General features: G+C 34.8%; 5 protein-coding genes across 5 annotated transcripts; 3 read left to right on the top strand and 2 right to left on the bottom strand.

The window, feature by feature from the left end:
- Nucleotides 1–15,067: 15,067 nt before the first annotated feature.
- LOC132267514 (uncharacterized) lies at nt 15,068–15,987 on the top strand. Its single transcript, XM_059768671.1, has 2 exons — nt 15,068–15,589; nt 15,640–15,987. Exons 1-2 carry the CDS (start codon nt 15,068–15,070, stop codon nt 15,985–15,987), a joined length of 870 nt encoding a protein of 289 aa, XP_059624654.1.
- Nucleotides 15,988–22,608: 6,621 nt separating this feature from the next.
- LOC132315675 (COP9 signalosome complex subunit 3) lies at nt 22,609–31,409 on the bottom strand. Its single transcript, XM_059814020.1, has 11 exons — nt 31,073–31,409; nt 29,345–29,460; nt 29,011–29,257; nt 27,678–27,735; nt 27,484–27,573; nt 25,113–25,178; nt 24,163–24,252; nt 23,823–23,981; nt 23,618–23,739; nt 23,035–23,107; nt 22,609–22,942 (listed from the first exon to the last, which is right to left on the bottom strand). Exons 1-11 carry the CDS (start codon nt 31,267–31,269, stop codon nt 22,874–22,876), a joined length of 1,287 nt encoding a protein of 428 aa, XP_059670003.1. The 5' UTR covers nt 31,270–31,409; the 3' UTR covers nt 22,609–22,873.
- A 2,902-nt stretch (nt 31,410–34,311) lies between these two features.
- LOC132315674 (uncharacterized) lies at nt 34,312–39,045 on the bottom strand. Its single transcript, XM_059814018.1, has 5 exons — nt 38,870–39,045; nt 37,314–37,385; nt 36,776–36,942; nt 36,024–36,135; nt 34,312–34,961 (listed from the first exon to the last, which is right to left on the bottom strand). The coding sequence occupies exons 1-5, from the start codon at nt 38,906–38,908 to the stop codon at nt 34,734–34,736; spliced, it is 618 nt and encodes a 205-aa protein (XP_059670001.1). The 5' UTR covers nt 38,909–39,045; the 3' UTR covers nt 34,312–34,733.
- A 140-nt stretch (nt 39,046–39,185) lies between these two features.
- On the top strand, nt 39,186–42,491 carry LOC132315673 (uncharacterized). The gene is made up of 8 exons (XM_059814017.1): nt 39,186–39,488; nt 39,963–40,106; nt 40,188–40,303; nt 40,684–40,775; nt 41,047–41,068; nt 41,175–41,243; nt 41,897–41,965; nt 42,162–42,491. Exons 1-8 carry the CDS (start codon nt 39,281–39,283, stop codon nt 42,240–42,242), a joined length of 801 nt encoding a protein of 266 aa, XP_059670000.1. The 5' UTR covers nt 39,186–39,280; the 3' UTR covers nt 42,243–42,491.
- A 1,725-nt stretch (nt 42,492–44,216) lies between these two features.
- On the top strand, nt 44,217–55,086 carry LOC132315672 (protoporphyrinogen oxidase, mitochondrial). Its single transcript, XM_059814016.1, has 18 exons — nt 44,217–44,312; nt 44,445–44,484; nt 45,378–45,513; nt 45,640–45,705; nt 47,026–47,076; nt 47,234–47,290; nt 48,262–48,332; nt 49,453–49,489; nt 49,675–49,740; nt 50,074–50,114; nt 50,664–50,796; nt 51,730–51,909; nt 52,532–52,606; nt 53,301–53,424; nt 53,576–53,684; nt 53,814–53,888; nt 54,054–54,160; nt 54,776–55,086. The coding sequence occupies exons 1-18, from the start codon at nt 44,288–44,290 to the stop codon at nt 54,889–54,891; spliced, it is 1,509 nt and encodes a 502-aa protein (XP_059669999.1). The 5' UTR covers nt 44,217–44,287; the 3' UTR covers nt 54,892–55,086.
- The last annotated feature ends 17,003 nt before the right edge of the window (nt 55,087–72,089 follow it).

Genomic DNA, 72,089 nt, shown 5'->3' with positions numbered 1-72,089 from the left:
CTAGTATGCCACCGTCCCATACCGGTGCATACCATCCTCCATATCCATGTAAATTACAACATTCAAATGATAAGCAAGTAATTTACAATGCAAAACCAAACCCAGATAATTGACAGAATTTTAATGTGAGAATTCAGCAATTAAAATCCAATACATAATTCCAAATAATTGGTCAAATTTAATATAAGAATTCTGCAATTATAATCCAATATATGATTCCAAATAATTGACCAAATTAAGTATAAGAATTCAGCAATTATGTTCCAATACATAATTCCAGGTAAATTACAAGGCATAAATAATAAGCAGGTAATTTATAGTCCAAAACCAACCATCCACATCGTTGTAGAATAGTATGTAGTATTTCAACAACTTAAAACCAAAACCATGTAAATTACAGACTACGAATGATAGTACAGCAATTTAAAATCCAAAACCAATATCCAATTAATTACCGAAGATTTTTAAATGTTTCAGCAATATAAATCCAACCAACTAACCATATAGTTGCAGGGGATGAATTAATAAATCAACAACTAACTTCCAGAGCCTGCATAGATTACATCTAACACATCAATGACCCTATAATATATTTAAGACCATTTTATAAATATATTACATCCCACTCGAATGCCTAAAAATAAGCTTAAGCATTTAATACTTCATCTATCCACCAACCGTATGCAATTGTACATAACTGTTATACAGTTTGATCCGTTAATTTAGCATTAATCTTAAATCAATTTAGGGTCTTAATAACACCCAAAATTAACTATTTAATCCCCCCGTGAAGTCTCATTAAATTTCTAAAATTTAATCAAGCCATTTAGTTCCTTTCTCTGTTAGTAGCATACACCCTTGTATATTTTTACACTGCTTCATCCTTTGTCTTAAAGGCTTAAACCATGCAACATTAATTTTAATAACACTTAAAATTAACTACTTAGATCCTCTGTTAAGTCCCTACAATTCATTAGAATCACTCAGAAGCCCAAACAGTGCTGAAAACACCAAACAGAGCCCTAAAACCACTTTCTGGACGTAACAACAAATTGGAGCCGGCTCTTGGAATGGAGGAGCCGGCTCTTCCCCTATTGGAGCCGGCTCCAATCCCCTAGGAGCCGGCTCTTGCTGAAGGGGAGCCGGCTCTTGACTTCCCAGAGCCGGCTCTCTCCCTCTTGAGAGCCTCCAGTTCAGTCTCTGCTCCGTTTCCGTCAATCTGCTCCTTCTCCGATCAATTCCTACCCCTCTGCTTGTTTCTTAAACTGATCTAAAGGATCTAATACCCTCCTGATAGCATCCCCAAGGTTTGATTATAGCAATTTAAATCAATTAACAGAAGTAAACTTGTGCAAAACTGAAACCTCATGCATAGATTACAACGAAGCTAAAAGCAACAGAGATCTAAAATATTAATAGCAACCCTCCTATGAGATTTACATAACTCCCGTAGTCTTTCCATACGTAGTTTACAGTAGTTGCAATAAAAACAGAGACAAAACTACGACCAGAACCCTCATGCTTAAAGGACATAAAACTGAACCAACTTGCATGCACTGTAACAGATATTGCAGAAATCATCACAGAAATAATTCAAAGCATACATATGATTAATTTGATGTATAACATACATGAATGATTTAGTTATTAATTTCCTTAAAACCCTAGAGCATATCTAGGTGCACAGAACACGGCTCAAAGGGAAAGAGGAAGATAGAACTTGCCTGAATAGGTTTGCAAACAAACCCTTGTTGCCGTTGGTCTCAGTTTTTCCGACATCCACTGAAACTTGTCTAACCTCCTAGAACCTCTGCTCCTTCCTTCTCCTTGGTTAAACCTTGGAACCCCAGTCGAAATTCTCACAAACTGCTCTGTTCTCACCAAAACTCCCTCTGTAACTCTCTCTATTTGGTAGACTTTTCTGTGTAAAAGTTACGACAATATGTAATCCTAGGTTTAACATATACTGAGTTATTTATAATTGCAAGATTAAAACCCTAATCCACAGAGCCCTAACTTCGTCGGCCCACAAAGTAACCCAGTTTAGATACATATCAGATGCTTACGAGACGGCTCCAAAAACCCTAACTAAAACGTATCTAAAACCCTAGTTAATGGGAATGACATAATTACCCTGTTCAAAAATTAAATACTTAATAAACAATTAATTTAAACCCATTAATTAAATCAAATAAGGAAGCAACGAATCACTTAAAACACATAAAATAAATAAAACAAGTAATTAAAATAAACCAACAAATAAAGAATTACACCCTTAATTAAAATAAACAATAATAAATCAATTAAATCGAATAATCCAATTAAGTCAATTAATGCACACAAATAAACATTTATTCATAAAATTAATAAATAAAATAAAAATGCACATAAAATAACATTTAAATTCCAATTTTATCCCTTTTTAAAGTAGGGGTATTACATTCTTCCCCCCTAACAAAAGGAATTCCGTCCTCGGAATTCACGAAACTCTGAATTAGTTTTACTCCATTCCGTTGTGGATTCTGCCTCCGTGTAAGGGCTCCACTGATTTCCAAATCCGTAAAGAAAAATATATATGTCCGATATACATGACACACAAAAATTATCCAACATGTAAGTTGTATTTAACAACTACTCATCCGTACCCAAATTTTGATATAGGGTATAGGGCCATATTCCTACAAGTTCCATAACATAGATATGTAAAACTTCTATGCATCCCATCCCAATGTTTGAAAACACAAATCGATAGGTTACCGCTTAAACGGAGAAACACCATCCATAACAAATCAATCTAATTAAGACATAAAAACGGACCTTCCTTAATCGCGCTCCTTGCTTCCGATATGGAAGACAACCCAATCAACTGTTCCTTAATAGGAAAATCGTTAGTGTATGAATGGAATTAGTTACCATATCCTATTACCGCTTCCAAACTGCGCGTAATCCACTACAAAGAAGAGTATATCTCTCTAACGTATCCTTAAATGAAGTTAGGGTCTAATTGTATAACCCCTCGCTTCCATGTCAAACCAACAGGTAAGAAGTCTGCACCGTATAATATACAAAACCTTTTACGTTATCATACTATCCTCCCTGTGCCAACAATATGAGAAGTGAAAAAAACACTTACAACTTCCCATAAAAACCTAGGATACCTATCCCAAGTATCTCCTCCATTGTAAGTGCCATGTAGAACTAATGCGAAATCCAAAAGTGAACACATACTTGTGTCCCCGACCAATCCATACTCCTAATCCGGATTAATTAACAAAAACGAACACGTAATATCAAAAGCGAAACACATAACAATCAAAATGACACATATAATAACAGAAATGAAACACGTAGATACACACAACACATAAAACAACCAAAATATAATCCTTTTTTTTTTAAGATATCCTCCATTCCAAAGAAGAAACCTTCTTTGAACTCAAGTTCGCAAAAGTCTGTTCCATAGTTTCGTTGGCAATTATCCAACCCTGAAACTGATCCATTAACCGTAGCTTAACTGCACAATCGTTTGCTTAAGCAAATATCCAATGGCTTAACCCTCATCCACCTAATACGCAAACCGACTATCGTGGCTTTATTAAAGCAACTTAGCACATTACATCCTAATTCCTGTACGCTCCAGAATGTGATATAAAATCACGTCTTTGTTCTGACAAGAACTCCATCCGATTCCCAAACTCCCAAAGAGTACGTTTCAATTAACTCTTTAAGACATGATACGAAAATTCATCCATATGTAGATTGGTTCACACTAACTCTACCAGAGTATCACTTACTATACTACTGGTGAATGAAAACTCACTTGTGCGATTCGTCATCCTCAAATTTCAATATCCCCCTTTTTTTTTTTTTTTTTTTTTTGATACGCCGAAATCTTCTTCCTCAGGATCCTCTTCAGAATCCCATTCTTCGCTTCTCTCCTCTTTGAACACAACTGAAATTGTGTTGGTCCCGATAAACAGTGACCTACCACCTACACCTTAATCCTTCCTTCGCGTATACTTTCTAAGCAATGCTAATCTTGGAACTAAACCTTCAATCCTAAGTTCTGTTTTCCTGCAAAGAACTCGACAACATACTCCTTTACTCCGTTAGGTCCGTATTGCTTCCGTCCTGGACCCCATCCTCCTCCTAGTGCCAACCATTCCATAACTATGGAATATAATTGACATCCGTTCCTCCTAACGAACCGTAAGTAGAGTACAACCAATCCTAATATGGCTCTAAGTTTTAAGAGACGCAACGCGGAAGTCCTATAATGAAAACACTCCTAAGGACACTAGAACCTGGAGTGCTCTGATACCAACTGTGATACCCCCGAATTTCCGGATGCGGGTTGGCCAGGCCCACGCCCGATTACCCGAGGATATCAAAACAATTAGCAATTTAATGAACACAGAATACAATATAGAAAACAAGAATAAATAAAATTTTGCTGAAAAGAACCTAGAATGATAATCCATTAATTGAAAACCTCAGAATAACTAATTTCATTGATAATTAAAACTATTTTTGATACAACTGATCCACCAAGAATGGAAATCGTTCTCCAATGTATACAACTCGGGAATCCATCTAGTGGACCCCTAAAAACCAATGGTACTCAAAAGACTGGAACAAAACCCAAGTCTTAACATGAAATAAAATCCTACGCCATCAGTAGAGTGAATAACTGTATCTGCTCAGCACGATCACGCTCTACAGCTCAGAACTGACGAACACCTGAAAAAATAATAAAAGGGTGGGTCAGGCCCACTAGCAAGTTCTAATCTAACTGCAATCCATACAGTGACCCGATACGCAGATACACCATAGATACCTCACAATATCTATCTAGTCCATACATATATATATCCACACTATGGGACATTCACTGAACTACAGTAGGGATCTCAACCTGAATAGAAGGTAACATGCGAATACGCACCCAAAGGTGGGCATGAGTACCTAGACCTAACAGGGTACACCCAACCTACTATAACCAGCTACACGTCCACTGCATATACGCACCCTAACCAACAAGTTCGAGACTCAAGCTCAACTCGTGGTACCATAAACATATATATCTAAACTCCGTTCCTAACCATTCACAAGAAATCCGATAAGTCATTCGGCGTATTCAACCGTACCGACTTATATATATATAAGGAGGATTTATTTAACAACCCGTTCCCTTATTCCAAAACAGGTAGGACTGAGTATTTTAAATCAGTCTGTCCCTAGTATGCCACCGTCCCATACCGGTGCATACAATCCACAAAGTCCATATAATTGATAGAACCAGTCATACTGTTCACCAATTAAAATCCATAAGGTAGGAATTAGCATTTTGAGCTAAACCATACCTAGTATGCCACCGTCCCATACCGGTGCATACCATCCTCCATATCCATGTAAATTACAACATTCAAATGATAAGCAAGTAATTTACAATGCAAAACCAAACCCAGATAATTGACAGAATTTTAATGTGAGAATTCAGCAATTAAAATCCAATACATAATTCCAAATAATTGGTCAAATTTAATATAAGAATTCTGCAATTATAATCCAATATATGATTCCAAATAATTGACCAAATTAAGTATAAGAATTCAGCAATTATGTTCCAATACATAATTCCAGGTAAATTACAAGGCATAAATAATAAGCAGGTAATTTATAGTCCAAAACCAACCATCCACATCGTTGTAGAATAGTATGTAGTATTTCAACAACTTAAAACCAAAACCATGTAAATTACAGACTACGAATGATAGTACAGCAATTTAAAATCCAAAACCAATATCCAATTAATTACCGAAGATTTTTAAATGTTTCAGCAATATAAATCCAACCAACTAACCATATAGTTGCAGGGGATGAATTAATAAATCAACAACTAACTTCCAGAGCCTGCATAGATTACATCTAACACATCAATGACCCTATAATATATTTAAGACCATTTTATAAATATATTACATCCCACTCGAATGCCTAAAAATAAGCTTAAGCATTTAATACTTCATCTATCCACCAACCGTATGCAATTGTACATAACTGTTATACAGTTTGATCCGTTAATTTAGCATTAATCTTAAATCAATTTAGGGTCTTAATAACACCCAAAATTAACTATTTAATCCCCCCGTGAAGTCTCATTAAATTTCTAAAATTTAATCAAGCCATTTAGTTCCTTTCTCTGTTAGTAGCATACACCCTTGTATATTTTTACACTGCTTCATCCTTTGTCTTAAAGGCTTAAACCATGCAACATTAATTTTAATAACACTTAAAATTAACTACTTAGATCCTCTGTTAAGTCCCTACAATTCATTAGAATCACTCAGAAGCCCAAACAGTGCTGAAAACACCAAACAGAGCCCTAAAACCACTTTCTGGACGTAACAACAAATTGGAGCCGGCTCTTGGAATGGAGGAGCCGGCTCTTCCCCTATTGGAGCCGGCTCCAATCCCCTAGGAGCCGGCTCTTGCTGAAGGGGAGCCGGCTCTTGACTTCCCAGAGCCGGCTCTCTCCCTCTTGAGAGCCTCCAGTTCAGTCTCTGCTCCGTTTCCGTCAATCTGCTCCTTCTCCGATCAATTCCTACCCCTCTGCTTGTTTCTTAAACTGATCTAAAGGATCTAATACCCTCCTGATAGCATCCCCAAGGTTTGATTATAGCAATTTAAATCAATTAACAGAAGTAAACTTGTGCAAAACTGAAACCTCATGCATAGATTACAACGAAGCTAAAAGCAACAGAGATCTAAAATATTAATAGCAACCCTCCTATGAGATTTACATAACTCCCGTAGTCTTTCCATACGTAGTTTACAGTAGTTGCAATAAAAACAGAGACAAAACTACGACCAGAACCCTCATGCTTAAAGGACATAAAACTGAACCAACTTGCATGCACTGTAACAGATATTGCAGAAATCATCACAGAAATAATTCAAAGCATACATATGATTAATTTGATGTATAACATACATGAATGATTTAGTTATTAATTTCCTTAAAACCCTAGAGCATATCTAGGTGCACAGAACACGGCTCAAAGGGAAAGAGGAAGATAGAACTTGCCTGAATAGGTTTGCAAACAAACCCTTGTTGCCGTTGGTCTCAGTTTTTCCGACATCCACTGAAACTTGTCTAACCTCCTAGAACCTCTGCTCCTTCCTTCTCCTTGGTTAAACCTTGGAACCCCAGTCGAAATTCTCACAAACTGCTCTGTTCTCACCAAAACTCCCTCTGTAACTCTCTCTATTTGGTAGACTTTTCTGTGTAAAAGTTACGACAATATGTAATCCTAGGTTTAACATATACTGAGTTATTTATAATTGCAAGATTAAAACCCTAATCCACAGAGCCCTAACTTCGTCGGCCCACAAAGTAACCCAGTTTAGATACATATCAGATGCTTACGAGACGGCTCCAAAAACCCTAACTAAAACGTATCTAAAACCCTAGTTAATGGGAATGACATAATTACCCTGTTCAAAAATTAAATACTTAATAAACAATTAATTTAAACCCATTAATTAAATCAAATAAGGAAGCAACGAATCACTTAAAACACATAAAATAAATAAAACAAGTAATTAAAATAAACCAACAAATAAAGAATTACACCCTTAATTAAAATAAACAATAATAAATCAATTAAATCGAATAATCCAATTAAGTCAATTAATGCACACAAATAAACATTTATTCATAAAATTAATAAATAAAATAAAAATGCACATAAAATAACATTTAAATTCCAATTTTATCCCTTTTTAAAGTAGGGGTATTACATTCTTCCCCCCTAACAAAAGGAATTCCGTCCTCGGAATTCACGAAACTCTGAATTAGTTTTACTCCATTCCGTTGTGGATTCTGCCTCCGTGTAAGGGCTCCACTGATTTCCAAATCCGTAAAGAAAAATATATATGTCCGATATACATGACACACAAAAATTATCCAACATGTAAGTTGTATTTAACAACTACTCATCCGTACCCAAATTTTGATATAGGGTATAGGGCCATATTCCTACAAGTTCCATAACATAGATATGTAAAACTTCTATGCATCCCATCCCAATGTTTGAAAACACAAATCGATAGGTTACCGCTTAAACGGAGAAACACCATCCATAACAAATCAATCTAATTAAGACATAAAAACGGACCTTCCTTAATCGCGCTCCTTGCTTCCGATATGGAAGACAACCCAATCAACTGTTCCTTAATAGGAAAATCGTTAGTGTATGAATGGAATTAGTTACCATATCCTATTACCGCTTCCAAACTGCGCGTAATCCACTACAAAGAAGAGTATATCTCTCTAACGTATCCTTAAATGAAGTTAGGGTCTAATTGTATAACCCCTCGCTTCCATGTCAAACCAACAGGTAAGAAGTCTGCACCGTATAATATACAAAACCTTTTACGTTATCATACTATCCTCCCTGTGCCAACAATATGAGAAGTGAAAAAAACACTTACAACTTCCCATAAAAACCTAGGATACCTATCCCAAGTATCTCCTCCATTGTAAGTGCCATGTAGAACTAATGCGAAATCCAAAAGTGAACACATACTTGTGTCCCCGACCAATCCATACTCCTAATCCGGATTAATTAACAAAAACGAACACGTAATATCAAAAGCGAAACACATAACAATCAAAATGACACATATAATAACAGAAATGAAACACGTAGATACACACAACACATAAAACAACCAAAATATAATCCTTTTTTTTTTAAGATATCCTCCATTCCAAAGAAGAAACCTTCTTTGAACTCAAGTTCGCAAAAGTCTGTTCCATAGTTTCGTTGGCAATTATCCAACCCTGAAACTGATCCATTAACCGTAGCTTAACTGCACAATCGTTTGCTTAAGCAAATATCCAATGGCTTAACCCTCATCCACCTAATACGCAAACCGACTATCGTGGCTTTATTAAAGCAACTTAGCACATTACATCCTAATTCCTGTACGCTCCAGAATGTGATATAAAATCACGTCTTTGTTCTGACAAGAACTCCATCCGATTCCCAAACTCCCAAAGAGTACGTTTCAATTAACTCTTTAAGACATGATACGAAAATTCATCCATATGTAGATTGGTTCACACTAACTCTACCAGAGTATCACTTACTATACTACTGGTGAATGAAAACTCACTTGTGCGATTCGTCATCCTCAAATTTCAATATCCCCTTTTTTTTTTTTTTTTTTTTTTTGATACGCCGAAATCTTCTTCCTCAGGATCCTCTTCAGAATCCCATTCTTCGCTTCTCTCCTCTTTGAACACAACTGAAATTGTGTTGGTCCCGATAAACAGTGACCTACCACCTACACCTTAATCCTTCCTTCGCGTATACTTTCTAAGCAATGCTAATCTTGGAACTAAACCTTCAATCCTAAGTTCTGTTTTCCTGCAAAGAACTCGACAACATACTCCTTTACTCCGTTAGGTCCGTATTGCTTCCGTCCTGGACCCCATCCTCCTCCTAGTGCCAACCATTCCATAACTATGGAATATAATTGACATCCGTTCCTCCTAACGAACCGTAAGTAGAGTACAACCAATCCTAATATGGCTCTAAGTTTTAAGAGACGCAACGCGGAAGTCCTATAATGAAAACACTCCTAAGGACACTAGAACCTGGAGTGCTCTGATACCAACTGTGATACCCCCGAATTTCCGGATGCGGGTTGGCCAGGCCCACGCCCGATTACCCGAGGATATCAAAACAATTAGCAATTTAATGAACACAGAATACAATATAGAAAACAAGAATAAATAAAATTTTGCTGAAAAGAACCTAGAATGATAATCCATTAATTGAAAACCTCAGAATAACTAATTTCATTGATAATTAAAACTATTTTTGATACAACTGATCCACCAAGAATGGAAATCGTTCTCCAATGTATACAACTCGGGAATCCATCTAGTGGACCCCTAAAAACCAATGGTACTCAAAAGACTGGAACAAAACCCAAGTCTTAACATGAAATAAAATCCTACGCCATCAGTAGAGTGAATAACTGTATCTGCTCAACACGATCACGCTCTACAGCTCAGAACTGACGAACACCTGAAAAAATAATAAAAGGGTGGGTCAGGCCCACTAGCAAGTTCTAATCTAACTGCAATCCATACAGTGACCCGATACGCAGATACACCATAGATACCTCACAATATCTATCTAGTCCATACATATATATATCCACACTATGGGACATTCACTGAACTACAGTAGGGATCTCAACCTGAATAGAAGGTAACATGCGAATACGCACCCAAAGGTGGGCATGAGTACCTAGACCTAACAGGGTACACCCAACCTACTATAACCAGCTACACGTCCACTGCATATACGCACCCTAACCAACAAGTTCGAGACTCAAGCTCAACTCGTGGTACCATAAACATATATATCTAAACTCCGTTCCTAACCATTCACAAGAAATCCGATAAGTCATTCGGCGTATTCAACCGTACCGACTTATATATATATAAGGAGGATTTATTTAACAACCCGTTCCCTTATTCCAAAACAGGTAGGACTGAGTATTTTAAATCAGTCTGTCCCTAGTATGCCACCGTCCCATACCGGTGCATACAATCCACAAAGTCCATATAATTGATAGAACCAGTCATACTGTTCACCAATTAAAATCCATAAGGTAGGAATTAGCATTTTGAGCTAAACCATACCTAGTATGCCACCGTCCCATACCGGTGCATACCATCCTCCATATCCATGTAAATTACAACATTCAAATGATAAGCAAGTAATTTACAATGCAAAACCAAACCCAGATAATTGACAGAATTTTAATGTGAGAATTCAGCAATTAAAATCCAATACATAATTCCAAATAATTGGTCAAATTTAATATAAGAATTCTGCAATTATAATCCAATATATGATTCCAAATAATTGACCAAATTAAGTATAAGAATTCAGCAATTATGTTCCAATACATAATTCCAGGTAAATTACAAGGCATAAATAATAAGCAGGTAATTTATAGTCCAAAACCAACCATCCACATCGTTGTAGAATAGTATGTAGTATTTCAACAACTTAAAACCAAAACCATGTAAATTACAGACTACGAATGATAGTACAGCAATTTAAAATCCAAAACCAATATCCAATTAATTACCGAAGATTTTTAAATGTTTCAGCAATATAAATCCAACCAACTAACCATATAGTTGCAGGGGATGAATTAATAAATCAACAACTAACTTCCAGAGCCTGCATAGATTACATCTAACACATCAATGACCCTATAATATATTTAAGACCATTTTATAAATATATTACATCCCACTCGAATGCCTAAAAATAAGCTTAAGCATTTAATACTTCATCTATCCACCAACCGTATGCAATTGTACATAACTGTTATACAGTTTGATCCGTTAATTTAGCATTAATCTTAAATCAATTTAGGGTCTTAATAACACCCAAAATTAACTATTTAATCCCCCCGTGAAGTCTCATTAAATTTCTAAAATTTAATCAAGCCATTTAGTTCCTTTCTCTGTTAGTAGCATACACCCTTGTATATTTTTACACTGCTTCATCCTTTGTCTTAAAGGCTTAAACCATGCAACATTAATTTTAATAACACTTAAAATTAACTACTTAGATCCTCTGTTAAGTCCCTACAATTCATTAGAATCACTCAGAAGCCCAAACAGTGCTGAAAACACCAAACAGAGCCCTAAAACCACTTTCTGGACGTAACAACAAATTGGAGCCGGCTCTTGGAATGGAGGAGCCGGCTCTTCCCCTATTGGAGCCGGCTCCAATCCCCTAGGAGCCGGCTCTTGCTGAAGGGGAGCCGGCTCTTGACTTCCCAGAGCCGGCTCTCTCCCTCTTGAGAGCCTCCAGTTCAGTCTCTGCTCCGTTTCCGTCAATCTGCTCCTTCTCCGATCAATTCCTACCCCTCTGCTTGTTTCTTAAACTGATCTAAAGGATCTAATACCCTCCTGATAGCATCCCCAAGGTTTGATTATAGCAATTTAAATCAATTAACAGAAGTAAACTTGTGCAAAACTGAAACCTCATGCATAGATTACAACGAAGCTAAAAGCAACAGAGATCTAAAATATTAATAGCAACCCTCCTATGAGATTTACATAACTCCCGTAGTCTTTCCATACGTAGTTTACAGTAGTTGCAATAAAAACAGAGACAAAACTACGACCAGAACCCTCATGCTTAAAGGACATAAAACTGAACCAACTTGCATGCACTGTAACAGATATTGCAGAAATCATCACAGAAATAATTCAAAGCATACATATGATTAATTTGATGTATAACATACATGAATGATTTAGTTATTAATTTCCTTAAAACCCTAGAGCATATCTAGGTGCACAGAACACGGCTCAAAGGGAAAGAGGAAGATAGAACTTGCCTGAATAGGTTTGCAAACAAACCCTTGTTGCCGTTGGTCTCAGTTTTTCCGACATCCACTGAAACTTGTCTAACCTCCTAGAACCTCTGCTCCTTCCTTCTCCTTGGTTAAACCTTGGAACCCCAGTCGAAATTCTCACAAACTGCTCTGTTCTCACCAAAACTCCCTCTGTAACTCTCTCTATTTGGTAGACTTTTCTGTGTAAAAGTTACGACAATATGTAATCCTAGGTTTAACATATACTGAGTTATTTATAATTGCAAGATTAAAACCCTAATCCACAGAGCCCTAACTTCGTCGGCCCACAAAGTAACCCAGTTTAGATACATATCAGATGCTTACGAGACGGCTCCAAAAACCCTAACTAAAACGTATCTAAAACCCTAGTTAATGGGAATGACATAATTACCCTGTTCAAAAATTAAATACTTAATAAACAATTAATTTAAACCCATTAATTAAATCAAATAAGGAAGCAACGAATCACTTAAAACACATAAAATAAATAAAACAAGTAATTAAAATAAACCAACAAATAAAGAATTACACCCTTAATTAAAATAAACAATAATAAATCAATTAAATCGAATAATCCAATTAAGTCAATTAATGCACACAAATAAACATTTATTCATAAAATTAATAAATAAAATAAAAATGCACATAAAATAACATTTAAATTCCAATTTTATCCCTTTTTAAAGTAGGGGTATTACAGACAACCATCCGGGCATACCCATTCGCTATCTTGGGTTCGAAAAATAAGAATGGATTGACATTTTCATCAATTTCAACGTGGTTGCTCTCTCCTGTCATGCTTGATTCGTCTACTTGTAAGGAATGGCCATACAAGAACAACCCATCAACTGGAATTTGATCTCCAATTTTCAAGTTCACCATATCTCCGACTAAAATATCAAATATGGAGATATGTTGAGGCTTCCCATTTCTCGTGACTTCAACTTGGATATTGTTAGAAACTTTGGACAATTCATCAAATTGTCTTGATTGCCTGAAGTTAGTCACTGCTGATACAACCACAACTAAAAGGACAGCGAAAAGAATGCTCGAGCCGTCATACTAACCCTCTTTTATCCCATTTTCTTTAATGCCAAAAGCAATAGAAAGGGGAGGCGAGGGTTAAGGTTAGGGTTAGAACTTTAGATGAGTTTTTGTGGTTTAGTGGTGGACCACGTGTTACTGCAGTGTTGTATAAGTGTATGGTATGAAATATGAATGAGTTTAGTAAGTATGTAATTAATAATATATATACGGTTCTGGTTCCTATTTTCAAAACCGAGATAGGGACCGAAACCGTGAGAACTGAACCGAAGCCATGGTTGACAGTTCGGTTTGGTTCCACGGTTTTTTTTGTGCAACCCTTAATTGTAAAATATAAATACAATGAATGAATATATTGTCAATCAATATCAAGTTTTCATATTTAGTATTTTGTACAAAAAAATTTCTCTTCAGTATTTCTTTATCTTATTGTTCTTCGACGTCGCCCCTTGGCTACATAACTAAGTAGAAAGGGAGTTAACAAACTAATTTATGGCCAGGATCTCCACATCGTAAACACTTGCCCATAGTTGGGTTTGCATGGGGATTTTCTCTCACAGCTGGGGCTCCCCTTCTAGCAGGGCCTATGGGTGTTGCGGGTTTCACCTTTGTTGGACCATCTCCAATGCCTCGCCATGTCATCGGTACAGGGGCAACCACGGTCTGTTTACCCATCCCCATAACCGCCCTGCCCCGCCCCTAATATTACACTTAATTTCTTGAAGTACAACATCATATACATCTAAAATAAATTTATTATTTGTCGTGTCCCCGCCATGTCCGTGTCCTAATTTTTCTGGATTTATCATGTCGTGTTGTGTCCCGTATCCGTTTTCGTGCTTCTTAGACTATAACATTGTTCTGTATAAACACTATCTAGAACACTTTAAAGAGAAATCATGTAAACGCATTAAATTCAAATGCACGCAAGATCCATACAGAAAATTAATCACATAAAGGCTTTGATTCGATTATGGGGGGCGCATGTGGTGTGTCTACAAGAGTCTAAAATTGCATCTACTACTGATAAAGTTTTAAAAGTTTATGGGAGGTCCGCTTTGTGGACAAGGAGGTAATTGATGCTGAGGGGGCAGCGGGAGGGATTATGGTCCTGTGGGATAAAATGTGGGTATCTAAGGTTGACATGTTAAAGGGAAGATCATCTATTTCTATTTTATTCTCTCTGGAGGAAGATGGGATCACAGTGGTTATTCTCTAGAGTTTATGAGTTAGTAAGGGATGTGGATAAAAGGGTGTTATGGGAGGAGTTGCTGTTTGCTAGGAGGAAATGTACAGCTCCATGGTGTGTGGGAGGGGATTTTAATGTCGCCAGGAAGCCTAATGAAAGATCCACAGGAGGAAGTTCGAGCATGCGATGAAGGAGTTTTCAAATTTCATTGACGCTCAACATCTTTTTGATTTTCCGATGGAGGGAGGGCAGTTTACATGGTCTAGTTGACGGGAGTCCCCTACGTTGTCTCGGCTGGATAGATTTTTTATTTCGATAGAATTGGAAAAGAAATTCCCAGATGTGTCGGAAGTTACTTTAGCAAGAATGGTTTCAGACCATATTACTATTCTACTCGATTGTGGAGGGGTAAGGAGAAGGCGAACACCGTTCTGTTTTGAGAATATGTGGCTTAGACTATGGGACTTCAAGGAGAGGGTTCATTACTGGTGGACAGGGTATGAAGTTAGACGAAACCCAAGTTTCCGACTTGCATCCAAAATTATGCTGCTTAAGGGGGATTTAAAGAAGTGGAATAAGGAAGTGTTTGGTAATCTCATATGGCGTAAAAACAGAATTATTCAAAAAATTGTTGACATTGATAAGAAGGAAGGTAAAGGATTTCTTAGCGCTACGGACTCAAATAGGTGGGCAGAATGCAAGGTTGAGTTTGGAGAGACTGTTATGATGGAAGAGATCTATTGGAGGCAGAAATCTAGAGCTCTTTGGCTAACAGAAGGTGATCGGAACCGCTTGGCAAATGCCCATAGAAGAGGAAACCACATCAGTAGAATATGTTTTGACGGTAATATGGTGACAAGGGATGAGGACGTACAGGCTGGTTTTGTGGTCATTTTTTCATAACCTATTCACGGAAACTGCTTCATGGAGACATATAGGCTATACTGGATGGTTTGGAGTTTGACGAAATATCGAGTGAAGATAAAGAGTGGCTTGAGAGGCCTTTCAGGGAGGAGGAGGTATTGGAAGCCTTGAGGAGTTGTGAGGGTGACAAAGCCCCAAGGCCGGATGGGTTTACGTTAGCTTTCTTCCAACACAATTGGGAGGTGGTTAAGCCCGACGTGATGGGAGCTCTTTCTTCTTTCTTCTCAGATGGTGTTTTTGAGAAAAGCCTTAATGCCTCTTTTATTGATCTTATCCCGAAGAAAAGTGTTGTTTTCGATGTAAAGGACTTCAGACCGATCAGCTTGATGGGTGTCATTTATAAGATTTTCTCTACATATTAGCCATCCGTTTGAGGAAGGTTTTAGATGAGGTGATTTCGAATTCTTAGAATGCTTTTGTTGGTGGTCGTCATATTATGGATTCAATATTGATTGCTAGTGAGTGTGTGGAGGCCAAAATTAAAAGTGGTGTTCTGGGGATTGTGTGCAAACTGGACATTGAAAAGCCATAAGTGCTTTCAAACAACAGACTTAATTTGAGTGCATCAACATATATAACAGAAGTAATTAACATCCTCATCAACACATCAGTCGTCATCACTAGAGCATTAACATCCTCATCTAGAATCATCATCTAGAATCACGTAATCCTGTTACATAGATATACATTTGATTAAGATAAACTGAAAAGAGACTTCCTATCATAATTGGTCATTTTAAAACCAACATCACTGCTACAACGATAAGGGGATTTAAATAATTCAATTAGTTAGGCAAAAAAAACTTACCTATTTTCTTTTTACCGATTCCACCCATTCCCAGCAACTCTCTTCTTTAAAAAAAGAGACCTATATTATTAGGACAAAAGAGAAAAAGTTTTAAAAGCATTAATAAACTTGTAAAACATATATTCTGAAATTGAAAACTAAACTTCAAAGTCTTTAATTCCCAGTAATAAATTATTCGAGCATTACATCATAACAATATTATATATATGTATGTAGAAACAAAAACAAAAAATCAGTATGTAAAACATAAATAAATAAACGTAACCAATAGCTAAAAATGCCCATTAAAATTTTAGGGAAAAAAAAAAAAAAAAAGAGTTTGTTACCTGATGACTGAGGAGGCATGTCTCTTGAACCTTGTTCTTGCTAAATGTTAAGGCCCGATGCTAACCTTAAAAATAAGAAAACACTCAAATTGTGAGGAAGAGGTTTCACAATCTCACTCATAACAATTAAAACACTACCATCTAAGTACTATCAGTATCATGTATCAACCCAACCCAACTATGCTTTCAGTCAAAATGTTGGACACCTATCCGTAGAGAGAGGTGTGATTGCAAATAGGTGTGATTAGCACATATTATACTCCGCTCTTATGTTAAATTAATCCAATAACAAAGTACAATACATCACTTTAGGAATAATCTTCAAAATTAACAAATCAATATCCTGATATTCTGCATTCTAATAACGAAAGAAAATCAAAAACCAAAATTTGAAAATAAAAATATGGCAAAAAGATTGAATATATCCTTCGTGCATTTCACAAATTGTATTTCTATGTGAAACAAAACATCTCGGATTTCTCAATGGGGTGGGCTAAATCAAAATATATGAACCAAAATCAACTGTTGTTTAATTCAATTTTAGTTAACTAACAATGTTTCTTTAGACAATTGACTGATTAAGGCACATAGAAAATCCTATTTGGGTAATTAATAAAAAAATAAAATAAAAAATTACCAATTTATTTCTGAACAATTCACCATTCAGTACCCTATCTCTTCTTTTGACCAATTTACTAATCTTATTTGGGAATCTAGTATTGGAAGCAGAGTGTGAGGTAGTTCATGGCAAGCCCCTTCCAACACTATGGAATTCACTCAAAAGCATGCTTTTTGTAAGTATTTTAATTTTCAAGAAGTAACTTTAGAGGTTTACCCTATATTAAGTATTTTTGCTTGTCAAAGTTCTTGTTATGATTTTTTTATTTTTTTAGTTCTGAAAAGATTTCCAGCTTGGCATGTTGATACAAATTCTTTTTTTTTTTTTTTTTTTTCATGTCCAGATTCAAATTTTCTTCTAGACATAATTGACAACAGCAAAAAATAAATAAATTTTTTTTTTTAAAAAAAATAACAAAAATAGAAGCTATAAATAAAAAATAAAAAATAAAAAATTGTTTTTCTGAAATAAAATGTATATTACGGTGATTACCTGCAACAAATTTTGTTACTTTATATTGTAAAAATAAAATAAAAAATTTATTTGCAGCTTGGCATGTTGATAAAATTTGTTTCAGATTCAATCATTGCAGATTTCTAATCCAATTCAGATTCTTTTTTTTCTTTTTTTTTTTCATGCCCAGATTCAAATTTAAAAAAAAAAAAAAAAAAAAAAAAAAAAATAGAAATACAAGTTACAGAAATTAAAAAAAAAAAAATTATTTGTTTTGTTGAAACAAAATGTATATTACGGTGATTGCCTCAAAATACAATGCAATGATTACCTCAAAATGCAACAAATTTTGTTACTTTATATATATATATATATATATATATATATATATATATATATATATATAAGATCATAAAAATTTTACCAAATAGGATTTAGTTTGCAAAACAAGAATTACAGACCTTGATCATAAAAATTTCACCAAATAGGATTTAGTTTGCAAAACAAGAATTACAGATCTTGATTAGTTGACTTAGAAAAAAAATTTAAAACAAAACCCACACATACAAGTTAGCAGTTGCAGAGAGAAAGGGGGGCAAGCTTGAGAGTTGAGAGACAGCGGCTGAAGCTTGCGAACGGCGAACCCGAACTGGAACTGCAGGCGATGGAAACTGAAAGATGTGGGTTTTGATTTTATGAAGAATCTGAAATGATATGCGGATAAGGGTTTTAAACTTTTGATTCTTGCTGATAGATAGATAAACTGAAATATATGGGTTTTGAACTTCTGATTCTTGTTTGTAGTTTGCAGTTGCAGATAGAGAGAGAGGGAGAGGAGGAGGAGGGGGGGGGGGGGGGGGGGTTCAAGTTCAGAGTTGAGAACGAGTCAAGAGATGGAGGCGATTGGGGAGGCTGAAATGATTTGCCCTAAAAATGTATTTAGCATGTGTGGGGAGTAAAAGTGAATCGGACGGTTGAAAATTGCTATCGTGTGCTTTTCAGGAACTGTTGAACCGTTGAAAATCAATTTGGTTGTGTTTTATTAATTGGTGTGTGGACGGCTAGAATTGACTATGGGGTTATGAGTCGGATCGAAATGCTTGAATGCTTAATTCTTATTAGTCCAAAATGTTACCACTGTTTATATGTCATTATGGTACTTTTGCAAAGTTAAAACCATGATTCATGATTGAGTTGCCGTGTTAAAGAATAATATTAGAGTGGTTGGATTGTTATATTCGAGAGTACCTTATCCTCTCTCATCTCTAATCACTTATCATTCATGGGCCTATAAATTTTGAGGTCCTAGGCGACCACCTTTGTCGCCTTGAGTTAGGACCGGTCCTGGGTATATTTAGTTTGGGCCTTTTATTTTAGTATGATGGATGAGTTAACTCGGGCTTAATTGGGTGGGCTGATTTTATTTATAAATATTTTTTTTGGAGACCCATCATCTATGGCCTTTAAATTTTGAGCCCCATTTGAGGCCCTAGGCAATTGCCTTTGTCACTTTGGATTAGGGCTGGCCCTGAGCTTATTAGGCTTGGATCATTACTTTAGTATGGTGGTTGAGTTGACCCGGGTTTGATTGGTTAAGCTAATTTTTGGATGAGCCAAAATTAGTATAGTAATTTTTATTTTTTTATTTTTTTTTTGTGGCCCAAATCCACCAGAGTCCACCCCTATATCCGCCCTTGATCTCGCCAATACTTGACACGCGCATCAAGGTTCGATTAATGTTGGTCTGGAACTTAGTAAACTCAGCCCTCAAAAGAGTTACTCTATCACGATCACCATCGCTGGAGGGTTGCTTCTATCTCGTGAACCGCCCATCAAAAACAAAGGCAAATCTTGGATTCGGAACCTTGCTCTGACACCAACTAACGTTGCAAAAACTATAACCCTTGAATGCACAAAGAACACACCGAAACTAAAATCATACTGATAATGATGATGTTTGTATACTTACATCTTTTGCCTTTATGTGGCATGTGAAAGAGGTTTCTCCATAAGGTGGGTTGTCGGGTTGGTCCAATTGAAGGCTGAAGCCGGTCTACCAGTGTCTGAATTTGAGTCACCAAAGTTAAAAATTATTAGAATGTCACAACTTTACATAGTAGAAACAGACTTGTACATCCTTCATAAAAATGTCACCTCGACAAAAGATTTGATTTATTTTTTTGGGAAAGATGGACTTTTCAATTACGTGACTAGAAGAAATTATGTGGTTTATCCAACCATGGCTTTATTTTAAGCACAAACTTAATTTGATCTTTGATTTGATAAATGTGATAACTAAATTTCAAAAAATTGTTAGGGGAACCTTTTTAGTTCTCATACAATGTCAAATATTTGAACTTTAACGAAAATTGTGCTAGGAAGCAAATCCAGTTATTAAAACTTATTGATTAGTACAGGGGTCAAATTAACAAGTTCCAAGAAGTGCAGGATTCATGTTTGACTATAAACATTGTTCAAGTGCAATTATAAATGAAACAAAACAAAAAGTGACTGTTTTAAACATGGAAATATGGAATAAATGTAATCAATAAATATATTCACGTGGATTGCACATTCATCATGTAAAAAGTAGAGCCTGTAGAGGTGCTTGTTGATATTGAATTCTAATGCAACTGCAGCTATGCACACAGAGATCCAGCTGCTCAAAAATCGGCTTCATGATGCTGAGGGCAAGATTGCGCCGGACGCACCGTATCTGGCGGCGGGGACGATGGCTAGGGCGGTGGATCTGTTCAAGATTTCCCTGGGATTTGTCTCTTCCAAATTTATTAATCCTCTCTCTCCTTTTTGGCTGACTTTGTGAATGGTTGCCTTAAAAAAAAACTTTTATTTTTATTTGCATCTCTCTCACTTAAAGACGCACAAAGTAGGAGATTTCAGATTTGGAAGGAAATACCTACCAACCTTGATTAATGCCTTGATGGAAGAGATCGTAATAATCCTAACATTCCCGGTCCACACAAACACACACACACATATATATATATGAGCTCCTTAATTAATGGAAGAGATCTCAATTACCCTATATATATATATATATATATATATTTAATCTCGATTTCCAGTCTGATGATCGGGACAACAAGATCGGTTAGGTCTTATTTTTTTAATAAAAAAAATAAAAATAAAAATCAGTATGGTAGGGACTTTTTTGAAGAGTAAAAGGATAAAATGGGCATTATATTAATTGAGGGGTGTTTTTGCACAAATTGAAAAGAATAGGGTGTTTCTTGCACTTACCCCTATATATATATATGGTAGTGTTCAATTGCTCCCGGTGAATAAGAAAAAATATACTCACTTTCAATTATAGTCATAGGATCTAATCTTTTGGCTAATACAATCCTTGCATTGTTTTACAATCGAAGTAAAATGATTATAATAGATAGTTTCATAAAAAGAAAAAATCAATTTTGTTTGACATAGCCTTTTAAGATTTGATTGATTAACCGTATATGAAATCATATATGAAACTTCTTCTTATTTTTTAAGATAAAATCTAAGAAAGAGTATAACAAGACAAAAATTTCTTTATGACAGTATGTCTTTATAGAAATTTCTTTATAAAAATTTCTTTCATCGAAATCATATATGAAACTTCTTCTTATTTTTTAAGATAAAAATTAAGAAAGAGCATAACAAGATTTTTTTATTTTTATTTATTCTTATGAAATTGATTACTATTATCATTTTATCTCTATTGTAATTAATTACTAATTCAAATAATATCAGTTTCCTAAAATAATGCAAGAATTATATTAGCAGTAAGATTAGATCCTACTACTATTATAATTGAAAGTGAATATACTTTTTTTTGCTTACAGGGAGCAATTGAACACTAGTGTGTGAGAAGCTCGTCCTGGTTGTGAATGTGATAATAATCTCTTAGGTAACAAAGAAGGATTGATTTCTTGTAATGCAATGATCAGGTCGACCGACGAACAGGCTGGTAACTTGAATGATGAATCAGATGACCAGATCAGTAGTCCCTCAAGAGTTGAAAGTGGGATTCATAATTTCTTGTTCGTTCTTTCACGCTGTGATGCACAATGACTTGACTGATACCATGAATACGAAATGAGGGGATGCTGCAAAGGAATAGGTACAGGGTTTCCGAAGCGAATATATTATATATATAGTTATATAATTTAGTAGTATATATCTTTAATCTGATTTTTTAATTATATAGTTAAAGAAGAATTATAATTATATTAAAATTTAATTAAAAATTATTTATTCAGTGGTGTGGAAGGTGAAGAAAAACACATTTTTTTTAATTACCCCAAAAAACAAAAAAAAAAAAAAAAAAAAAAAAGTTCATAGTTTTGAGCACTAGCTTATTTTGATTATGATTCGAGCCTTATAATATATATATATTTTTTATGAAAGTAAGAAGTTATCACAAATGCACAAATTGCAAATTGCAAATTTATGTGTTTTTGGTAAAGGGCAAACCGTATGTTCACATCCTCCTGCAGACTTATTTCCATGTTTACCAGTGATAACAACCTGATATCATCTCCTCCAATGGAGCAAGGAATGAACCACTAATACATCAATTCACCAGAAAAGTGATGACCTAATTCGATGCCACAACCTGAGATATTTACTAGTTCATCAGGTAAGATCCAAGTTCCATTATGCGCGTAAACGCATTTGTCTGAATCACCATCAATCTCAATGCCTGAGACCAGTTCTAGCAAAATGCAATTGAAATCCTAATGTTGGTACAAAAAAAAGTTGTCCAGATACACGATTTATATAAATTATACCAGAACTCTATAGATTGAAGAAAGCAGAAAACCAAGAATAGGAGGATCCAGCACTTGTATAGGTGAAAATGGAAAAAATATGGCCAAAAATATTAAATTCATGATGGAATTACAATCCAACCACTCCACTTCCCCTTGAGACCAAAATGACTAGAGAAATTATGCCGTTGATAAATCAAAGTAAGCCTAGCATCACATTCATCATCGTTTAAAAATCTCTCATCAATGTGATGTGGGTAATTCCTTTGTTCATATGTTGAATTTTTGAGGAACAGTATCGAAGTCATCGAATTCAAATCTTTGACGCTCTCTCCCAGCCTGAATTAAAAGCATATTGCTCAATTAGTTTCCAGCAAGTACCAGTTAAATTTCAACAGAAAATTTTCGATCAATGAGAATGACTGGCTCACCTTAGCTAGGTACAAAGGATCACAGGATATGAGTTCATCCATAACAGTCAGCTTCTTCGAAAGTGTCATTATCCTGGAAAGCAAACAGAAAATTCATTATTGCCTCTTTCGTTATGGTTCATACAACAGCTCCTATCAAAAACAATTACTATAAACCATTATTCTGCCACTTATCATTGTTAAATATTTTATCATTGTAACTACAAAAATGTTAGAATTTTAAAATAAACTAACTAAAGCAAAATAATAATAAAATAAATAGAAGAATAGTAATCATAACTGTCCCAAAGGTGAACAACAGACAATGCATCCACAGAACGACAAATAACAGAGAAACTTGGAACAAACATTTCAATCACTTAATATAAATTTAAGACATTCTCTTTGAGCAGGTTGATTTATTGAATTAAAGTATCAAGGAGAAATTTATTTCGCTGATTTCCCCAACAGCGGTTGATTTGGCAAGAACCGGCCGCAAAAAGTTCAGGAGCTTGTGAAAGATATCTTGAGCTCCTACTTTCTTCTTTTCCACTCCCTTATTGAGAAACCAAAATTTACAAATTTTCTGAATAACATAGCATACCTTTGAATAGATGAATCAATATGCTCAATCATCTCACACGTTTTATATTGTTCAGGATCCTCTAGGAATCTAACCATTCCATCCTTCTGGTTAATTGTTGCATATATTTCGCCATCTTGGATCTAAAATTTGATATATGACCATCAAAAACAAGTTTTAGAGCAAGTATAACATTAAAAAAGCAAGAGGGACACACAGTAACTACCATTTGAAGTACATGCATTTCTGCCTCCTTTGCACTGCTCAGCTGCACTGTGTTAGCTATGTCTTGGAGAGAGAGTGTCAAGTATGTTTGAGTCAATCTCTGGATATTTCGTTTATACATGGATGATATAACCTGCTTCACCAATCCAAGATTGTTGTCCTGCAGGGGAAGAAATCCAAAGCCTCTCAGATGATAAAAAGTTTCAGGCAAGAGTTCCATTAATTTGCCAAAACCTCAAACTATACCAAGGTAAATAATATATTGATTGAGATCATATCAGCCTTCCATCTCAATGTATTTGAAAATAATAATAACTTGATGTATACCACAAATAACTCACACTTTCAAACTTTTCCTTGTTTGCCTGGACATATGCCTCAAGTTCTGATACTTTTCCAGTGCTATAACAATTTGCCAACTCAATATAGGGCTGCTCAGAAGAGAAAAGGTAAAAATGATGGAAGAATTCAAGCTAGAAGTTTGCAATGCTCCATATTAACATGCCAAAAAATACTAATAATAATTCAAAATATGAAATCAAAGAACAAAGACTCGGGAAGAGAAAAAACTATACAAAAGAAAGAAAGAAGATATATTCATTCTTCTTGCAGATGAAATACATGGAGATTATAAAGACATCAGAGCAAATTAATAACTGTTACACTGCCCATAATGGGTAAACCCCAAATAAAAAAATTGGGCAAGCAACGTGAAGTATACACAAATTAAAAATAAGCATGGTCAAGTACCATTTAATCAAAGGTTAATGAACCTCACAACATGAGAGGGGTAAACTACTTTAGAAGTGGTGGAACAGAAGAAACTTGCATGTATCAATATTTGGCCTGCCAACTTTTGATTCTTTCCAGCTTACTCCGTTTGAAAGAAAACCAATGTTATATAACTTATAGTATCTGCCAATTAACAGTAAACATATGTATGTACGTATGCATGCAAGTACACGTTTGTGTCACATGATTTGATATTTCAAATAAAATGCTCTTTTAAGGTTGAATAACCAACATGCAAGTATCCTCACGAAAATGCTAGTTCTCAATTAACTTATTTTCAAGTTCCAATTAAAACCCTAAAACTGGACATCTGAGCTATAATCTAAATTGTATATCAAAAAAAAAAAAAAATCATTATGATCGAAAATTTGTCGCCGTCATCAGGTGTGTGTGCACATAACTTCAAAAAAGTAAGATTCGGCCCATTTCACAGAGAAGCCATATCTGTATGACTTCAATTAAATGTGCAAGTTGAACTCATATAAGCACCAAGCATTACCAGAGAAAAATTCTTTAGATTCCTTTGAGCCACTGAAGAAGTGTACTTTGGGAAGTTGGTGGAAAACTGCCATCAAAAGTAACATAAGTTAACAATCAGTTTCAACAAATGGGAAACATAAGCTTATAAAGATAAAATTTTCTAACTCAATGTTTGTCCAGGCAGATAAATTTGCCCACTCAAAACTCATCCTGTCAGACAACCCCAACCAATTGACACCTAATTATAGAACTTTTGGATAAAATGACAATATGACAAAAGCCAACAATGATGAAATAATACTATGTCATATAACTAGTCAAAAAACTAAATTGTTAAGGCAAAAAATTAATCGAACTGCAATTTACCGAATACATCTACATACATAAACAAAATTCTCTTCTACAAACTGGATCATCCTATCCAAACTGATTCAGCCATGCTATCAAGATATAACATACTCAGCAGTCACAGAAATCCACAGATTGCAACACATACCAAGTCTAAGCTAACTAAAATAGAAATCATCTAGCAATTTTCTTCATAAGTCTCCTCACTACCCATTAAAATTTAACGAAAAATATCATTTACCTCCCTCGAGGTTAGGCCTAATTACACGTAGTATCCCTAACGTTTTAAAAATTACACCGACCTCCCTCAAGGTTAGATCCGTCATAACACTTGGCCCTTTCCAGTGACCGTCAACGCTGGTCAATGACATTTTTTGATGACGTTAGCCATTTTTTAGGATGAAATACCATATTTGTCCTTACTATAGTGGCAGAGAAATTTCCACCCTTACTTTTAGCTTAAAATTACTCTATACCTGCAGTAGAAAGACAATCACACTTTATTTCTCTCCTTGTACATTTTCTCTCTAAAACCTCTCATTTACCAAATCTCTTTTGTATACGGTTCACTTTCTATATATATAATATACACTGGTCACCAATTTCCCTCGGTTGAAGTCGGAAGCAGGCTCAGGCCTCTCCCGAATGAAAATAGATCAGAAAAGAGATTATTACTCGACTGCTGTTAAGAAATCCTAAGGTTTATCTCCATCTCTAGATCTATCCATTGCTGCTGTCACCACCACGACAGATAGTTGCCGCTGCTGCAGATCAAACCTAATCCTCCGACCTCGCAGGTGCAATTGATCGGCTCCTCCACAAACACATGGCAGATCGCTGCCGGAATCAATGGACATTGTGGAGGTACAAATGCCATGGTTGTCGGAATCCAGAGAACCCATAGTTGCCGATGAGGTAAGTGCAGCGACAGTGACAGCAGTGAATAAGTGAAGGTTGTGTTTTTTATTTTATATTGGGTAATGGGTTAATCGTGGTGGTTGAGGGTGGAGTGGGGATGATGGTGGTATCGGTGGTAGATCATGCCGGAGTACTCACTTAAAAAAAAAAAAATCATGCCGGAGTACTCAGAAGTGGTTGTCCCGGTGGAGATGGCAGCAGAAATTTGGGGGCGGGGATGGTGGTGGTGTACTAGGCAGACATTGATGGGTTGCTTCAATGAGGGGATTAATTGGAAGCATTCTAACCCAATGGAATTTCCGTTTGGTTGCCACGAAAAGGCAAGAAAATGAAGGAAATACACAGGTACATAAGGTTGTTTGGTTGCCGAGAAAACGCAAGAAAAATGAAGGAAATACATGGTGTGTGTGTGTGTATATATACATATATATCTATATAGATAAGGTTGATTGGTTTGTCGAGAAAACACAAGAAAATGAAGGAAATACACTATGTATATAAATATATACATATATATATAAGGTTGTTTGGTTGCCGATAAAACGCAAGAAAATGAAGAAAATACGCACGGTTTTATCTTTTTGGGTCTCCATCCATTTTAGTTTGAATCCAACATGTAAATAATTTTCTTTGGATTCATTAGTGGATTCCAATTTTCTTTCCCAGTCACCCATATCAAAGAGTGGTCAGAGGCCTCAAGATCGCCCGAGACCGCAAGCAATCTATGGAGCTGTGTGGGGTTTAATTGAGCTAAACTACCAAAACAAATTTTACATATGGAAAGCTTACCTGTGGGTAACCAGACGTGCATCTGGTCCAAGAGGAGGAAGAAGATATGGTGAAGCAAAGAACCAGAGGATTGAATTCCAAAGGTCAAAGGGGTCAAAAGTGTCATTTGGTAAAATAATTTGGTAACATTTTATATTAATATAATAATAGAGGGTATATTAGTGCTTTCACATGAATTTTTACCGGAACCTAACGCCGGCCACATTGAAGGGATGTCGGTGTAATATTTGAAATGTTTGAGGTACCACGTGTAATTAGGCCTAACCTCAAGGGAGGTAAGTGATATTTTCCCAAAATTTAAAAATACAAGGACAAAAGAGAGTAACATAGCAAACCTGCCCAAGATGAATCAATGAAACAAGAATGTATTTTTTGTATGCTTCAACAGCTATAGCATTCATAGTCGACATTGGAGCAGTTACAACCTGGGAGCAATAAGCAATAACAATAACAATGATGAAACAAGTCAATTGATCACAGAATTGTAAATAACCAAATAACATTAGGGAACCATAGAAAGATGACAAACATTGTGTAGAAGCTCCAATGCTTTGCGAAAACGCTTTAGTCCTATGCATATCATACCCCTATCATAGGATGCCAAATGTGAAAATTGGTCAGCACGTGTTGTTGTTGTTGTTGTTGATTCAGATGCACATATAGCCCCAAGCATAAAATAGTCTAACTAAAAGATCAACAAAATCAAATATCAATTCTCAAGAAGATACAGCTAGATTGACTCACTCATTAACGTGGATGGAGTTAGTAAGGAAGAATATGATAGCATGTGGATTGACTGAGAATATGGCCATTGGAATGAAATCATAGAATTCATGTAGCCGACCCCAAGTAGTTGGGAAAAGGCTTTGTTGTTGTTGTTGTTGTGTTGTTCATGATGAAGAGGTAGCATGGTGTTTCTTTAATAGAATGCATTTTTGTTATAACTAAAACATTTGGACAGCTATCTGACAATTTAATGTGTGAAAGAACTCATAGATTATAGGATTTCAAAATTTCCAAAAATTCTTTCTTCTGTATAGGTAAACTTAAGTTTATAGGGTGAACAAGCTATATGGTATCCAGGCGACAATTGCTATACAGCTGATCTAACAATTCATTGATTAATACATCAACAATAAACTCTCACTAATATAACTTATGGTTTAGAATGCCTTATTTCTCAAGATTCTAGAATGCAAAACTCAAATGAAAGATTATATATCCTTCATAAATAAATAAACTATTCCCTCCTTGGAATTTTACCTCCTTAAATAGGCAGAATTGTTGTTACAAGAGATACTTCATGGCATTCTTTCAAAAAACTAAGCTCAAATTTAATGTTGAGGATATTCCTGTACTGGAAACAACTTATTTCCATAGAACTAGTGGTTGCTTCACTTGTTTGTAATACATTAACTTACAGGCAGTGTTGGGTAACCTACATTCATAAATAATTTTTTTGTTTAAAAAACGTGGATGCTAGTTGTACATTGCAAAAACTGCTTATACACTCACAAATAATTGAAAGGAATAATTGAATGATACACTAGCATTAAACAATTATTAAAGTGAGGCACTGCTGCAAATGTATCGAGTCTCCTTGCTTAAAGTTAAATTAAAACCATTTGGTAAAAGGGCAGAAAAGAACTCCGAAGATGCTACAATCTCGTCCATTTATGGAGTGAGAAATCTAAAATGAAAAAAAGAGAGGCTGACAACACTTCGATAAAACGGAGTCACAATGATGAAAAGAAAAGGGAATGCATCAAATAAACTAGAACATCTCCCATAATGCATGCAAGAAAACTCGAATGAAATAAGGAAAATATTACCACCAAAAATAAGAAAAAGAAACAGCTCACCCATAATAGCAGTAGAGAAAGAGGTCCCTTGGCTGATCAACCTCAAACACATCATCCTCCAAAATGTGAAGACCAGTTTTGTAACACTTAGCCAATACACAAAGAAGAAGAAAATCTGGATGCAGAGTAGTTAAATGTTCAGAAGAGGATTGAAGCTTTCGAGCAGCTGTAAGCAGCGGAGCTACACCCCGCATAGGAGCTTCAAGCATCATCACTTGGTCCTTGAACTTCTTACAAACAGATACAACTGCAAACTCAACACATCAATAGGTAAATATAAATGAATGACACAAAATACATTAAAGACATCATTTTGTAGGACAACGAGTGATACATTTATCAGGTGCCAAACGAATCTGCTCCACAGCACACACATTGATAAACCTGGCAACCAACAGAACATGTTCATTGGCTTGCTCTTTCGAAGTCCGTGTATTTGTGCATGCCTCCCTGTCAATACATACAAAAACATCAATTTTCCCCAAAAATGGAATACCCATAATAGAAGAATGATCTTAAAACCTATGCATCTCTATTAAAAGAACTTTTTTATTTGTCACGAAAAAGAAGACTATTGGTTGAAGAATTAGAACTGCTATATGAACTACTTCCCGTGTTCCAAAATCATAGAGACCAAATCCACCTAAGATGGTTAATACACACATCATTCACCTATTAATATGTAAGAAGTACATGAATTTTCCAGAAATGACAAGCATTTTGGGAAGTGGAAAACAAGAATATAAAGATGACATGCGCAAACTACAGTATGTGTACTATAAGGCTATGCAAGTTAGAAGAGTACTTTTTTCCTTTTTTGGTCTGTATATAAATTTGATGGTTAGTCTGGAAAAAATTTGAACACTTGATATGCAACAATCCTTTCGTTCTCAATAAAAAAACTTGATTTAAAAGAACATTATTCAGTATCCTTGATCTCTTGTCATAGAAAAAGACAAGGAAAATTATTACAAAGTTAGATACAATGTTCTATAACAAAACAGCTCCTTATTTTGGAATGTACATAGCAAGTTGAAAATTCGAAATGGAATTAACTTTCCATGGCAACTGCAGAGAGCCAGAGAGCATATCCTATCAATCCGCAAGATGGTGTTTCTCATAGAGCAAGGGTTCATCTTTCCTTCTACTTTTCCTTCTTTCTTCCCACATAATCTGCACCATCGCCCCTTTTTTTGTTTTTTACTGACGGAATTGGCAGGCTTATGTTGGAAAATTTTGCATACTATAACATAAAAGCCTGAGTACTAAGCTCTTTCTATTAGTATTTTATGAAATGACCCATGTAACTTAATAAACATGAAAATTGAATGGTTTCAGATTTCTTCAAAAAGGTATTAAACAATATGGATCTGTGTTAAGTTGACATTTCATCTTTGTTCTTTCATCTCAAAATCAAACTGAGTACTCAACTCCCTTCTCTTACCGTTTGCTGTTCCAACGATTAAACACCAATTCGAGTAATGGCTTTTCCGTTCTCAAAGAAAAAACAATTCATGAAAATATCAAGCTTCTTTTGAAGATATGCCCTTACACCAAATTCGTATTTATATTTTAAACAAAAATTGGCTTTGCAACTTAGGTTCTCCAAAATCAGTTTGACTGCATAATTGGCACTATATTCACAGATTTCAAGCCATCGTCCAAATGTATCACATTACAATCCAACTTAAAGCAGTACCCAATGTACATACACAGATACACTATATATATATATATATAAATATAAGTATACAAGGGATACATATACCTCTGGCATGACAAAACTTGAGCACACTTACACAGTAAAACCAATAGGCAGTGCATATATCAATAAATCTATATAAAAAATAAAAACACTGACATGCTATAGGCATACCCAAAAAGGCAATTTCAAAGTATTCAATCCCTAAACCTAACAAAGTTAAAAACAAAAACAAAAAAAAATCCTGTGTACTTCATTGGAATACAAAACCCTAAAATACAATTGCAAAGGCATACACAAAGGAACATGCCCGAGCATTTGTGTGCAATTTGTTGCGTATACAATCGGAAAGAGACTTACAGAATGTAGAGATATCCAAGGGAATGATTGGAGGGGTCGAGTTCGGCAAGAGAAGTGGCCAAGCGAGTCGACTCGGAGTGAAGAAGTTCCTCCGATTGTTTCAGGAGGTTGTGGAGGTGTTTGATGTCGTCGACGCTGCTCGATAGCCCTTGGATTTGAGCCACCAGAGTCTCCACTGAGTTCATGTTCAGATTCATCTCCTTCTTTTCCCTCTGAAACCGATTGGTGGATCGAATCAATCGAGTTCGTAATTTTGAGACGAAGAACAAGAATAGAAACCAAAAAGGTTTCGAGGATTTTCAATTATTTTTTATTTTTTGTTTTTCTAGTTGAGGCATTGAGGGCTTATATATTTAATAGGGTAAAGTGCAAATAACTCCCCTGAACTATGGGGAAATTTGCAACTAACTCCCTGAACTACCAAAAATACAAAAAACCCCTCAAACTATACAAAAAAGTTGCAGATCACCCCATTCGGTGACCGGCCGTCCAAAAATGAGCGCGTGATTCACACGCGACAGACAAATTAAGTTTTTTGGACAATAATGCCCTTCTATATATGAAAATACCAAATTATCCTATAACCACCACCACCGTCGTCTACGACCACCACCACCTTCTGCAACCACCAACATAACCACCACCACCGTCCGCAACCACCAACATAACCACCACGAAACCCTCCTGAACTCATGCCAAAACACACCGTTAAACGAAATCAAACCCACCACCATCACTACCACCTCCATCGGCATCTCAACGGCACACCACCAAACCCAATCGAACCAGTACACAAACCCACAGCCACCACCCCAATCCCGCCACCACCATCACCCGTCATCACCAACCACAGCCTAACCTTCTCTCCATCAAACCCATCACACACCGTGAAACCAAACCCCCACTAACCCACTGCCATCACCCCCTTCAATCACAATCTCTGGTTCTCCCTCGGGAACGAAGGCGGTATGGAACTGCTACTCGGTGGCGTCGAATTCCGGTCTGATAGCGGAGCACTAGTATGGGCGGCGATGGATCCGTATGCGAGCAACGAAGCTTTCAATTGCAGCAACGGCGATCTGTTCAAGTGGAAGCACTTGTAGAGAATGATTGCGGAGTAATTTGGGGTCGATGAAAACGAGAAGTGGGTGACCGTCCCGATCGGAACAGGGAGGTTGGTGGATGAGGCGAAGCTCGGCCGCTGTGCAGCTAAGCCGCAACCAGCCCATCGCCGCGAGTTAACCATGGCCGAACCAGCCCATTGCCGTTCAGCCCACCTTGCTCGCCGGTCCTCTCCACCATCCGAGCTCGTTCCAGCTGTCACCGCAAGAGACGGTGGCGGGGCAGGCGCAGGAGATGACGGCAGCGAGATCCCAGCGGCGACGAGGATGATTTGGGTTTTGACGCGTCGACTCCGCATCGTCACCATAATCGCCGACTTACCTCCTCTTCCGTCACCATAATCGCCGCCGCCGCCACCATCTTTTTCCTTCATTTTCTTCATGATTCAATCTCCAGCCTGATGCTTCTCTCTCTCTTCAATCTCCAATGTTATATATATATATAAACACATATATATAAATTCAGTTTAAAACCAGAAATATATATATATATATATATATATATGTTTATTTATTATTTTATTTCTTTATATATATATATATAATCATAAGGGCAATTCAGACTTTTTATTTTTCCGGTTAAGTCGGTCACCGGAATGGACTGAAATGCAACAAATTCATAGTTTAGGGGGTTTTTTTTAGTTTAGGGGGGTTAGTTGCAATTTGTCAATAGTACAGGGGGGTTATTTGCACTTTACCCTATTTAATATTTATATGATATGCAGGGAAATGAAATTCTGATTAGATCGATCCAACTTCGACTTGGTCCTGGGCTGAATTTGTTGGTCTGAATAGGCTTGTTTTTCGAAGGCCCATAATTCTTTAGGCCTGTCTTTTATTTTTTATTTTTTCCAAACTATTATCATTCAATAATTCAATTTGAGGAAATGGAATGGATTGGATTTGAAATAAAATTTCGTTTTTGCGTTTGGAAGTATTTTTTTACTATTTTATCCTTATTAATTTGAATTATAACTTATGCTTAACTAAAGAGAAGGGCAATTTGGTAAAATCACAAATCTACAATTAATCTGATTTGCAAATCTCATCAAATTCCACCTTTTTCATGGGATTTGAGGGAGATATATATAGTGATTTCAAATCCCTTGAAATCTAATTCTATTTTAAATTTTCTTGATTCCAAACACTAGAAATTTCATTATAAATTTCAAATCCCATCAAATTCAGCATTTCAAATACATTTCAGATAAAGTGAAATGGAGATAAAGGTTATTTCACTTTCTATTTTTTTTCTTCTTTTTTTTTTTGTTCTCTAGACAATTAACTCCTTGGGGAAACTGAAACCTTGTATCTTTTAAGAGAAAGAAAATGATATACCACTAGGCCACATGCCTCAATCATTTTGTTTAAAATTATGAAAGAAAAAATAAAATTGATGAAAAATGAAGGAACATTGTGACAATGTTCTATTTCACTGCCCTTTTGATCAGGAAAAGGGGGGGAAGATACTATTAACAGTTGGATCCACTTGCACTCCCTCGTAGGCCTCGTCATCCAACGGTTGAGAGTCCTAGAAAACTTTCTTATTTTTCACTATTCACATGATAAATTGTTTTCACTTATTTTTTTCCCGTGCTTATAAAAAATGACAGAATTAACACTATATTACCATTTATTTTATTTTCTTTCGTTTCATTTTCCCTTTTGTTCAAACTCACTATCAATAACACGAACTATGGAAAAATGTGCCCTTGTATACTCTTTAGGCATTGAGAGGGAAAAACAAACCCCGGTGGCTCGAATCAACTTGCTAATGGTTTCACGGCTCTGGCATTTAGGCATTGAGAGGGCAAAAACAAAAAATCAATTCAATTAAACATTGTCTCAAAGACTTGGAATCGGCTATAAGAATTGTGTTTTTTTTGGCCACAAGTTCAATATAATCAACCTGATTATATAGAAAATGGAAAGAAAATAGATCTTGTAAATGAAGTCTTCTATGTAGTGATTAATATACCACAATACAGTATCACTGTAGTAACACATTAGTGTTAAAGCAATGTTTAGTTCCTCCAATTCCAATGTCAAGACGCTGATTCAGTGCTCCCAAACATAAGGTAAGTTTTGTTCTTACAGCAATAATATAGCAATAATCGGTGACTTACGAATCCAGATACGATTTATTACACATCTCCACAAGGATGGCTAAATCAGTAACAATAAGTTCATCAATCCAAATAGTTTTAGCAATGGACCCAAAAAAAAAAAAAAAACCCAGCAGTCTAGATCCATGGCATAGCCATATTGGTTGAACTTCAAATGCATGATATTAAACAAAGAGTCTTGGCTAAAACATCTTTATTCTACCTCACTTGACTGCTTCAAAAAGGAGAGTTAAGACCAATTGGCCCTTCCCTACTACACTTGCCAAAAGACAAATCTAAATAAAAATTTTCATAAAGGAAAGTAGTTCCAAGGACCCGGCCGCAACTAAGAATGCCATGAAATTTCACCTTTTTGAGCAACAGGATAAAATAAGCAAGCTTTGGTTATTTAAAGCATGCACCTCCCTTAATTCTTCATGAGCTGACTTCTGCTTCAACCTCACGCTTCCTTTTGCCTTTTCTAGTATTAGAAGAAGCCTGCTGTTGTTGCTCAGCCGCCTTCTTCTCAGCTCGAATCATGGCTCGTTTTGCACGAGGGCGCATTTCTCTTACTTGTCGAGGAGGCATTATATAGGGTTCAATGGGCCTGTCACCAAAGGGATGTTCGCTGTCAGCAAATATCCTCAACTTCCGATCTCTATCCTGCATACCAAATAAGCGAAGATGTAAGGTAAATAAACACGACAATCCCACAGAGATAAATCATCTGATTAAAAATCAAATATTTTACTCAACAAATGGCTTACGCCCACCATCTATGATTTATAAATTAAACATTTATACTAAAAGAGTTGATAAACAACCATTGCCAATTCATGAAAGAAACACTAAATTAGGTCTGCTTGCTCATGAGCTATTACGAAGATTCATCGTAAGTTACCTGTTCCTATGGTGAGCACCTGCTAATGTGAAAAACCCAAGATCGTTTCTAGGATTCGTGAACAATAACGAAAGATTCATCATAAGTTTTTCAAAGATAGGTAGAGTAGTCCCCTCTCCATCAATTCTCGACAAATCATATCTTGTGCATAGTCACTTACCAATGATACATTTAAGAGTACTAACCAGTAGCCTCGATGTCCAACACTTACCACATCAAGATCTGGCTAATGAGTGTAATTTTCGTGTACAAATCTACACGAAAGTAGCTTCTGAAAATGAGATGGAAAATGCACGAGATTAACTCCTCTTATAGTGGTGATGCTGTTTTTACAGAAGGCTCACACTGGATGCCCTCAAACAATGAAAAGCATCCAAAATATACATGACAATATAAGAAAAATGAATAGCAAAGGAACAAAAGTAAAAAAAAATTATCTTCTTTGGCGCTAATTATACTCAACAAACTGTCACATTAAATAATAATAAATAAAAAAACTTAAAAATATATTTCCATGTTTTACTTCCTTTTCTCTCTCTTTTCATTTGTTACTGTATAGAGCAAGGGGAAAAAGGTTTCGTTTTTGCAAGTTGATTGATTCCAGTATAATAACATACTCCCTCTCAACAAAGCCTTTCACAATTATTTCAGGGGCTGCATAAATATAAAAAATAAAATGAGGTAAAATGTTACGCATCTAACACGGATTCAAGAGATCATGCGATCAACAAAACAAAAGCAAATTATATTGAGAATAATACAAATTCAAAATTTTTAAATGGAAGGTCTTGTAACAGGGAAGAAAAGGCCATGATAGCACTCACATCACGCAATTTGTTTCTTGGAAGCATGCGCAGGACAGCTTTGCGAATAACTTCTGTAGGATCTTTGGCTAACTGGTCCTTCAAACTCCTTTCTTTGAGGTTGCCCACATACCTAAAATTAAAAAATTGTTCAAAATCAAGAAAAATATTTAAAACATAAATGACATAGTTAAAATCATAATCATAAGCTTTTGAACTATTAGCATTTGAAAGGAATTATTTGTTTTTACATTGCACTTGAATTGAGACTAATTATTTTCCTCCTCGACTCCCCTAAAAAGAGAGTCATTAGAATTCATCAAATGACCAAGTTATTTGTTAAAAAAAAAAAAAAAAAAAAAAGACCAAGTTATTGATATTTCATTGTATCCTGAAATATGATGGCATTTCGTTTATGAACTGGATCAATATAAGGAAACCAAAATAAAAACATTTAACTTTTAGCCTTTTAGATCATTTACTGACACTCCACTAATAACTACGAGTGATAGACAAAACAACAATCCTTACTCAGTATGCCAATGATAAAACTAAAAGAAAGTCAAATTATAATTCATAAATGACCAAGTTATTTGTTAAAAAGTAAAATAAAAATGACCAAGTGATTGATATTTCACTGTATACCGAATTCTGATGGCATATCGTTTATGAACTGGAGCAATATAAGGAAACCAAAATAAAAAACATTTAACTTTCAGGTCGTTACTAACACTCCATTGGTAAAACTACAAGTGATATCCAAGAAAACTTACCCAGTATGCCAGCGATAAAACTTATCAGTGAGTTTTCTCCCTGTGACACATATATCCTTTGCATTGAGCACGATGCACATATCTCCGTCATCGCGATTAGGTGCATATGTTGGCTTATCCTTGCCTTGAATCACAGTAGAAATTTGCGATGCTAACCTCCCAAGGACCTATGCAGAAAGTACTTAACTGTTAGAACTGAGAATTTATGATTTCAAGTAAGCAAAATGGTGGCAGAAAACATCCGTGCTTCCACCAAGCTGAGGCAGCTTCATAACACATACTGCCCTCTTCAAGCCAGTGTCACAAATAATTAAGTGCATCCCCTTGCAAAATATATTTTCAAAATTTAACAGAAAGACTATCATTATGTTATTGAATACGGTCTACAACAATAATCCTTTTGTCTTATTGAACATCTATCCAAGACAGCTGATTTGCCAAAATATTTTAGGCCAATGAGTACCAAATCTATCAGTAACTAAGTGATAAATAATTAAAATATAATGAAAAATAAAGAGAATGAATGTCATGTTCCAACCTGGCCTTTTGCATCAAACACTCTCCACCGCAGACCTTCCAAATTGATACGTCTCAGGCCAGCAAGTGCTTTCTGCATGGAAGTTGAAGAGGACATCCCATTCACACACACACAAAGATTTAAAAAGAAAAAAAGAAAAGAGAAAGAAAAACTATGCAAAGTCAATAAACAAGTGACAGGGAGGCAAAAAAACTTCAAAATGGTTTTGAGGGGTTAAATACAATTTATTCTTTAATTTTTTATTGATTTTGTGGGCAAGTACTATTCATTCATGACAACAAGAACATCATATAGAACTTGATTCACATGCAGAGATGGAAATTTTCGATAGAAGTACTGCTCCCCATGGTGGCCGTATTATATACAACAAAACTTAAAAGGAATTGTGGCTTGTCAATAGATAGGAACCAAAATTGAAGCCAATAGGAACCAAAACCAGTTTTTCACAACAAAATAAATAAGTAAAAAATAATTCAAGAAACATTTAGGTTCTTTTGCATTCTTTGGCAAGAATAAAAAAATAGAGAAGAAAAGCGAGAATTTTATTCTGTATGCTGCCACTCATTCCAAGAACTAAACAGGATGCATTGAAATTAGTTAAACTATAATGAAGGGATTTCCAATACAAATGAATCCTCAATTTCAGCAAAATGACTACCTTCAAAAAATTACACACTATAATGAAGGGAACAAAAATAAACTTGATCAAACCACCGGAACATCTTAAGACACCTAAACCTTTGTGTATAAAACATATACAAAGTTTGCTTTTTTATATTAACTTCAGTCATGTCATACCATCAGATCCCTAGTAGCATGAATTCTAGGCACAACCATGCTATGTCATTGGGAGAAAAAATATATATTAAAAAGAAAAACACAAGACACCCACTAATCCAACTATAATTAACCAAAGAATGACTGATCTGTTTTCGGGTCTCAAGTTCCCGATCAATCAAAACCAAAAGTAAGTCTTGCTTGAATGTACTCACTACACACACTAAAAAACAAAAACACAAACACTTTTGCCCCAGTGTAGAACTATAGATATTTAAACACCATATTTGATTTCTTAAGACCAGCTCTCAAACTTGAAATAACACGTAACTGAAACCCAGTTGCAGCCTTTATCAACTATAACGAAAAGTTGGAAATAGAAAGACCACATCAAATCCTCTGTTGGTTCACAATATATAGCAAGACAAGCCATCAATACACTTCACCAACAACTGGTGTGCGTGCTTGCAGACAAACTGAATCAACAAGACAAGAATTCTATTAAATTTAATCTATGAGCTCAAAATGACGAAAAAAAAAATTAATTTCTTGTTTGGTAGCTGAGAAAGCTTACTAAAAGAAGTCGAACAGCACTGGGTTTATAGTGAAATAAACTTTATTTTATATTTCCATTTTCTAGCAAACAAATTAACAGGAAGTGTGAAACTCAGATTTCCAATCGATTCCCTATTGTTTCTCATCAACCAAACAGAATCACCGAGTAAACAACATAATACAAGCAAAACAATGTGAAGAGGGGGAACAGGAAGAGTTTTTACCTTCAAATTGCCACTAAATGGCTGAGCTGCAGTTGCCATCTCTCACTGGTTTTCCTTTCCTCAATCGCAGTGATCAGTTGAAATATGATTCGGTGTGGGAGAGTTCATGAAGACGATGATCGACCAGCAAACCCTAACGTAACTTCTCTTTTCATCAGATTATGGACAAGCCGAAGGAAAATGGAAAATGGAAAATGGAAAATGGAAAATGTTAATTGACAATTATGCCCTGCGTTTTACCTGACTCAGTTTATTAAATTTTCGGGGTTATTTCAGTCATTCCAGCAAGCGATGGAATTGAAATGTGGAGAATGGGAATGGCGGAGACACACCAAACCGCAGGGTTTTGTAAAACCCTAACAATATATATATGCGTACTGAGACGAATATACCAAACCTTGAGCATCAGAAATGGCGTTCTTACTGCGACGTGCATTGTCCTCTTCTCGCAAAGTCACTCTCCTCCTTCGCTCATCTCTCTACTCCCGCGATCTCTCATACTTGGCCTCCTCTCCCAATCTCCGCAACTCTTCGATTTCAACTCAAAGCATCCCCAATTTGCCAGTGATCAATTTCCTCCGAGAAAGTCGCAGAGGCTTCGCCAAAGGAAGGAAGTCGAGTAATCACTCTCACCTCATATATATATATTCATATATATGTATATACATATACATATAGACACATATTACAAATATGTATTCCCTGGAATTTTCTGTTTGTTGATGGACTGTAAGTCTGTAAGCCATAGGCATATTAGATCACTTCACATATTAGTTACAAAATAATATTCTGTTGATTGAAGGTTTACAGTTTACGCATTGAAGTCTCGAATTTTCTACACATGGACATAGAAATACTTGAGATAGGGAAACGAAATCTATATGCATTTTCTGAAATATACTGTTAACTTGACTACAAGCCACAGTGATAATATCATAAAGGGATTTACTTTGCAGATCAGCAAAACTAAAGATCTTTATTGATTAAGTGACCAAGTGTCTCTTATTATTATTATTTGTATTATAATGATTTAAGATACACCCCGCTTGAATTATTGAAATTTTCTTTTTTGTTTCGGCGAAAAACACTCAAGAGGATGATGGTGGTGATGGGGGCACATTGGAAAGTGTGAATATTGGGCCTACTGCTAAGGCGACTGCTGTCTCACATATGGAGGCGGCAATGGATGCTTTGTCACGAGAATTAAGCAAACTTCGATCGGGAAGGGCATCAGCCGGTATGTTGCTGTATGAGTTGTAGTTGGGTACTTTTGCGCTTGATGCTGAAATTTATTGTCATCTTTGAAATGTTTTTACAGGAATGCTCGATCACATCATTGTAGAAACTGGTGGCGTAAAGATGCCCTTGAGCCATCTGGCTGTTGTTTCAGTCATAGATTCAACAACCCTATCAGTATCTCCTTATGATCCGGATGTAATGAACTTTACCTTGATTAAATGAATTTTTGTATTGTTTTTCTTGTTTATATATGTATATATATTATCTCACTAGTATGTATTCTGAATACATAAAATGTGGTATTTGTTTTAATACTGTTCGCTCACATTCGGTTTCGCCATATATATTATATGCACATCTAGGCTGTAAGATGGATTTTTATTTTTTAATTATTTCAATTTTGTGTTAAATAAGAAAGATAGTTAAATGTCACGAAAATTGGCGCATGTTCCTTCATTACTTTAGCCTGTCATTTGCTCTGAACAAGTTTGTGAATATATATGTTACATCTTGCAAATGACTTATAGTAAAATTTCCCCTTGGCATAATCTTGACAGAGTGACTATCTTTTGCAGGCCTTGAAAAATTTGGAGAAGGCTATTATTTCATCTCCACTAGGTTTAAATCCCAGAACAGACGGCCAGCGATTGATGGTGGCCATTCCTCCGTGAGCACTCACTTCATCTATATTGAATATTGCTCTTTCATGCTTGCTCAAGTGTTAATGGTTCAACTTCATAATTTTAGTTGTTAATGTGATTTAGTTTTATATACATTTAGTTTTATTCATCTTTTTTTACAAAAGACATTATATTATTTGGCAAGTTTAAATATAAATTTTGTTTCTCGTATGAAATTAATGTTTAACTTATGCATAAACTATGGTGTCAGTTCTGTATTACTTGGCTGATGTAATTTTTTATGCTTGAAACGAGCAGATTGACTAAGGAGCACATACAGGTGAGATCATAACTTCTTTTTTTTTCTTTCTTTCTAGTCCTTTTTGTATTTAGTTTATTAGTATATGTGCTATTACTGCTATTACTGACATTTCACTTATCTATAGGCTATGAGTAAGGTGGTGGCAAAATCATCTGAAGATGTCAAACAGAGTATAAGAAGAGGTCGCCAGAAGGTATAGCTGCAAAATAGATATATCTTTTTCCTCTCTCTTTTTGAACTATTTTTCCACTCAGAGAGGAAAACTGATTAAAACGAATAAAAAAATCATGAATAATGAAAGGTGTAAGGTATTTTGCTGTTTGGGTGTCACAGATTATGGAGGAAATTTGTGAGCCACAATATATAACATGTCCAATAATTCAAGGAGTCATAATTAAGTGTCCTTGGAGACCCTAAATCGCTCACTTTTTAGTATGTGTAGCCAAATGTTATCGTGAATGCACTTCGTATATGGTGCACATCTGGTTTTTGTCGAAGTTTGGCTCAGTAGCATGTTCATTTGAGCTCAATAAAATATTTGTTTGTCAGTTTGGAGAAGGGTAATAGGGTATTCATTTAAGCGCTTAGTGCTACTAGATGTTATTACTTATTAGCTATGAAGTGATAGTTTTTTCTAGATCTCTCCTGTGCTAGCGTCTAACATGGTCTGTTCATAACAAAATGAACTGTTATAAGCAGTTTTCTGACTCATGCGTTCTCGTGTCCAACACAGCAAAAGTTGCTACAAAGCATGGGTTTGGGATTAAACCACAATGGTTCAGAAGTGCATAGTATATGGAATTTTCTGTGATTTTTGTTGTTGTCTAATAGACTTATCTCCTACAGGCATTGGAAACGGTAAAGAAAGCAAGTTCAAGTCTCTCAAAAGATGATGTGAAAAGATTCGAGAAAGAAGTGAGTAACTGCTTAGGAAACATATTAATAGTGAATAACTTATTAACTGCTGAGGAAATGTATAGTCATATATGTTATTTATTTATTTATGTATTTTTTCTATTTCTTTTCGTTTTTAGAAGAAGAAAAAAAGCAAACAATATATAAAATGCTTTTCAAAGGATTTAGTTTATGTGATGATTCTGTGTCTCCTCAGGTTGATGAGTTGACTAAAAAGTTCATTAAGTCAGCAGAAGATATGTGCAAGGCGAAGGAAAAGGAGATGGCTGAAGGCTGAGTAACACTTTGTTGGTTTCCCTTATTTCTCCGAGGAAGAAAATTCCTAAATCCGATTTTTATTTGTTATACTTGTTTCAAAAACTTTACAGCATTAGATATTAGAAGCATGGTAAGTGAGATGAATTAATGTTTTGAGGAGGATATGAAAATTTATTTGCAAAATGGATATGCCAAGAGTTTCAGCTTGACATTCATAAGTTTGCAGAAATAATACTGTTATGACTTATGAAGTATTTCTTTCATAGAATGTGCTTGTCACATGCTCAAAGTTGTAAGCGTCCATCCTTTTTTTCCCTGTAAATAGTTGCAAGAGATTTAAGTTGCGAACTTGTGCAATCCCATACTTAGTACACTGGATACGGTTCGTCCAGTCCCATTGTATGTTCGGTACTTGTCGTTTGATGTTTTTGTAACATCCCTCCGGTTCATTTCTGTTCCAATCAATCATTTAAACTCTTAATAGCCTTGAATTTGATGAAGCAGCTCCTACTGTAAATATGGGAAACCAATTTCCACAAGCTCCTACTGTATTTGTTCATGCATCCATAAGCTTCTTATCAGATATATAGCCTTCCAAGTTCATCACCCACAAAATGGTCATAAAACACTCTTCAAAGATTTCAAGCATTACCTTCACAAATGGGACAAAGTAACAGCAGGCTCAACATTGACAACCAATCAAAAGGCTCACAGCCTCAAACGTGGATAAAAAGTAACAGCAGGGTCAACATTGACAACCAATCAGAAGGCTCAAAGCCTCAAAGATGGATAAATTATTCCGTAGTCCCCAGATCGTTGGTCCGGTCAATTACCAATTGACATGCAAGCAAGAAAAGCGAAATAAAACTTGTCATAATTGACATGCAAGAAACAAAAATGAAATAAAACTTGTCATAATGCTTAAACACACTTGTTTACGTGTCAATCAATAGTGCCATCAATCATGTAATGATTTCTTTCAAACATGGTTTCCCATTGTAGTAACCTTTTTCTGCAGAGAAACTTGATTTGAGAATTTTGAGGCCCTGATTACATATGATAGAACTTATATTATGTGTCTTACATTAAAATTAGACAAAAATTAATTTTAAATTTTAACTAATTTTTTAACCTAGCTGTTTGACTTGGCCCGCTTTTTTTAACAAGCCAAAACCAGCACGTGGCCATTAGTGAAGCATTATTTACGCTGATATTATTATTATTATTATTCACTCTATATATATATATATATATATATTTAATTATTCACTATATTTACTATAAAAAAAAAATGACATGTATAAATTAATTATGACTCTCTAACCTATATATATATGTATAAGAGTAAAATACTGAACTCAAGTTTCTGATTAAGTCATGAGCAACTATCATATCATCTTGAATCCTCTTATGCACTTTGTTCTGGACCAAGTAGTTTGGGCTATCGTTGGACAAACTTGTTAATCAAATTCTATGACATGATAATTTTATCATTTTCTTGTATAAATATAATATTATAATATAATAACATTATTAACTTTTTGTACTTAAAATCATTTTTTTACTATAGGCAAAAAATTAATAACAAAGGAATTTGAGAGAGTTCAAAGTTGTAACGGCCTATTTATATGTAATTTATTAAAACCTCAAGGTAAATATAATCTTATATCTTTTTATAAGCCTAAAACAAAACTATATCATAATAACTTCTCCTATTATAAATATAACCTTCTAACAAGATCAAAACAAGAATATATTGTCGATGAACTAAAAGAAATTTTCTTTTTGTATTAATAAAAAAATTAATTTATATTTTAATCATACAAATATTAAAAAGGGACAAATTCAGCCGTTGCATTGATACTCGGCTCAATAACACCTATTTTTTTTTTTTACAACAGTAACAACCTTTTAATAACTTACATAAATGATTAATTTTCAAAAAGACAACCATATAAGATCTGCGGCTGAGATCATCGAGAGATTTTCTTTTCGCTCTACACATAATTCAGAATATTTCAGAACACGGGTTTAGTACCACAGTACCAGACCAAAAGAGAAGAAATGGCTGGCGAAGAAGATAAGCAAAGTCTCTCTCTCTACAATTTCTCATAATTAGGGTTTCGTGTTGGATTTTGACTTAATGTGCTTCTATTATTATAAATTTTGTATACATGTGAAATTTGACTAACAGCACAACTATGGTTTGTGGGTTGTTTAGGTTCTGTTAAAAGGGTCGCTGTTGTTGGTGCTGGTGTTAGGTACGTTCTTTAATCTATACACACATTCGAATTATTGTTTAATTGGGTGATTAATTTTGCATATACAATGTTTGGACACAATTACCTTCGATATGTGTGGCTTATCTTAAAAAAAGTACTTTCTTGAGCATAGTTTGTGTTTGTGTGTCTATGTTTTTTTTTTTTTTTTTTTTTTTTTGGGTGTGTGTTGTTTCAAGGAAATAACATAATGTGGGTTTACTAATTGAAAATTTGAAGTAAACAGTTATGTGTGTATGTGTGTTGTTTAAGTACTTCTTGAGCATAAGGTGTGTGTGTGTGAGAGAGAGAGAGAGAGTGAGAGTGAGAGAAAGAGAGAGAGAGAGAGTTGTTTCAAGCAAAGAACATAATGTGGGTTTATTAATTGAAATTTTAAAGCAAATAGTTATTGTTGGCTATCCTATTAATTTAAATTGCACAAAAAGGACTAGATTGTTGAAAAAAATGTTCTTTTGATTATAGAAAATTATAAAAGTTTTCATATGGTATTATGGACTGAGTAGACCATTAATTATTTTAATTTATTTGCATCATTTAAATTCAATATAAATAAATTTCAATCACCTCTTTTGTGGGGTGTTTGCTTGTTTTTTTGCATGAGGCCACATGTGCATGACTAAAATTATTTTGGGTTGTGCCAAATTACTGTGTTAAGTGTGGTAGGTGTGTTCAAATCTCCAGTCTCCAGTTGTTGTTTGCCAGGCACCCGCTATCTCAGTAACTTCAGAGTTTGGTGTTTACTGGCATGTTTGTTTAATTCTTTCGACTTTTCTCATGTTATTTATGCCTGTACAAATGATTTTGATGTATAAATATTTGAAAAGGTGCTTTTCGTTTCCAAAAATTGACATTGTCTTTACTTCATAATTTTCAAGTGGGCTTGCTGCAGCATACAAGTTGAAATTACATGGTTTGAATGTCACAATATTTGAAGCTGAAGGTAGAGCTGGAGGGAAGTTACAAAGCATTTCACATGACGGTCTAATATGGGATGAGGGGGCAAATACAATGGTAAGTTCATGGGTACCATCATAGATTTCCTCTCAATCCACAATTATGTATCAATGGCAAAATCTTGAATTTCAAGAAAGAGTAATGATTTTGTGTAAAAAATTTGGCTTTTTCTTGATTTTGCAGACGGAGAGTGAGACGGAAGTCAGATGTCTGCTTGATAACCTTGGGCTTCGAGAAAAGCAACAATTTGTAAGGGTTTCTATTCTTATACATCTTAGAGGTTTAGAAGTATGATTTTTGTTTTTTCAAACTATGTCAAGGGTCCCTGTTTTAAATTTCATTCTCCAAACAGAGAGTTCCTTTTGAGTGAAAGCTTATTTCACTTTTTGCTAATGCGTAAGTATGTTTCTTGGTACGATTGTTACATTGTAGTTTTTGCTATGCACACTTGGATGATGAGTTGTCGCCAAAACATATTGTAAAGTCTTGCCATTAAGTTACCACTATCTATTGATTTATGGGTTCTATCTAGTAGATTAGTATCTGAAAAAATAGATGCCTATCAGCCGTCTTTTTTTCACATTTAGATTGTAGAAAATATAAATTACCGTGCTTATAAACCTTGTTTTTAATGAATTTCAGTTGTTTCATCCTTGATGAAGCATGTATTTGCGGAAACCATTTTTCAAATGAATATTTTGGCAGTTGGGATTGTTTCTGGCTCTTCTTTGAGTACATCTTGAAGGACAAGTTGTCCTTTGTATTTTTTCTGTTCTTGTTTGAATAATATTGTTGTTTCATATTAATAACAAAATGCTTCTTATATGCGTCTAGATCACTTTAAACTTTAAAGGATAGAAGGTTTGGTGATAGCCATTTGATGTTGTTTGCGTCACTGCATTTTTTTGGATAATCTGTATAATTGTTGGATTTTGTGGTGGTTATGAATCAATTCATTTTCAAAGTTCTTTTATTCGGTCTTATTTGTATTTTATGAATTATTCAGATATTGTGTATCGCTCTTATCGTTGTGGTTTCTTTTTTCCAAACTTTTAGTATCTTCGAACCAACCTGAATAAAGACACATGTAAACTTGCTAAAAAGTGGTGAAAGTACCATGAAAACCTCAATTTAAATCTTCCAAGCTCAATTACTTTTATGGAATAAATGGAAACTTCATTTTATTGTGCTATTATGAATATAAGCAATCGTCTTCTTGCTAAGAATATAGAGCAGGCTTCAACATGGACGCATGCTTTGTAGACACAAGCACTAAAGTTACACCTTTTGGTTGGAATTAGCCTGAAAATGTTTTACAGATTTGTTCCATGATATATGTCTTAGAAGTAAACAGAGGCGGGTTCACTTGTGAGCACCCGATGTGGTGTTGGAAAGTATTGTGTAATGGCTCTTAAATACACCAGATACCATTGTTGATAGGAAGACAAGTGTAACGTGTCTTAAATACACAAAGTTATGCATCCTAAATTTTATTTATTTTGCTGGCAACTGCTTTATCATATTACTTACCAAAAAAAAAAGTGCTTTCTCATACTATTCATTTTACAGCCAATTTTGCAGAACAAACGCTATATTGTGAGAAATGGAACACCGGTATTGGTATGTTCCCCTGTTGCATCTATGTTGCTGATTGAGTTTCCTCTTCTCTTTAGTAAGAAATAAAGGGGCTTCTTTTTGCTGCATATTTTCTTTTTCTCTTCTATGCATTCAGGGTCTGTGTCTCTGACCATTGCTTGTGCTCAATTTTTCACATCAGTTACCATCAAATCCCATTGCGCTGATAACAAGCAATTTTCTTTCTGTGCAATCAAAGGTATGTTTTCAATTAAATGCTTGAGGTAATCATGAGAACTAAGTTTTTCAAGCCCTTTTTGTTATATTACAAGTTTTAGGTTAACCAGTTCATCAATATTGTACAACTACATCAATTGTTGAACATAATTGATAAGGAGACATACTCTTTAATTTGAAGCTGATAGGTTTTCACGCTGTGGATCATTAGAATTGTGAAATTTAAAAAGTTGATCCATTCTTAGACTCTGGCAGATACACTGTACTATTTTCCCAAAGTTATAGCTGTGGACCACTTTTCTTGGAATTTAGAAATTTACATGGAGTTCTCAGGATTCCTTACATAACAATTTTTAATCATGACAACCTAAGGGCATGGTTATAACTTCAAAGGCTTGACCTATTTGATCAGACACGAATAATATTGTTAAAATTTGATCTCTTTTCACTCCCAAACATGCACTTTGGCTAGGATGGTCTGTTATGGATTTGCTGAAGTGCCGTATAGGTGACATTGTAGCATGATGGCAATGGATGAGTTCTTTGTGTTTGTATCAGAATTCAGAAATCAGTATTTGCAACCTGCAATTCTGGTCAAGGAATTGAAAGAGGAGGGGAGTCACTTGGTTATGTTCTTTTCTGAATCCTTGGCGAACAGCGGGGATCATGAGTATGGATATTAACTCTTATCGACAACTTCAAACGACATAATGTGTGGAAGTTAAGCTATAAATTTGACTTCTAATGGTTCACAACAAATTTTTGCTGAATTAATGATGTCTGTGCAATATAATGTTGTTGATCAATGAAAATGAGCTTTTGTCATTGAAATTCATCACTGCAAGGATTTGTACAGAAACAGTAGAATCGTATTTGGCATCAGCACAGGATTTTTTGATATTTTTGTGATGAAAATTAACTCTTTTGTTTACTGGAACCTTTCTAATTCAGTTGAATATGCCCTTATAATATAATGTGTTTACTTATTTCCAGTTTCAGATATTTTTGGAGCCTTTTTTGTGGAAGAAAAGTAACTTATCAAAGGTTTCTGATACACAGGAAAGGTAATTGATATAATTTTCCAATGAAGCAAAAGCTTTTAACTTCTCCTGTGGTACTTCCCTTCATATCTATAGTTTCACTTGATATTACTTGTGATTAAAATTAAGTGCTTAATTAATGAACACTTGATGTATGTATTTACATATTTCTGTCTCTTCTGTGTGTGTGGGTGTTGGCAAGCTTGTGCGCATGTGTGTGCATAAACACTTGTTATTTGTTTCTGCAGGAATAAATGATGAGCTTGGTCAAATTAATGTTTTAAATTATTAGCCTGGTGAATTTGGCTGAATATGGTTTATGGAAGGAAAAAATGTTATGCTTTGCTTGTACGTTATGGTAAAAACTTAGAAAAATTTCAGCCTAAAAAGTTTTCAGAATTATGTGCCTCTAGGAAAAGCATTTCTTGATATCAAGGAGTGCGTCTTTGAACTTAGTTGTATTTAGTTCAAGTATTACTGTATATGATTTAAATTAGCTTAGGTCATAATTTGGCTTGATTAAGATTCTAGTTAGATTTCTAAGTTAATCTTAAAAAATTAAAAACTGTGCTCGCAAGGGAACTCTTTGTAATATGTAAAATATTTGTTTCTTAACTTCCCATCCAGTTCATGTGCTTATTTTACCTGGATATGATGTTCATGACACCTTGATGTGATTGTTTAATTTTTATATTTTTAAAGTGGAAATTGTATCTGAATTTTGTATGCAATATATCATTTCCAAAAGTCCAACCATCCTGAGGACGCTCGCCAAGCCTCTTCTGAGATCTTCTGAAATCCATCCGATTGCTGTCTCTCTCTCTCTCTCATACACATAAACACACCCACACACACTCCATAACTATCTAGTTTGTCATGCAGAATAGTGTGTAAATTCATTTTCTAAAAGCCTTTTTAGTGTCAACTGCAATTGTTTGTATTTAGGAACATGTTTCATGTATTCGGGTTCATCTTCGTGTGTTGTAATTGGTCATTGTATAACTGAGTGATCATGGCAGGTGTTCCGTTGACTTAGAAGTTCATATCATTTTCTTCTTCGATTTTTTTGGCAGTTGAGGAAGCAATCTTGTCACTTGAAAGGTTCCTAACATTGTAGTCCTTTTTTTCCTTTACTTTTTTGCAGTGTGGGTGGATTTTTTCAACGTCATTTTGGGAAAGAGGTATCTCTTGCTTGATTTACGATGATAATTTCCTTTTTTATTTTATTTTTAGATACATATGATGTTTAAGAGAAATTTATTTGGTTAGTATAATGATTTAACATGCACGTAGTAAAGTCAATTCCTCTTGAGCTGTTAACTGGAAATATTTCATGATTTTTTTTTTTCCTTCATTTCTCTGTAAGGTTGTTGAGTATCTTATTGATCCATTTGTTGCGGGGACAAGTGCTGGAGATCCTGAATCACTTTCTGTGAGTATATATTAGAGATATTTTTTTCATTCTGTAATATCTTCATGATAAGGATTATAAATGTGATTGCTTTGGAATAATATCAACTTTATGCCAAATTAGGACCCCCACCGAAAAAAAAAAAAAAAAAGAGAGAGAGAGAGAGAGAGAATTAAAGATCAGGACGAGTTTCTGACCTTTATTAAGTATCTAACCTAAAGTTGTTTGGTTTTGGATGAAATAGGAAAGCTCTCTTGATTCTTTCTTTATGCTGCAACTTCTATCCCTCATGGTTACTTTTTTTGGCATCCGCCTAAACTGGTAAATTTTATTTCTTTCTCATTGTCCAAACAGATGTGCCATGCATTCCCAGAGCTATGGGATCTAGAGAAGAGGTACATCTGCAACTATTTTTGTTTTAACTTTTTCTATTCTTATTTTTCTTTAGTCTCGCTCTTTGATTCTTTGGTTAATTAGAGTAGTGGTTGTACTTCCATATCTATTCATTTATATAATATTACAGGTTGTATTATACTTAATATATCCATTTCCTTTATCTTTGATTTTTCCATTTTTAAATTTAATTCAGAAATAGGGAATGTGATTGTGCCAGTCTGGTTGCATTCATTGCAAGTACTATTTAAAAAATTTTGGTGTGAATTATGCGAGTTCTTAGAGATAGAACCATATAGTTAAGTTTTCTATTAAAATTTCATTATGTGGTAAGAATTATTCTATGCCCTTTGGAGTAACTTCAGCTTCAGCTGCTTATAATTAGCAAACAAGAGTAATTATAATTGTATCCTTCAACGTTGTATTCTATGCCCCTTTGAACTGTTATACTCTTGAAGATTGATAAATATTTCCAAGTGAAAATCCCTTTATTGCTAACTTATAGCATATCATATACTTGTTGACAAATAGGCATTTTTCTACATTATCAGGTTTGGTTCAATCATACTGGGGGCATTTCGATCTAAATTATCTGCAAGAAAGGAAAAAAGCGGAGGAATGAGGGATCCTCCAGCAAATAAGAAGCGTCAGCGTGGTTCTTTTTCATTTCTAGGTGGGATGCAGGTAATGATAATCTTGGCTGACTTCTAGTGATCACAATGATTAACGTAATTTGCATATTGTACCACATGTGCTTGTGTGTGAAGGGCATGCCTGGCATTCATTTCAACATTTTAAAAATGCTGGGACAGAAACCTCACTTAAATTTAGTATCATTGCCAATGCTTCCAATCATTCAGTACATTTCATATGGTACATATATATTTTTTTTCTTCTTTCCTGTAAGGCCATATGATACACTGTTATTAAATTATATTTAAAATGTGAAACTGATGATGGAAGAAGTTTGGTAATAGGAAATTGTGTATACGGCCAAAAGAGAAAAGACAGAATATGATCTGTACTCTACCTAATAAGGTGCCTATGTGTTGGTATGATTCGGTTCAACTCAACAAGCCTTAACCCCAAGTACTTGAATCAGCTACATGAATCTTTTTTTTTGGATCACCCATATCCCTGTCTATATCCGAGGAAATCATGACATAATCTTAATCTCAACCTATGTTCTTTTCGCTTTTTCTTTTATTCTTCAATGCATTTAAACTTAAATGACTCTTCTGTACTAGTGCATTAGTTGATTTACATAGTATACATCAATACCTTTGTAAACGACATTCCCTTATGTTATCTTGTACGATTGTATCAGTGCTGGGTTTAACTTTCCACAAAAGGATTTGCATTTTTTCCCATCCTTTTCTTGAAATGCAACTTATCCATCCCAAAATCCTTGATTTCGCTACGCTCTTCAACACTCCCCACCACCACACACACACACACACAAAAAAAACCAACATCCCCCAACAAAACCCCTGCTTCAAACTATTTTCTGCTTAAAAATTCACCCACACAAAGAAAAGAAGTGCTTATTAGTATAAAATTATACACCGTATTACTGATAAAATAATTATTATTTTCTGATATCTGAATCTTTTGCAGACCCTAACTGACACGCTATGTGGAGAGCTTGGCAAAGATGAACTTAAATTTCAATCTAAGGTGCTGGGGTTATCTTACCGCTGTGATGAGAATTCTCCGTTGACAAATTGGTCAGTTTCTATTTCCCCCGACCACAAGAAGCATTCCCAAGAGAAATCTTTTGATGCTGTAATAATGACGGTGAGTATGTTTCATACCTATACATCTTCTTTGACAATGATAAGACTTTTTTGAGTCTATATTTTCAACACTGGATTCCACTCTGTGTGGTACACATTAAATTTGACTGCTGCTTGGAACATTACCCTAGTGCTATATTCCCAATGTTGAAAGTAAAAGCAGGAAACGAAGGAATAGTTCATGTCTTTTTCACTTATTTTCCTCTTCTTACATTGCTACTGGTTACAATTTATGCAAGTTCCTTTGTAATAAAGATGTTGAGAAAAAGTAACCGAAATAATGGTTACTTCAACACTTGAATCTTCCACTATCCTCACATTTGGGGACGAACCTTAAGCGCAAAGTCGTACCTATATTGCACAACCTATGACATTAGATGTTGATATTTTATTTTGTGGATGATAAGACACAGCTTGACTTGATGCTGAATATATCCTCTCTCTCTCTCTCTCTCACACACACACACACACACACAAACACAAACACTTGCAGAGGCACAACAATTCAGACACTCTAAATCCCTGCCTTCTTCAGATTTTTATGCTGCTTGAAGGAACATGATTTGTTTTTTAGATAAGTGAAGGAACATGATTTTTATTGACAAGGAACCTGTTTATCTTAGGCTCCACTATGTAATGTTAAGGAAATGAAGGTTACAAAAAGTGGAAGTCCATTTCTGCTTGATTTTCTTCCTGAGGTATGTACCGCTCATTGTATTAGTGTGTTCGAATAATGAATATTACCTTATAATCCCATGAAGTTACAAAGTTTTATGTTGTATTAATAAGTAGATACGTACTCTTGGACATAATGCAACAATGCATGCATCTGTCCACAGTTACATCCATAAAAGCAAACATGCACATTATACATAAAACCCTCTAAAGATTACCGTGGTGAAGGACTATGATTGAGTTATGTACATTTTAACTCCAATCATTGCGCTAAATCTCAGACGGTCGTCAAGGGTGGCAAGCAAATGCTTCCTCTCTCATATTGAATATCTATATGAATATATTAGGTGGTTGCCTTTGATGGCCATTTAAGTTTGGGATCTGTACCCACTACTCACCATCGGTGGACTAATTCATTATGTTATTTGTGGGACAAAGAGAAAATTTGTTGAATGAATTGAAACAAAAGATTATACCTATTCACAGGAAAAATTAGTTTTCTAAAAAGATATTTGGTTCCTTTTTGTAGTCAACAAAACATACCTTTTGTCTCCCAAATGGTGCCCTGTTGGCAGAAGAGGTTTCTATGGAAAATTCGACTGTTATGTGGCATTGCATTGCCTCACAAAAAAGAGACCCTAAATGTCACAATCTTCTTTTATAGTCTCTTTCAGCTCTGTGGTAGCGTTCCTAGGTTTTTCACTTTCCACAATGCAGGTGAGTTATTTGCCACTGTCAGTTATTATCACTACATTTAAGAAGGAGAATGTCAAGAGACCTCTTGAGGGTTTTGGAGTTCTTATTCCTTCCAAGGAGCAACAATATGGTTTTAAAAGCCTTGGTAATGCTTTTTTGTCCCTTTTTTTTTTTTTTTTTTTCCTGAATCTTGTTTATGGAATTTTTTTTCCCTGAATCTTGTTTGTGGCTTTGATCAATGCAATAATTAATGTTTGTCTTCCTAATATTGCCACTATTCACTTGCTGCCATGCAGGTACCCTCTTTTCTTCTGTGATGTTTCCAGATCGTGCACCCAGTGATTTATATCTCTATACTACCTTTGTTGGGGGAAGTCGAAATAGAGAATTGGCAAAAGCTTCAACGTATGGGAAGCTTCAATGTTTTCACTTTGTTAACTGTGTCTTGCATGCTTCATTCTGCTCTCAGTTGTTACGTTGTTAGTATGTACTTCCACTAATAATTTATGCATTCTCACATCAACGATGGTATAGGGATGAGTTGAAGCGCGTAGTAACTTCTGACCTTAGACAGTTGTTGGGTGCTGAGGGAGAGCCGACATTTGTGAAGTATGGATATCATTAGTGCTTAATGTTTTTAAAAATTTCATTATTTATTATTTACTTATTTTTCTCCTTTTAGTCGTTAAGATTGTGAATGAACCTACTTGGAACCAATGTTGTCATTTACCTTATTTCGGTTCTATTCTCTTAAGGCTGCCTGCTTGATTGCAGTCACTTCTACTGGAGTAAAGCATTTCCTCTGTATGGGCGGAATTATGACTCTGTTATAAAAGCCATTGAGAAGATGGAAGAGAACCTTCCTGGATTTTTCTATGCCGGTAACTTCTTCTAGCTTCTAATTCACACTAATGATGGGATAACATAAACTGTCATTGAATGGTATTCATCAACCTTTAGCTGCGCAAAAGCCTAGCAGATCTTGCAGACTCCTACATCCAAATATCGGGATAGTTGTACGCCTTAACATCTCATAAGATTTAATGATTTGTACAATTCAGACAAAAAATCTTCCAAACATGATTGTTCATCTTTTGAAGTTCAGTGGTTCTTCCCTATTCTGTTTTGGTAGGCATACTTGAGAAAGCAATTAGAAACAAATCATACTTCCCTTTTGCATACATGCAGGATCTGTTAGCTCCTATCTTAATGGATGCAAGTTAAAGAAAACCGAAGAAATATCTGTTTCTTAACACATGCACGTTTATTATCCTTTGATTAATGGATGCAAGTTAAAGAAAACCGAAGTAATATTTGTTTCTCAACGCATGAACATTTATTATCCTTCTGATCCATTGTCACGCTTAGGCATATCCACCAGTCATGGCAGCAATCTATGAAAATCTCATCTAACTCAACAAGTTGATCATAATTTTGTTCGATTCATACTATATATTTATTTCTGGCGTATATGATATGATCCTTGGAACTGTTAGGTAACCACAAGGGTGGACTGTCCGTTGGCAAGGCAATAGCCTCTGGGTGCAGAGCAGCTGATCTCGTGATCTCATATATAGATTCATCTCTCGTTGAAGACAAGATCTGTCGTTGAAGACGTAGAATATGTATCCTTATGGTTGGCTCTCTGTAACAGTGCTACCTGTTTTGCCTTCCTCCTCGTTTAGTAGGGTTGAAATTACAAAATTTGTTAATGAATGCTACATTCATATCTGGTTCTTCTGAGCTACTTTCTCCTTGTAGAGTATATTTTATGTTTTATTGAAATTTGCAATTCTACATGCATAAATATGCAGCCACTTTCTACTAGTTAAAGAAATTAAGAAAGGAAAAAGAAAGAGCACTATCTTCATCTTGGATGAAACCCTTTTATCCACGGCTTCAAAGCAATATATATATACACACATACATATATACATGTACCAGAAATGATCTCTTGCTAATTGGTGAGCAAGTAATTTATCCACACTAAAGATGCATGCTAACAGTTGGATATGATTATTATGTTTTTTTTGATGATTTCATTTTTTTGCACTTAAATCATATCTAAATGTTATCATGTGGTGGGGAGAAAATTTCTTCGTTCACAAAGTCAAAGCAATTTTAGAAAGAGAGTATGAAATTTCCTTTTGAAAAATTGAATCTTTCTGATAAATCACAAAAACCAGTCACCAAAATAGAGTAAAATACCAAAATAGTATTAAAATTTGTTTTTTGATAATAATATATATATAGATTTTTTTTTTTTATAAATCAAACCGTCAACCCGACCCAACCCGTCCAAAAATATTCGGGCTGGGTTATAACCATAACCATGTTGGGTACAATTTGGCTGGCCCAATCCAACCCGATTTGGGTTGAGGTTGGGCTAGGTTGGGTCAGCCCAACTTGTAGCCCTACTTAGAGCAAAAATGATTATTAGAAAAAGAAGCCATACACCAGATTTAAATGCAGAAAAAGAGCATCGATTGGTTTTGAGTTTTGGTCCAAATTGTACTTTTGTTTGGAGATTAATGGCGCCATTCAAAGGAGACATGTAGTCCTTGGCACAAGGAAGAGCTGTTTTGGATTAAATTAAGTAAAATCATATAGAAATAAATAAAAACTTGTGTCATAGTTTAAAAATCTATATTTCCTTTTGAGGAAAGTAAGTTTATATTAATTCCTTAGTGAATGGAAAAATCAATGAGAAAAGAAAATTTGAGAGATGCCTAATATTTGAAATTGACATGATTCATAGTAAAAAAAAAAAAACGAAAAAGAAAAAAAAAAAAAGCCACTTTCTGAAAAAATAAAAAAAGTAAATAAAACAATAACAATAATAACTCAAAATAATAATAAATTAAGAATGAACCAAAAATGTTCTACCTTTATTTTGATTCTGATGATGTTTGGCAATTTGTACTTATTTCTTAGGTTATATAGAGGTACAATTAGATTTAAATGCAGAAGAAGGGCATCGATTGGTTTTGCGTTTTGGTACAGATTTTAGTTTTGTTTCGAGATTAATGGCTGCTATTCAAAGGAGACATGTAGTCCTTGGCACAAGGAAGAGCTGTTCTGGAAAGGACACCCTCACAAGAAAATGGACTTCATATTCTACTGTCCTATTTTTGGCTATTTTTTATCGTTCAAATGTTTAGGAGGACCTAGAATTATTTATGTATTGTAATATATATATATGTGTGTGTGTGTGTGTGTGTTTACAAAAGTGTCTAGTTGCTTCGAGAATTTTGATTATCCTATTTTTGGCTATTTTTTATTGTTCAAATGTTTAGGAGGACCTAGAATTATTTATGTATTGTAGTATATATATGTGTTTACAATCATCAGAAGAACTAACACTTTGACTTGCCAAAAAATAAGAAAGAACTAACACTTTGATTGGGTAAGTTAAATTTACATTTGAAATATTGATCTTGATCTTTATAAGTTTATATTTAAATTAACTTGATATAATTATTATTCTTCTTCTTTTTCTATTTTAGTTTTATTTTTTATGCTAGGTTGAAGAATGTCATCATCAACGAAATTTATTGTAAGTTGCTTTATTTTGTTAAGTCATTTTTTTCTAAGTTAGCTTTACTTTGTTAAATGGTTTTTCCTTTTTTTATAAGGTGAAATTTATAAATACCAAGCAAAACCTACAGTAAACAAAGACAAAAATCATGGAAAGGCCATTCATCTGGAGTCATTATTTAGAGGGACATATATGTCTTATACATACTTGTTTTTTTGTTTTTGTTTTGTGGTGTTTGTGTAATGCGATATATGTGTGTGTGTGACAGTGTGTGCTCTCTTTAAACTGATATTAATTTTTCCATTAGAAGAAATATCTATTATAAATGTATGCATATTGCAGAAAATGTATGCATAGGTAACAATTTATATTTTATTTTTTCCTGTAATTTGTTCCTCTATTCTTTATACTCCTTATTTTTTCCAAATATATATATATATATATATATATATATATGTTGCTAGTATATCATAGCATTAGAACACTTCCTTTTGTGTGTTTTTGAAATTGCAGACTTATTCAAAGAAGATTCCCCACTCTGTCAATTGGTCTAACATAGTAACACCAGTTAGGCAGCAAGGGAGGTGCAGTAAGTAGATAGAATATTTATAATTTTCTTTAAATAATTAATTAATTTCATGAAATATTAATAAATATTTTTTCAAGCTGGACGCTTGTTGGGCGTTTGATGCTGCGGGATGTGTGGAGTGTCTTCGTAAGATCAAGAATCCAAATGAAGATACGGTTGAACTTTCAAAACAAGAGCCGGTTGATTGTGTTCCGGTAATATTTTCGCCAAAACCGGATAAAGAGACTGATGAAGTGGGATGTCAAAAAAAACTCAATTATCAATGCGTTCACATATATAATGGAATATGGAATAAGTACGGAAGAGAAGTACCCGTACATGGCTGAGAAGGGAGAATGCAAGCCAAAAAACAATGTACGTACGTCTACAGATTCGTTATTAATTTGTCGTTTCCTTTTGAAGTATAATTAATCTTTATCTTCCTTTTTACAACTTTGTTTTAGGTTTCGTACAGTAGATCATTGGGATGTAATGGCTATACTTATGGCACTAGTTAAACAACCATTGGGAGCTCGAATCGAAGTATTTCGATCATTTATTGATGTCAAAGAGGTTAGCATTATATTAATGGTAGAATAATTTATTATCCATCTCTATGTATAAACTCGATTGCTATTTATCTTTCTTAACGGAGAATTATTAATTGTTAGGAAATCTATGAAGGACAACAACCTAGTGATGAGGAATCACTGGGAATGCATGCAATCATGTTAGTTGGATATGGTATAGATGAAGAGACCGGAATTGAATATTATTTAATAAAAAACACCTGGGGAGAAAAATGGGGAGTGGATGGTTTTGGAAGGATCATAATCGATTCATATATAATTGCCAATGTATCGTATCCCACAATATGTTGATCGAGGTCAGTTTGTGTGTGTATATATAGAAAGAAGGGGCATACCCTAAACTAAAAAAAACATTTCCAATACATATATAACAAAGAAAGATACAGCATGAAGAAGAAAGGCAGATATCAGTCTTCCATTGAAAAGGTTCAGCGCCAACAAAACCTCCCACTGCATAGAAGAAGAGTACGTAAATGAGTAGATGTCCACTTTGATATATATATAGGTTCAGCGCCAACAAAACCTCCCACTGCATAGAAGAAGAGTATATATATATATATATCTATGCAGTGGGAGGTTTTGTTGGCGCTGAACCTTTTCAATGGAAGACTGATATCTGCCTTTCTTCTTCATGCTGTATCTTTCTTTGTTATATATGTATTGGAAATGTTTTTTTTAGTTTAGGGTATGCCCCTTCTTTCTCTTGTATTAAGTACTGTACTCCTTGTTTATTTTTACTATATCTCCCACTCGGAGGAAAAACAAAAACAAAAGTATTTGACAAAAAATGTACTACTTTATATTAACTATTGGTGTTTTCTTGCATTGTTTTTGTTGCCACTCTATTTATATATGATGGCATGATTAAAACAATTACTCCTATAAGATAGTTGTGTATCAAGTATACTATTGATTTAGTTTCACAGTAAAAGAAGAGACTAAAGCATATTATGCTTTTTCATTCTTCAACGGAATGGATTCAAATGGGTGAGAACTAATACTTTAATTTATTCATTTTCAATTAAAGACGAGTTGTCTTTTATGTACTTCAATTTAGCAAATACAGTAGTAATACATATAGATGCATGTGGGATGCCTTGGGTGAATGCTAGGTGTAGGATGCAATTTCTTAATTGTAAAGATTTGAGCACTGGTCATAGTGTGTGGAATCTGAATTATTGATTATAAAAATATCACGTGACATAAAAATTATAACTTAATGACTATAATGCCCTTGTAAACATGAGAATACTATATTACCCCTTATTTTAACCATTACACCAAAACCCCTCTTTAAATAACTTACACCCAAACACACCCTTGCGCGCACTCCCCACCTCTATATACACTGTTCATCTTCTTCACAAGGCGTCCTTCAATATTAAAAAAATAATAATAACCAAATTGAACCCAGCCAATTTGGGCTGTTGTGCTGATATACACACACATATATGTCTAGCTTTCTGATAAATTAAAAACAAAAAATTTGCCAAAATGAACCCTGGGTTTGTTGTGTTTTGTGTTTTGTTGTGTTTTGTGTGGATATAATACATACGTGTATGTGTCACGTATATATAGATGCCTATATATATATATATATATATATATATATCAGCACGCATACATACATACGTGTATGTGTCATGTATATATAGATGTCCTCTTTCTCTTGTCTCTCTTTCATCAGATTTGTTAGCTATTGTATATACAGATAAAAACCCAATTGTTTAGAGCCCTAATTTCAGAAAATCCAAAAATTGAATCCCCAAATCAACTCACTCTGCATTAATGAAAAAAAAAAAAAAAAAAAATATCAAACTTACTACTCTTAATATCCGTTCGTGCTGGAATCGAGAGAACCCGGAAAACCGCACCATGATCCGCGTCACCAGGGTGGTCGGAACCACCACCGCCGAGGCGGCGCGAATCGAGGGAGTTCAAAAATCGCTCCCAGCAGCACGGAGGCGTAGAACATCTTTGATTTTCTCTCTCTCTTGTCTGCCATGGATGCTTCTTCGTCTTTGATTTCCACTCTTTGGTCAGCCATGGTTGCTGTTTTTTGATTTGCTCTCTCTGCTCTCTTCTTTCCATCTCTTTGTACACTTTCCTTTGTGGTTTTGTATGGTAACTTGGTAAGTAATAAATATACATATATAAGTAACAGTAGGTACTCCTTCAATCCTAAATAGTAATCTATGTTTTAAACATTCTTAAATAGAAGTTCATGTTTAAAAATTAAAGTTTTCAAAGGGACATACAATTAATGTATTTTATTTTTTAAAAATTATTATTTTTAATTTAAATATATATAATTATAAAGTTTAATTTTTTTTAAAAAAATAAAATATAATAATAAAATATAATGAAAAGATACTTTGATTTTTTAAATAGAATAACTAATTTGAGAGGTGTAAAAAGAAAAAAATAAACTTTTATTCAGGAACCGAGAGAGCAGTATTTTGATTTAAGTTTGTGTTTAAGTTTGAACAGGGTAGTTTATAAGAAGGGTAAATTGTTCTTTTACTTTTTCTGACATAGGAAACTGACGTTACATAGAGTTAAATGCCATAAAAATATAGTCGTAAGTGATTTCTTGTAGTTCACGGTTTCATGCAAAATCTCTTAATTTTTGTTTAAGTATAAAGTTCGAAAAAAAAATTTGAAGTATCTAGGGAACGTGTCAACATATTAGAAAAGGTAACTATCGATACTCAATGTTCGTCTTTGGTAAGTTATAGAGTTTAGACGCTTAACGAAGGATTTTAAAAATTACCTTTACAAAAGTGCACTGTCTAAGATGGACCGGTTTTGCTCTCTACAACTGGTCCAGGTAGTTCTTTTTCGAAATCCACTTTTAAAAGATTAGTAACTGCCAAAGATGGACAGCGTCGCACTCTCCCTGGACCGGTTCAAAATCCCTTGAATCTAATTGAATTTTTTTTCTTACTCCAATTGAGTAATTTCTTTTTATCAAATTTTGTGAGACAAATGTGTACGAATTAAACTTGTTTTTCAAGTTATTTTAAGTCTCTAAAAATTCTATATTAACATCTTTTGTCGCCTAGGATTTTCTACAGCTTTTGAATACAATTTTCATCAATCTTAAGAGAGCCAAATTTGTGAAAATTTTCTGACTAATTATTTGTCATATTGAGAATAAACATATTATACACGAGAGTAATTTAGAATGTTGTTCTCTATCTGATTGGAGTCCAAATCATTGAAGATTCATTAATATCATTCAGAAAAAGCAGAGCTTCTATTTATCTTCATCAAAATTCAAATTTGAAGAAAATGAGGGAGCGATCACACTTTTAAGGGATCAAAGCATTCGCGAATTGTTGTTTGATCTACCATCAATCCTTTTACAGAAATTAAGGGAATAAGCTTGAAGTCAAGCATTATTGAACGGGAGAGTCCCAAAGTTGAAGACGGTCATCAGCTGGTTCTTGGTAGACTGAGAGGGTGTGAGCTTGAGTCGAAGTCCATTATACTTACTTCAACTATAGTGGATCGTTTCGTTCAAGACCGTGTGACAGTCTTCGAGGTTTTTCTGATTGTTGAATGATTTCTCCAACTAGATATTCTCACTAAAAATCTGGTGTCACTCTGTTTTAGGCTTTCGGTGTCACGCTAGGGCGACAGTGTATAGGGCAATGTGTAAGGGATGGTCCACCCTGCGGTACACTTGTTGGTCTTTTCTCGGTTCGGTCAGGAAGGCGAAGGATGATTACTTAGCCACAGTTGGCTGCGAAAGCGAATGTGTTGCGCGTTTCGTTATCTGACCTCAAGGCAATTACGGAGAGCATGAAAGAAGCCTCTTAAATATCATAAATAATATAACACATGTATTAAAGAAGAGATTGATGCAAATGATTAATTTTGGCACCATTACCTAATACTCTATTATATAATTTATTATATGAACAAAAATATATTGTTTGTTATAATATTATATAATATAAATTAAGTTATGTTATGTATTTATCATATTTAGTTCTAAAATATCATATATTGTTTCTTATTTGCTTATAGAAAAAATATTATATAATGTTGTGGTAGAAAAATGGAGTAGCATCATGTTTTAATAGGTAAGGAGACAGGGGATAGGGAGAGAAAAATGGGTAGGGAGGAGGTTTGAATATATATAATCTGAGGGGGCAAAATGGGAATGGAAATTGACAAAAATGGGTTTTAGTCAGAAATGGATATTGGCGTGCGCGCGCGCGCACACACACACATATATATAGGGATTGACAACTCTCACTTTTCAAAAGGAGGTTGTGAACAAAACTTATAGGCTCCGTTTGGATACATATGAGAGAAAAAGAAACAAAGAAAATGATAGCAATAATCTCTATTCATATTTTGATAAATATGAGAGAAAATAAATGAAATGATAGTATTCTTAGTTAGATAAGATAAACGAGGAAAGAAAAGAAAAGCAAAAGATAATAACCAAATTACTATTATATCCTTTTAATTAGATTGGACATTAATGGAATAACAATTTCCTCCTTCTAATTGTTAAGGGCGGTTTTAAAATTATAAAAATACTACTTAACCCATTATCATTTCCTTCCACATCCTTTCTTTTATCTCCATTAAAGCCATCCAAACAAACTTCTTATTTTTTCTTTTCCTGTTAGTCCAAATCATGTCGTCTAAACGGAACAATAGTGTAGAAGAATTTTCTGCATTTAACCCTTATATAGATCAAATTAGTTTTTTTTAAGACATAAATCCGTGAACCAATTTGATTCTTACAAATTATTTATTTATAAATCTACCATCCAATTAATAAACTTAATAAGCAATTCGAATAACAGGAATTGAATTTACATATCAATTTAAAAAATAAAATAAAAAATCCATATCAAATGAACCACCATACTTAGATGGGCATTATGCATACATATTAGATAAGGGCGTGACTTAAGTTTTAGGGTAAAGAAGAAAAAACCCTTCTCAACTATGGGTGTTGTGCAAATAACCCCCCTGAATTACAAGAAACCCCCTTAAACTGTCAATTTGTTACAATTCGGGACAATCCGACATTTGCGTTGATCGAAAAAATTAAAAAACAATTGTACCCTTCGCTAAACTACGTCATTTTGACACTTATACACTTATATGATGTGGCAGCTGTAATATCAAAGACTAATTACAACATGGCACGTCACCTAACATTCTTCTCCTACTTCTCTCTATTACTATTAGGTTCATTAACGTCAATCTGGTCAAAACTCGGTCTTCCATTCTCGCTCTATGCCTCTTCCATATTCTCTCTGTATAAACATAATCGGATCAAAACACAATATTTCCCACATATATATATACACACAGTATATATTAATGTGTATATAGACACACACAAAGGATGCTGATATATATATATATATATATATATATATATATATATATATATATATGCACAAGAATGATCTCTTGCTCACTAGTGTGATCCCGAATTTTCACATGTAGGTTGGCCAGGCTTACACCCGAAAACACGGGAATATCAAAAACAAATTGACAATAAACGATTACAGAATACAAAAAGGTAAATAAGAATAGTTAAAATGTTGAAATGTAAACTAAAATGATAATCCAATATTTAAATTTTCGGAATAAATTTTCATTAAATAATAAATTCTTCTGATACAACTAATTCTCCAAAAAAGTACTGATAGGGAAAAATAACCTACCTTGACCAGCCGCCAGATCTCTTCAACATATTTCGTTATCAGAGATAAAAATTTTCCTCGAATAAGAATGATGACATTTCTTATCCAAGATAATGAATGACGACGTGGTTCAACAGGGTGAGGATAACCTTGGCACAATTTGAGGAAGTCAAAGGAGTAAATCATATCCCCGACAAATCTGGGAACAAACGATCTCCTCTAATCTCGCACAAGCGGATCTCCCGTGGGATCAATTTGATTCCAATTGATAGCCATAAATAGGGCACGATGCCATTAAAGAAGGTATGAGAAAAAACCCCTAGAGAGAGTATACATAGTTATTATGTGATACGATTACAAGTACTAACTTGGTCGTTGGAGGGTCCTCGGCTGACACTGTAATACCCCTACTTTAAAAAGGGATAAAATTGGAATTTAAATGTTATTTTATGTGCATTTTTATTTTATTTATTAATTTTATGAATAAATGTTTATTTGTGTGCATTAATTGACTTAATTGGATTATTTGATTTAATTGATTTATTATTGTTTATTTTAATTAAGGGTGTAATTCTTTATTTGTTGGTTTATTTTAATTATTATTTTTATTTATTTTATGTGTTTTAAGTGATTCGTTGTTTCCTTATTTGATTTAATTAATGGGTTTAAATTAATTGTTTATTAAGTATTGAATTTTTGAACAGGGTAATTATGTCATTCCCATTAACTAGGGTTTTAGATACGTTTTAGTTAGGGTTTTTGGAGCCGTCTCATAAGCATCTGATATCTAACTAAACTCGGATTAAGTTTAGGGCTTTATCTCAATGTGACAAGGATTAGGGTTTTAGTATTTAGTTTATAAATACTCCATTATGCGTTAAGCTAGGGTTTTACGATATATCACATAGTATATACACGTAGAGGGTTCTGCAAAACACAGAGAGATGCAGAGTAAGGGTTGAGATAACAGAGCAAATTGTGAGTTCTCGACTGAGGTTTCAAAGCCAAACCTAGGAGAAGGGAAACACAGAAGTAATAGGAGGCTAAGCAGTATTTTCAGTATGGCCAGAACAGAGGAAAGCAGACCAACTATTACAAAGGCAAGTTCTATCTTCCTCTTTCCCTTTGAGCTGTGTTCTGTGCACCTAGATATGCTCTAGGGTTTTAAGGAAATTGAAAACTAAATCATTCATGTATGTTATACATCAAATTAATCATATGTATGCTTTGAATTATTTCTGTGATGATTTCTGCAATATCTGTTACAGTGCATGCAAGTTGGTCCAGTTTTATGTCCTTTAAGCATGAGGGTTCTTGTCGTAGTTTTATCTCTGTTTTTATTAGAACTACTGTAAACTAAGGATGGAAAGACTACGGGAGTTATGTAAATCTCATAGGAAGGTTGCTATTTTTATTTTAGATCTCTGTTGCATTTAGCTTCGTTGTAATCTATGCATAAGGTTTCAGTTTTTTCACAAGTTGACTTCTGTTAATTGATTTAAATTGCTATAATTAAAACTTGGGGATGCTATCAGGAGGGTATTAGCTCCTTTAGATCAGTTTAAGACACAAGCAGAGGGGTAGGAATTGATCGGAGAAGGAGCAGATTGACGGAAACGGAGCAGAGACTGAACTGGAGGCTCTCAAGAGGGAGAGAGCCGGCTCTAGGAAGTCAAGAGCCGGCTCCCCTTCAGCAAGAGCCGGCTCCTAGGGGATTGGAGCCGGCTCCAATAGAGGAAGAGCCGGCTCCTCCATTCCAAGAGCCGGCTCCAATTGGTTTTTACGTCCAGAAAGTGGTTTTAGGGCTCTGTTTGGTGTTTTGAGCACTGTTTGGGCTTCTGAGTGATTCTAATGAACTGTAGGGACTTAACAGAGGATCTAAGTAGTTAATTTTAAGTGTTATTAAAATTAATGTTGCATGGTTTAAGCCTTTAAGACAAAGGATGAAGCAGTGTAAAAATATACAACGGTGTATGCTACTAACAGAGAAAGGAACTAAATGGCTTGATTAAATTTTAGAAATTTAATAAGACTTCACGGGGGATTAAATAGTTAATTTTTGGGTGTTATTAAGACCCTAAATTAATTTAAGGTTAATTCTAAATTAACGGATCAAACTGTATAACACTTATGTACAGTGGTATACGGTTGGTGGTTGAATGAAGTTTTAAATGCTTAAGCTTATTTTTAGGCATTCCAGTGGGATGTAATATATTTATAAAATGGTCTTAAATATATTATGGGGTCATTGATGTGTTAGATGTAATCTATGCAGGCTCTAGAAGTTAGTTGTTGATTTATTAATTCATCCCCTGCAACTATATGGTTAATTGGTTGGATTTATATTGCTGAAACATTTAAAAATCTTCGGTGATTAATTGGATATTGGTTTTGGATTTTAAATTACTGTACTATCATTCGTAGTCTGTAATTTACATGGTTTTGGTTTTAAGTTGTTGAAATACTAAATACTATACTACAACGATGTGGATGGTTGGTTTTGGACTACAAATTACATGCTTATTATTTATGCCTTGTAATTTACCTGGAATTATGTATTGGAACATAATTGCTGAATTCTTATACTTAATTCGGTCAATTATTTGGAATCATATATTGGATAATAATTGCTTAATTCATATATTAAACTTGACCAATTATTTGGAATTATGTATTGGATTTTAATTGCTGAATTCTCACATTAAAATTCTGTCAATTATCTGGGTTTGGTTTTGCATTGTAAATTACTTGCTTATCATTTGAATGTTGTAATTTACATGGATATGGAGGATGGTATGCACCGGTATGGGACGGTGGCATACTAGGTATGGTTTAGTTCAAAATGCTAATTCCTACCTTATGGATTTTAATTGGTGAACAGTACGACTGGTTCTATCAATTATATGGACTTTGTGGATTGTATGCACCGGTATGGGACGGTGGCATACTAGGGACAGACTGATTTAAAATACTCAGTCCTACCTGTTTTGGAATAAGGGAACGGGTTGTTAAATAAATCCTCCTTATATATTTATAAGTCGGTACGGTTGAATACGCCGAATGACTTATTGGATTTCTTGTGAATGGTTAGGAACGGAGTTTAGATATATATGTTTATGGTACCACGAGTTGAGCTTGAGTCTCAAACTTGTTGGTTAGGGTGCGTATATGCAGTGGATGTGTAGCTGATTATAGTAGGTTGGGTGTACCCTGTTAGGTCTAGGTACTCATGCCCACCTTTGGATGCGTATTCGCATGTTGCCTTCTATTCAGGTTGAGATCCCTACTGTAGTTCAGTGAATGTCCCATAGTGTGGATATATATATGTATGGACTAGATAGATATTGTGAGGTATCTATGGTGTATCTGCGTATCGGGTCACTGTATGGATTGCAGTTAGATTAGAACTTGCTAGTGGGCCTGACCCACCCTTTTATTATTTTTTTCAGGTGTTCGTCAGTTCTGGGCTGTAGAGCTTGATCGTGCTGAGCAGATACAGTTATTCACTCTACTGATGGCGTAGGATTTTATTTCATGTTAAGACTTGGGTTTTGTTCCATTCTTTTGAGTACCATTGGATATTTTTAGGGGTCCACTAGATGGATTCCCGAGTTGTATAAATTGGAGAACGATTTCCATTCGTGGTGGATCAGTTGTATCAAAATAGTTTTAATTATCAATGAAATTATTTATTCTGAAGTTTTCAATTATTGGATTATCATTCTAGATTCTTTTCAGCAAAATTTTATTCATTCTTGTTTTCTATATTGTATTCTGTGTTCATTAAATTGCTAATTGTTTTGATATCCTCGGGTAATCGGGCGTGGGCCTGGCCAACCCGCATCCGGAAATCCGGGGGTATCACAGTTGGTATCAGAGCACTCCAGGTTCTAGTGTCCTTAGGAGTGTTTTCGTTATAAGACTTCCGCGTTGCGTCTCTTAAAACTTAGAGCCATGTTAGGATTCGTTGTACTCTTGTTACGGATCGTTAGGAGGAACGGATGTCAATTATATTCCATAGTTATGGAATGGTTGGCACTAGGAGGAGGATGGGGTCCAGGACGGAAGCAATACGGACCTAACGGAGTAAAGGAGTATGTTGTCGAGTTCTTTGCAGGAAACAGAACTTAGGATTGAAGGTTTGGTTCTAAGATTAGCATTGCTTAGAAAGTGTACGCCAAGGAAGGATTAAGGGGTAGGTGGTAGGTCACCGTTTATCGGGACCAACACAATTTCAGTTGTGTTCAAAGAGGAGAGAAGCGAAGAGTGGGATTCTGAAGAGGATCCTGAGGAAGAAGATTTCGGCGTATCCAAGAAAAGGGATACTGAAATTTGAGGATGATGAATCGCACAAGTGTGTTTTCATTCACCAGTAATATAGTAAGTGATACTCTGGTAGAGTTGGTGTGAACCAACCTACATATGGATGAATTTTCGTATCATGTCTTAAGGAGTTAATTGAAAAGTACTCTTTGGGAGTTTGGGAATCGGATGGAGTTCTTGTCAGAACAAAGACGTGATTTATATCACATTCTGGAGCGTATAGGAATTAGGATGTAACGTGCTAAGTTGCTTTAATAAAGCCACGATAGTCGGGTTGCGTATTAGGTGGATGAGGGTTAAGCCATTGGATATTTGCTTAAGCAAACGATTGTGCAGTTAAGCTACAGTTAATGGATCAGTTTCAGGGTTGGATAATTACCAACGAAACTATGGAACAGACTTTTGCGAACTTGAGTTCAAAGGAGGTTTTCTTCTTGGGAATGGAGGATATCTTTAAAAAGGATTATATTTTGGTTGTTTTATGTGTCGTGTGTATCTACGTGTTTCATTTCTGTTATTATATGTGTCATTTTGATTGTTATGTGTTTCGATTCTGATATTACGTGTTCATTTTTGTTAATTAATCCGGATTAGGAGTATGGATTGGTCGGGGACACAAGTATGTGTTCACTTTTGGATTTCGCATTAGTTCTACATGGCACTTACAATGGAGGAGATACTTGGGATAGGTATCCTAGGTTTTTATGGGAAGTTGTAAGTGTTTTTTTTTTTTCACTTCTCATATTGTTGGCACAGGGAGGATAGTATGATAACGTAAAAGGTTTTGTATATTATACGGTGCAGACTTCTTACCTGTTGGTTTGACATGGAAGCGGGGGGTTATACAATTAGACCCTAACTTCATTTAAGGATACGTTAGAGAGATATACTCTTCTTTGTAGTGGATTACGCGCAGTTTGGAGGCGGTAATAGGATATGGTAACTAATTCCATTCATACACTAACGATTTTCCTATTAAAGGAACAGTTGATTGGGTTGTCTTCCATATCGGACGTAAGGAGCGTGATTAAGGAAGGTCAGTTTTTATGTCTTAATTAGATTGATTTGTTATGGATGGTGTTTCTCCGTTTAAGCGGTAACCTATCGATTTGTGTTTTCAAACATTGGAATGGGATGCATAGAAGTTTTACATATCTATGTTATGGAACTTGTAGGAATATGGACCTCTACCCTATATCAAAATTTGGGTACGGATGAGTAGTTGTTAAATACAACTTACATGTTGGATAATTTTTGTGTGTCATGTATATCGGACATATATTTTTCTTTACGGATTTGGAAATCAGTGGAGCCCTTACACGGAGGCAGCACCCACAACGGAATGGAGTAAAACTAATTCAGAGTTTCGTGAATTCCGAGGACGGCATTCCTTTTGTTAGGGGGGAAGAATGTAATACCCCTACTTTAAAAAGGGATAAAATTGGAATTTAAATGTTATTTTATGTGCATCTTTATTTTATTTATTAATTTTATGAATAAATGTTTATTTGTGTGCATTAATTGACTTAATTGGATTATTTGATTTAATTGATTTATTATTGTTTATTTTAATTAAGGGTGTAATTCTTTATTTGTTGGTTTATTTTAATTATTATTTTTATTTATTTTATGTGTTTTAAGTGATTCGTTGTTTCCTTATTTGATTTAATTAATGGGTTTAAATTAATTGTTTATTAAGTATTGAATTTTTGAACAGGGTAATTATGTCATTCCCATTAACTAGGGTTTTAGATACGTTTTAGTTAGGGTTTTTGGAGCCGTCTCATAAGCATCTGATATCTAACTAAACTCGGATTAAGTTTAGGGCTTTATCTCAATGTGACAAGGATTAGGGTTTTAGTATTTAGTTTATAAATACTCCATTATGCGTTAAGCTAGGGTTTTACGATATATCACATAGTATATACACGTAGAGGGTTCTGCAAAACACAGAGAGATGCAGAGTAAGGGTTGAGATAACAGAGCAAATTGTGAGTTCTCGACTGAGGTTTCAAAGCTAAACCTAGGAGAAGGGAAACACAGAAGTAATAGGAGGCTAAGCAGTATTTTCAGTATGGCCAGAACAGAGGAAAGCAGACTAACTATTACAAAGGCAAGTTCTATCTTCCTCTTTCCCTTTGAGCTGTGTTCTGTGCACCTAGATATGCTCTAGGGTTTTAAGGAAATTGAAAACTAAATCATTCATGTATGTTATACATCAAATTAATCATATGTATGCTTTGAATTATTTCTGTGATGATTTCTGCAATATCTGTTACAGTGCATGCAAGTTGGTCCAGTTTTATGTCCTTTAAGCATGAGGGTTCTTGTCGTAGTTTTATCTCTGTTTTTATTAGAACTACTGTAAACTAAGGATGGAAAGACTACGGGAGTTATGTAAATCTCATAGGAAGGTTGCTATTTTTATTTTAGATCTCTGTTGCATTTAGCTTCGTTGTAATCTATGCATAAGGTTTCAGTTTTTTCACAAGTTGACTTCTGTTAATTGATTTAAATTGCTATAATTAAAACTTGGGGATGTTATCAGGAGGGTATTAGCTCCTTTAGATCAGTTTAAGACACAAGCAGAGGGGTAGGAATTGATCGGAGAAGGAGCAGATTGACGGAAACGGAGCAGAGACTGAACTGGAGGCTCTCAAGAGGGAGAGAGCCGGCTCTAGGAAGTCAAGAGCCGGCTCCCCTTCAGCAAGAGCCGGCTCCTAGGGGATTGGAGCCGGCTCCAATAGAGGAAGAGCCGGCTCCTCCATTCCAAGAGCCGGCTCCAATTGGTTTTTACGTCCAGAAAGTGGTTTTAGGGCTCTGTTTGGTGTTTTGAGCACTGTTTGGGCTTCTGAGTGATTCTAATGAACTGTAGGGACTTAACAGAGGATCTAAGTAGTTAATTTTAAGTGTTATTAAAATTAATGTTGCATGGTTTAAGCCTTTAAGACAAAGGATGAAGCAGTGTAAAAATATACAACGGTGTATGCTACTAACAGAGAAAGGAACTAAATGGCTTGATTAAATTTTAGAAATTTAATAAGACTTCACGGGGGATTAAATAGTTAATTTTTGGGTGTTATTAAGACCCTAAATTAATTAAGGTTAATTCTAAATTAACGGATCAAACTGTATAACACTTATGTACAGTGGTATACGGTTGGTGGTTGAATGAAGTTTTAAATGCTTAAGCTTATTTTTAGGCATTCCAGTGGGATGTAATATATTTATAAAATGGTCTTAAATATATTATGGGGTCATTGATGTGTTAGATGTAATCTATGCAGGCTCTAGAAGTTAGTTGTTGATTTATTAATTCATCCCCTGCATTTTTATGGTTAATTGGTTGGATTTATATTGCTGAAACATTTAAAAATCTTCGGTGATTAATTGGATATTGGTTTTGGATTTTAAATTACTGTACTATCATTCGTAGTCTGTAATTTACATGGTTTTGGTTTTAAGTTGTTGAAATACTAAATACTATACTACAACGATGTGGATGGTTGGTTTTGGACTACAAATTACATGCTTATTATTTATGCCTTGTAATTTACCTGGAATTATGTATTGGAACATAATTGCTGAATTCTTATACTTAATTCGGTCAATTATTTGGAATCATATATTGGATAATAATTGCTTAATTCATATATTAAACTTGACCAATTATTTGGAATTATGTATTGGATTTTAATTGCTGAATTCTCACATTAAAATTCTGTCAATTATCTGGGTTTGGTTTTGCATTGTAAATTACTTGCTTATCATTTGAATGTTGTAATTTACATGGATATGGAGGATGGTATGCACCGGTATGGGACGGTGGCATACTAGGTATGGTTTAGTTCAAAATGCTAATTCCTACCTTATGGATTTTAATTGGTGAACAGTACGACTGGTTCTATCAATTATATGGACTTTGTGGATTGTATGCACCGGTATGGGACGGTGGCATACTAGGGACAGACTGATTTAAAATACTCAGTCCTACCTGTTTTGGAATAAGGGAACGGGTTGTTAAATAAATCCTCCTTATATATTTATAAGTCGGTACGGTTGAATACGCCGAATGACTTATTGGATTTCTTGTGAATGGTTAGGAAC

Source organism: Cornus florida, unplaced genomic scaffold, assembly GCF_030987335.1.
Source record: "Cornus florida cultivar Cherokee Brave unplaced genomic scaffold, ASM3098733v1 CherokeeBrave_3.0.0_Hap2_Chr07, whole genome shotgun sequence".
In the NCBI taxonomy this organism is placed as follows: Eukaryota; Viridiplantae; Streptophyta; class Magnoliopsida; order Cornales; family Cornaceae; genus Cornus; species Cornus florida.
The sequence above is the reverse complement of the archived record's forward strand: the minus strand, read 5'-3'. Positions and strand labels throughout refer to the sequence as shown.

Excerpts from the sequence above, each read along its gene's own strand:
- LOC132315674 (XM_059814018.1), bottom strand. The coding sequence starts at position 38,908 with ATGGCAACTGCAGCTCAGCCATTTAGTGGCAATTTGAAG. Across the intron at positions 37,386-38,869 it reads CATTTAGTGGCAATTTGAAG|AAAGCACTTGCTGGCCTGAG; the intron begins GTAAAAACTCTT and ends ACTTCCATGCAG. Across the intron at positions 36,943-37,313 it reads TGTTTGATGCAAAAGGCCAG|GTCCTTGGGAGGTTAGCATC; the intron begins GTTGGAACATGA and ends CTTTCTGCATAG.
- LOC132315672 (XM_059814016.1), top strand. The coding sequence starts at position 44,288 with ATGGCTGGCGAAGAAGATAAGCAAA. Across the intron at positions 44,313-44,444 it reads TGGCGAAGAAGATAAGCAAA|GTTCTGTTAAAAGGGTCGCT; the intron begins GTCTCTCTCTCT and ends TGGGTTGTTTAG. Across the intron at positions 49,490-49,674 it reads AACGTCATTTTGGGAAAGAG|GTTGTTGAGTATCTTATTGA; the intron begins GTATCTCTTGCT and ends TTTCTCTGTAAG.
- LOC132315673 (XM_059814017.1), top strand. The coding sequence starts at position 39,281 with ATGGCGTTCTTACTGCGACGTGCATTGTCCTCTTCTCGCAAAGTCACT. Across the intron at positions 39,489-39,962 it reads CGCCAAAGGAAGGAAGTCGA|AGGATGATGGTGGTGATGGG; the intron begins GTAATCACTCTC and ends AAAACACTCAAG. Across the intron at positions 40,107-40,187 it reads ATCGGGAAGGGCATCAGCCG|GAATGCTCGATCACATCATT; the intron begins GTATGTTGCTGT and ends ATGTTTTTACAG.
- LOC132315675 (XM_059814020.1), bottom strand. The coding sequence starts at position 31,269 with ATGAATCTGAACATGAACTCAGTGGAGACTCTGGTGGCTCAAATCCAA. Across the intron at positions 29,461-31,072 it reads CTTGGATATCTCTACATTCT|GGAGGCATGCACAAATACAC; the intron begins GTAAGTCTCTTT and ends ATGTATTGACAG. Across the intron at positions 27,574-27,677 it reads CATTGGAGCTTCTACACAAT|GTTGTAACTGCTCCAATGTC; the intron begins GTTTGTCATCTT and ends TATTGCTCCCAG.
- LOC132267514 (XM_059768671.1), top strand. The coding sequence starts at position 15,068 with ATGGTTTCAGACCATATTACTATTCTACTCGATTGTGGAGGGGTAAGG. Across the intron at positions 15,590-15,639 it reads ACGTACAGGCTGGTTTTGTG|GCTATACTGGATGGTTTGGA; the intron begins GTCATTTTTTCA and ends GGAGACATATAG.